Source organism: Pinus tabuliformis, chromosome 8, assembly GCF_031772625.1.
Source record: "Pinus tabuliformis cultivar Carrire ecotype Pingquan chromosome 8, CPIR1, whole genome shotgun sequence".
Taxonomy (NCBI): domain Eukaryota; kingdom Viridiplantae; phylum Streptophyta; class Pinopsida; order Pinales; family Pinaceae; genus Pinus; species Pinus tabuliformis.
The window spans coordinates 1563157631-1563229719 of record NC_142294.1 but is presented as its reverse complement, the minus strand read 5'-3'; the positions used below and the strand labels follow the sequence as shown (position 1 = coordinate 1563229719).

The following is a 72089-nucleotide window of genomic DNA, read 5'->3' as shown; positions in this document are numbered from 1 at the left end:
GAGCAAATGATCTTCAAGCTGCCTTTTTCCTTTCTTCACCTTAGCTCTGATACCATGTTAGAAAATCAGAAAGGCAGAAAGATTCTCTTATCTTGATAATTACTTGTGATGTATTTGTTCTTTATGTTATCTTCTTTATGTCTTCTTTATCTTCTTTTCATCAAGCAATTACCAAATCATAAAAGTATGAAGATCAAAACAGCAAAGGACACATTGTGTAGGCTCTCAGCCAGGGCAAAACCTTTCTCTTAGGGGGAAACCCAATCAAAATTCTCCTCTTCTTCAAGAACCAATTCAAAGTGAGACAACCAAGACCTCTAGACCAACATGAAACCTTCCTCCATCCACCAAGTCATCCTTCCAAGAAAGACTAGTCAAAGTCTAGTCAAGACCTTCAAAGTCAATACAAGTCAAGCACTTCAAAACCAAGTCAAATAGGGTCTCGACCCTCTTCCTCACTCTGAAATTCTTGGCCTACCATATCTCGGACCTGCGGTAACCCTAACTGCTCGCACATGTGACAAAAACAAAGATATTTTCAGTCTTTCTTGCTTGACAATTGTTCCTTCCTTCCTCGCTAGGGTTTATCTTCTCTTGCAATGGGATGGACCTTCCTTTTATGCCTTTCACACCTCTTTTCTTCACTAGAATTGTAGATCAAATGCTTCTTGGATGGATTTCTAATGTCTCTTCTATATATAGTCTTCATGTGGGAAAACCAGTGTAGCTATATGAGGGTTTTCTTATTAAGCAATTTCAAAGTACAATCTGAGTAATAAATCCGGCTTATCCAACAGAGAATTTCCTTGGTAGTGGTACCTCTCAGTCTGAGACAAATGTCTCGACTAAAACCTCGGATAAACCCTCCGGCAGCTCCTCAGCTCCAATCTGCCCCAGAAACCCCAGTGTCTGCCTTTCTGGACTGCGTCAGGCTCTCTTTGCCCAACGTCACCCTGAATGGGTTTGCGTTAGCCTCAGGAGGCCCCGCGTCAGCCTTCTGGCCCTCTGCGTCAGCAACGCTGGCCTCTTTGAAGCACTACGCAGCTCCCGACTGCCTCTGCGTGGCCCTGCGTGAGCCCTGGCTGCTACTGCATCACTCTCTCTGGCTCCTGCGCTGCTCTCCCGACACTATCTCTGCCTCTTTGTCTCTCTGTACTCAATGCCCCTCAGCTGCAACTCCGATCATTGATTCTATCTCTCTTAGCAAACCCCGCTCTAGAGAATAGAATGACTGATCACTTTGGTGTGCTCTCCAAGTGACCCTCAAGCCTCCTCTTATATTTTTCTCGTTGACATATCAACGACTGAGATTAAGTCCCTAATCAATGGCTAAGATTAGATCTAGCTTGATCCATGTCTTTTGGACCTTTCTAACACAGTTTTATGTTAATCCACATTAATATTTTAATTTCCCTAACTCCATTAAAAATATTAATTATTTTAATATCTCTTGAACTGTTTAGGATCTGCCCAAACAATTTTTGGGTATTGGAGATCTCATGTTCCCTAACCTCTCCACCAAATTTCGTGGCTAGAGCACATCCAATGCTACCCCAAATCAACACTCCCTCTTAGTGAGGAGTGTGCTTTAGTAATACTCCTCACTAAGTATCACCCTGATCATCCGGCATCGGTGCCTGTGCTGATGCTAGGCCTGCTACCCACCATCCTCTACACTGCTGTATCTTGTACGTCTGCCCATGGTTTTGCCACTGCCACTGTTGCATCTGTAAGACAGCGCCCTCTGCATTCGTGTTGCTGCTGGTCCTTTCTCCCAACACTGCATCCGCACTGCAACTCCTCTCATCATGCTGCATTGTGTTGCCCACTTCTGCACTGCAACTCAGTTACTGAGAAGTAAGTAACTGATCTCCCAACTCTGACCACCCTGTTGGGCTAGAGACCCTATTGATGCTGAAGCTCCCTCTGCCGCTGACAAGTGCTCCCTCTCTGACCTCTGTGCTACTGCAAAAACTCCCTACATCTCGCATCGTTGCACACCTCTCTGTGGCATCCTGCACTAGTGCAACACTCCCGTGCCTCTCACATTACTACAGCTTGCTAGCCTCGCGCTGTCTCGGGACTCCTACATTGTAGCTCTCTCTGCTGCTTCATCCGCATCCATCTCTACCCACATTAGCTAGTCCTGCTACTCCTCTTTGGGGCTCTCGTAGCAAGGTTTAATCCAAGAGGTTGGGTACCTTGAGGATACTGTCCCTCATCACCTGTAGCCGATTTGACTACAACTCAATGTCTCCCCACTTCCGCTCAAGTGGTGCGTGTGCACTCATGGCAAAGTCATCGTCTGTCTCCACTTCCTTCTCTGCCCTTGCTGGCGCTGCCTTAGTCTCGGAAGACTCTCCCTTACTCTTCTTCCTTGGACACTAGGTCGCATAATGACCCAGCTCCCCACAGTGGAAGCACTTGATCTTGGAGAGATCCTTCTTCTTTCGCTTTTCTTGCTTTCCCTCAGATGCTAGGGCAACATCCTCCTCCTCCTGCTTGACTCTGATCCCCTTGCCGCTGCTTCCCACCTTTGACTGTCGTCTGATCTCTTCTTGGCGAAGAGCTGCCCACATCTCATCCCAAGGTGGAAGTGTCCCTCTGCCCAGTATACTTTGGACAAATACCTCCCAGTCTTCTGAGACAACATTCAGGGTTGTCCTCACCATCAATTCCTGATATGGCATGGCTTCTATAGCAGTCAACTGATCTCGGATCTCATTCAGTCCTTCGAGGAAGGTGTCAATCGGTTCTTCCTTCTTCATCTGATATGACCTCAACTGATTCTCCAGTAACATCCTTCTCTGCACAAAAGTATGCTGGTACAATTTCTTTATGGCCTCCCACATCTCATTTATCGTTTCCTTCTCGGCAATGTGTGGTACTACATGATCCTTGACCCCGTCAAGAATGATGCTCTTGGCCCTCGCCATTGCCTCCTCGTACTTGTCGTTCTCTATTGGTTCAATTGGGATAGTTATCGTCTTCAAGGCGAAGTGCTTGACACGATTTATGTCAAGTACGTATAAGATTCTGGCCTTCTAGACAGCGAAGTTCAATGCTCCGTCTAGCCTCTCCTGGTCTCTTACTCTGTGTAGTGCCATGATGCTCTTCTACTTCCCTCCTGGATGTTCTTGATCTGACTCCCTCTGAGTCTCGATTTCCCTCCTGGAAACCCTTTTGTTGATGTCAAGATGCCCCCTACTCTGATCGTCTGTGCAACCGCACCACTGATCCGGATTTCTTGGCTAGAAACCCTCGGTAGAAACTCCCTCCTCTTGGCCTTGCCCTGTCAGGTACTGTTTTGACTATAGTACCTCACCAGCTCCACTCTGCAATGTTCCCATAGCCTTCTAAACCCTAGCAACCTGAAGGTGAGAGCTTCTAGGCTCTGCGCAATCCCAACACCAGCAACCCGACCTCCTCAGCCAACTGCGTTAGCCCTCCTAGCTTTTGCGTGGCTCTGTGTGAGGCTCCATTTGCCTCCCTTAGCCTCTGCGTTGCCTCTTCCTGGCTCACCCTTGATGACGCAGGCACTGTGTCAACCTTCCCTTGTTGCTGCTCTGCTAGAAACAACTTCTGTCACCTCAAAACAACAATTTTCTGCTGCTATTGCTCCACTTGGCTGATGTCCTTAGTTCTCGTGTGATCTACAACCACGCTCTGATACCATGTTGAAGTTTCTAAATCTACTAGTTAGAAACCCTCCATGCATTTTACTGATTTATTCCTACCTACTTGTTCCGTTACTTAACAAGTTATATACAATGTAAATACTAAAAATAAACACTAATGCATGCTCAACATATTACAGATCAACAACTAAAGCAAACAGAAACAATCACACCAATCTACACCAAATTTTATGGCTAGATCACATTCGATGCTACCGCAAATCAACAGTATGGGCGACATGATGCAACAGGTTGAGAGGGAGCTGCAGTACGGATGTAGCAGTGATAGTGGCAGTGTCATGGGCAGTAGTACAGGAAGCAGCAGTGCAGGGGATGTGAGGCAACAGGCCAAGCATCAACCCAGATACCGATGCAGAGGATCAGTGTGATGTTTCTGTGGTGAAGCATTACTAGAGCACATTCCTCGCTAAGAGGGAGTGTTTATTTTTGGTAGCATCAGATGTGCTCTAACCATGAAAATTGGTGGAGACGCTAAGGAATGTGAGATATCCAAGACCCAAAAATTGTTTGGGGAAATTCCACCCGGATGGTGAGAGATTGAAATAATTAATATTTTTAATGGGGTTCCTAAGTCTAAACTTAGGAAAATTAAAATATTAATGAGTATTAATATAATATGGGTGAGAAAGTTCTAAATAACGAGGATCAAGCCAAATCTAATCTTAGTTGTTGATTAGGGACTTAACCTCGGCCGTTGAATCATCAACAGAAAAAGTATAAGAGGAGGCTTGAGGGTCAGTTGGAGATACACCAAGAAATTAAGAGAGATCAGTTAGTTCGATTTTCTGGGGCAAGGTTTTATGAGGAAATCGAACAAGTTATCAGTTGCAGTGAGGGGCAGCTCGACAGGAGGTCGAGGGATACATATCATGGAGGCATTAGAGTGCTGTAAGACACAATGCAGAGCCTAGGAAGGTTGACGCAGAGGCTTGGGAGGCTTGCGCAAAGGACGCATAGGGCCAAAGGAGCTTACGCAAAGGCCATGGACACTGACGCAGTAGACACAAAGGGCTTCAGAGGCTGCGCTGAGGTGATTCAGTAGGATTGAATGAGAGATGATTGGCTAACGCAGAGCCAGAGAGGGTGATGCAGTTCCAAAGAGTGCTTGGAGCAGCTTTCGCTGTCCAGCACAAGGAATAGACGGAGTCACTGTGGGATCGTTCATCCGATTACTGATTAGCCGGAATATCTGTTTCCGGATAGAGGTATTGCTGCCAAGGAAATTCTCTAAAGGGTGAGCCATTTCTGGCACCCTAGTTGTATTCAGAATATGCTTAATAATAAAACCATCTATATGCTGCACCTATTTTCCCGAATTGGGTTTTTCCAGGGACGATTGTCCCAAAATAACAGTGTCCCTTGTATTGTCTCAGTTTATTTCAGTTGCTGATTTGTATGTTTGTGAAGGCTGCAATTGTGTTTATTTCGATATTTATGCATATAAATAACTTGTTAAGATAAAGAACGAGTAGGAGATAATAAACTAGATATTGCAGTAGGGGTTTCTGATGTGTTAAATTCAAAATTTTTCACATATCTCTCCATAAGATCAGAGTACAATACTGGCGAGACCAATGACTTATAGGCACCATCATCATTGTCTCTGAAGGCACATACCTCACCGGGGTGTTCACAGGGTATGTCCTTCCAGGACTATTCTTATCTTAGATTTCCAGTCCTCAAAGAATATCAGTCCTCTACAACTACTCTTATCTTGGATGCCCTATCTCATCCTCAATGAGAGTATCAGATGCCAGATGCTTACCCATTCCTCCATTCTTTCTTCCCAAAGTGAAGACAAGAATGATGTGTCTATCTTTCCTTGTCAACTAGGGAGGATATGTCAACCAGTCCAAGCTTGTATCTCAAGTATGCAAGTTTCTTGTTAGGAAGAGATTTTGTCGATGTCAGCTACCTAGTCGTTAATGGAGATATACCGTGGCTGCAACACTCCATCCTACACAAACTTTCGAATGTAGTGATACTTGTTATTTATGAGCTTTGTCTTTCCATGAAACACAAGGTTTTTAGACAACCTTATACAACTGGTGTTGTCACAATGTATAATTGTAGGGTCCATTGGTCCTTCAAACAAATTAGATAACAACTTCCTCAACCAGAGACCTTCTCTGCTTACTTCACAGGCTGTAATATATTCAACCTTAGAACTACTCAAAGCAACCGATTCTTGCTTTTTGCTCATGTAAGAGACCATGGAGGATCCCAAACTAAAACATCCTCCAATTGTGCTTCTTCCATCCTGCTCATTGCCTTCCTAGTCGGAGTCTGTATACCCAATCAAGTGGACAACATTCCTCTTTTCATACTTCAGGTAGTAGTGGATTATTCCTTGCAGATATCTCAGTATATGCTTGGCTGATATCCAATGATCATGTTTGGACTCTACCTCGAACTAAATGAGAACATTCACTACAAAACATATGTTTGGTCGAGTATTCCCCGAGTACATCAGTGATCCTGTCAATTGTCTATACTTGGTCAATTCCACAAGGCTTGAGTCGGAAATTCTTGGCCTCTTCAAGTTTGTGATCATGGGAGTAGTCAAAAGGTTTTCAATCCATCATGTCAAACCTCTTCGACATCTCGATCACATTCTTTCCTTGACCTAGATAAATCTCATCAGGTTCCTGTCAAGCTTCGAGTCCCAAATAATAGTGCATTAATGCTAGATCCTTCATGTCGAATTCTGTTGCTAGTTGCTTCTTGCACTTTTGGATACGACCTTCCACACCTGTCATGAGATGATCATCCACATATAGAACAATGATTACAGGCTCATCCTTCACAACCTTGATGTATAGATTCAGATCAACAGAATTCTTTGAGAAGCCCAATCTTTGTAGCTATGCATCCATCCTTGCATACCATGCCCATGGTGCTTGCTTGAGGCCACAGAATGCCTTCTTCAACCTGCAAACATGTCTCTCTATTTTTGACTTCAAATCCCAAGGGTTTCTCTCTATAGACTTCTTCGTCAATAATGCCATTCAGGAATGCAGTCTACCAATGAACGTATAATTGTATACCTTTTTGTAGGTGCAAATGTCTCTTCATAGTTGATGCCTTCCTGTTGAGAGAATCCTTTAGCCACAAATATTGCCTTATACTTGTCAATACTTCCATCTGCTGCATGTTTAATCTTATAGAGCCACTTGGAAGTTACCACAGATTTGTCTTCGGGTCTAGGTATGATCTCCCAAACTCCATTTTTCATTATGGATTGATATTCTTCATTCATGGCATCTTTCCATTCCTGATGTTTGACAACCTCTTCAAAGGTGGATGGTTCAACTTCTATTAACTTTGTCATGTAGGCTGCATACCCTGAATATCTTTTGGGCTTCTTACTTTCCCTGAATGTGCCTTTGGTTGCTCCATGCCCCTCTACATCTAAAAGAGTATATTTCAACCATAGTTTTAAAAATCGGAACTAGTGACTGGGTTGGTCCACCTAATAAACCGGGTTTCAAACCGGAACTGGTCAAATTGGGATTGGTCAGAACTTAATGAACCAGATTTTAAAAAAATACTTGAAATTATTATTTTTTAATGAAAAAAACTATTTTTAAGGTTTTAAACCATGATTCCAAACCAATAGAGACAAAATATGCAACGTTTGCTCATCTACATACCATGTAAAGGTGAATATCTCAAAATGGCACCGAGTGCAATACATATCATCGACAAAATTGAAAATACATAAGCAATGAGGCTCTAAATGACCTATAAAGTCCAAAAACAGTGCTGCAAGCTATGGGGCCATTGGCCTACTACAAGACTGCAAGTCTACTGGTGCATATCAGTGATCAACATGATCATTCCTCATAATGATCAACATAATCATTCCTCATTATGATCAAATTCATCACCACTACTAGACACAAGATCATTAACAAGAGCTACATAAACATCATCTCGCTTAGAGTCTAAGGATGCCTCAGCCTCATCTGCAACCTCAGTTGTAGTACTGCCACCAATAACAATAGAAGTGGACCTAATGGAAGCACGAGTTGGTCAAGATGCACGACTAGTGCCTTCCATTGGTTGTTTGCCTTTGCTTGATGCAGCTACTAATTCTGGTTCTGATGGAGCTACCAAATTTGCTTCATCTCCCCTAACACCATGTCAATATCAAAATCAACATAAAACTCAAGATCTTCAGTCTCCTCTACCCATTCTGATGTTGGATCAATATCATCCAACACAATGAGATCTAGATTAGGTCGTTAGTTCATCATTTGGTTGCACCTTAGTCGAAGGTTGTATTGCACGAAGACAAGATCATTTAACCATTTTTTTTTCCAAACGGTTTCTCTTATTCATGTGTATGCGCTCAAAAATAGACCAATTGCGCTCACAACCTGAAGCACTGCAAGTTTGGTTGAGGACTCTAACTGCAAACTTTTGCAATTGAGGACATTGGCCGCCAAATGACTCCCACCAATGTGTTGCAAGGAAAAATACATTAATTAGTAACCTAGTTCATTTCATTACACATTTACAAGTATTTACAGATAATTTGAATTGTAAATTTATAAATAATTGAACTTTAAAAGAAAAACAAATTGGAATTGCTTACCTGGTTGATCCATATCTCTTGCCATCTTCGCCAAGTTTATGCCAAAGGTACTCGCTGCCATATTGAAAAGAGTAAGTTGTGTATGTATTTCCAACTGGTTTGCATGGTTATGGACCATGCACTCCAAGCAATCATACAATCCATATCTAACCTCCCAACCTGTAGATCTCCTAGCCGAGCTTTATAATGATACTTTAGGTTCAAAAAATACCCAGCTACATGTATAGGATGATGGAGTTGATTTGTTCCATTTTTTTATCAATGATCTCCCATATATGCCCATATTTAGCTAACTTATCCTTGTAAGTTGGTTGTATCTGCTCCTTTGGCTGATCCATAGTGTCATAAATGTATCTCATGGCCAATTTTTCCCCTTCCAACATCCGTAGCACCTTAACAAGGGGCTTGGTAATTTTCACAAGTTTTGCAAACCTTTTCCAAAAATAATTGTCAACAAATTTCTTTTTGGTGTCTTTGTGATCTTGTCTACGAGCCCACCTAGATTCAGTCCAATCATCAGAAGAAAACATTTTCTGCAAGTTTTTTGTTTGTTGAGAATTGAGACATTGCAACGGGAGGAAGTGAGTTGCAAGGCTCGTAATTGCAGGCCTAACAAGCTATTTGCCCCCGGTGTTTTTCCTCATTAGGCTCTACACCGTTTTTTACCCACTCCACTTTGCTTATGTCCTTAAGCATGAGCTGTATGCAATGTGCAACACACAGAGTCCAACAAGAACATCTTTTGAGGCTTTATATGTGATGACCTGCACAATATTCTTCTCCCCCACTTCCTAAATAATCTAATCCAAAAGCTCAAATAGAAGGGTTGCATCCTTCACCTTATAAGATGCATCCATTGATCTCAAAAGCATGGTTCCTTGAGGGCAAGAAACAAGGAAATTAATGATAGTGCAGTTCTTTCCATCGGTCCATCCATCTTACATAATGGAACAACCAATTTTGAGCCATGACTCTTTATACTCAGCCAAGTACTCATCAATGGAAGAAATCTCTTTTTGCAAAAGAGCTTCCCTCAAGTCATGCATAGTAGGGCCTTTGAAGCCCTTTCTTGCAGCTATAACAGAGTCCCACATAGCTTGGTAATAAAGTGAGCGAGCAACATTAAATGGGATATCTGCATCATACCACCATCTAGCAATGTATTGAAAAGAAGATTCTTTGCATTGTTTTTTCCAATGTTCATCCAAAGTGGGTTGACGACTTGGCTGGGAGGAAGTGGGATTAGCAAAGGATGAGAAATAACTCTGGATGTTCGTCCTCTTTGTTCCTTTAGATTGTTGGCCTTGATGATAAGACCCAAGAGCAGGAGGAACATAGTGAAAGGGGTCATTGGTGGAAGGGATAGAAGAGGAGTCTTGAATCTCAAAATCATCATACCCACTCTCTTTCATGGCTTGTAATATTTCCCTCTTCCTTGTAATTTCTTCTTGGATAACCTTCTCCCTAGCCTTATTCTCCTCAAACTTCTCAAACTTGGCAGGGTATTCTGCCCTAACAGGACCTAACACTTCCTTTGGTGCTTCACATGGCTTTACTTGGCCTCTTATCCCAACTAAGTGTTGTTTCAACCTGAGAATACCCCCACCTCCAATAGATTTATTTAAAATTTTGCATATCATTTTTCCATCAATCACATCACAATGAGCCCATGTAGTTTCCTTGGATTTTGGAGCCATCGTGACTAAAAATAATTGAAACTTTCAAATAAATGTGCTAATTAAAAAAAAATTCTGCTGAGAAAAATGGAAAACCTAAGATAAATTTAAGAACAAAGGCATATTTAGCCTACAAAATTTGATAGCATAGAACTAGAGATTTGATAGCATAGAACACACAAAATAAATAAATACATGGACACCATTGAAATATGCAAATTTTCAAGTGAAAATCCTTACTTGGAAATGCAAACTAGCTTCCTTAGCTTCCTCTTGAAGATGCCAACTCTACTAACAACTCCAAACTATCTCCAAAATAGCTCCAAGTCCAACTAAAACTCAACACTCTCCAAGCTCCCAATGAAACTCACAAAAACTCCAAATGAGATGTGTGAGGCAAATGAGGGGGGTGACCTCCTTTTATTGGCTTGGATAGGGTGTTTTTGGAGGGAAACAACCCTTAGTTTCCCTCCAAACCACCTAAGAAGCTTCCAAAAATCAGCGCGGTGGGTCCGCGGTGGCCATGTCAATGAACCGACTGGTTTATGACGGAACCAACCAATTTACCCATAAACCGATTGGTTAGGTCTTATTTTTGTGAAAAATCGACGAAATGGTGGCATAAACCTGGTTTTGTGGCCAGTTCGACTAGATTTGCCAGTGAACCAACGGGTTTGACTGGTTTCTGGTTTATGTTGGCCGGTGTTTAAAACTATGATTTCAACCAATTAGGTCTCTTTCTACTTTTAGGGATGACCACAAGTTGCACGGGTTCACTGGGACCTTCATTTTCATGATTTGAATCTTCTACCTCCCTATTACCTTCCTCTTCAAATATAGGAAGTTCTTTCTCAGCAGAGTCCATCGAGAGGTCTTCTGTTTTCTTAAATGCAATACTTTCATTAAATATCACATCTCAACTAACTTATACTTAGTTTCCTTCCTTTATATAGATCCTATATGCCTTTGAAGTGTTGCAACCAACAAATGTTCCCTTCATGCTTGTAGGATCCAACTTCTTTCTCTTGTCCTTTGGTATGTGATTATAGACAAGACATCCAAATATTCAGAGATGGTCCATGCTAGGTTTCTTCCTAGTGAATGCTTCTTCAGGAGTCATGTTGCCTAGTGATCTGTGAGGACTTCAATTTTGAATGCCTTTGTTGCTTGACCCCATAGAAATTTTGGCAGATCTTGATCATGTAACTTGGTTCTTACACTTTCTTCAATAGATCAATTCTTTGGTTCTGCAACTCCATTTTGTTTAGGATTGTATGGGACTATCAACTCCCTCTTAATCACATACACCTTACAGAAAGATATGATTTCCTTTTAAGTATATTCTCCTCCATTATTGGGCCTTAGAATCTTTATTCTTCTTTAAGTAAGGTTCTCCACTTCAACTTTGAATTCTTGAAATGTGATGAATACTTCATCCTTTTATTTCAACAAATAAACCCAAGTTTTTCTTGAATGGTCATCTATGAATGTCACATAATATAGATGACCTCCAAGGGACTTTGTAGACATAAGACCATAAACATCAGAATGAATGAGATCCAATTCTTTTTTTGACCTTGAAGCACTGCTTCCAAATGGTCTCTTGACATCTTTTTATTAATGCACATCCCTTGTATACTCCTTCATGATCCTCCTTGAGTTCAGGGATGCCATTCACCATTGAGTTTAGAGTGGGTAAGATTTTGTAGTGAAGGTGGTCAAATATTCTATGCCAAAGTTCACATGGGCTTACTTCAATGTGAATGAAAGCTTGAGATAGAGGAGTCAACAATCTATAGAATTTTTATTCCATACTACAACCTTTTCATCTATAAAAGTGACTCTATCTCGCTTATCGTCTAGACATGAAAAAGAAAGTAGGTTCTTTTTGCAAACTTGGAACAAATAGGATGTTGTTGAGATGAATGCTTCCTCCATTCTCTAGCTCCAGTGAGGTTGATCTAATTCCTCTTATAGGATAGCTCTTCTTGTCACCAAGCTCAACGAAGTAAGAATATTTTTCTCTTGATAAGGTCTTTAGTTGCTTGTGATCTTGAGTCATATGTCTTGATGCTCCACTGTCAATTACCCAAATGTTCTCATCTTCAAATGTGCCAGTAAGAGTTGAGAATAGTCCTTCATCCTTTGTAGATGTCTTGGTCATATCATTCTTGAAAAATAGGAGATTCCACAATGCCTTGATGCCCTTCTTGAGATGACTTGCTACCATCGAACACTTCTTTAGAAACTTCTTCAAGGGAGTAGTGATCTTCATCATGCCCTTAGCCAACCTTAGCTCTGATACCATGTTGAGAAATCTATAGGGCAATGGATAGAATGATTTTTCTTTAGCTTGATAACTGCTTGTGATATCTTTTTACTTTTTCTTACTTATTAGCTTCTTCTTGTATTATTATGATCAAACAACTACCAAAAACAAGAATATCAACAATACATGAGACACCAAGATATAGGCTGCAAACTAGGGCCAAAACCTCTCCACTTGAGAGGAAAACCCACAAATCTCTTCTCTTCTTATAGATTCTTCAATTGACGAATTCCAAGACATCTAGACCAAGACCAATACCTCTCCAAGACCAAGTCCAACCTTCTTGATGATGTGGTTCCTTAATCTAAGTCAAACCCAGTTAAATCTCTTCTAGTAGCACAACTTCGACCCCCAACAACAAATTTTCAGCCTCTATTGTAGGTTTGAAATTGTTAATTTTAGGTATGTTCTATGCTAGAGCAATTTATTTCAATTTTCACAGTTAGCTCAATATCTTTTCCAGATTAGCAATCACATAGCATTAAAGTTAACTACAGATAGAACATAAATATAAATTGCAGAAGACAAGCCAAGACAAGAGGACACAAGATGTGGTGCTAGCCAGGGACAAACCCCAATGTGGGGAAACCCTTGATCAATTCTTCTTATATGTTCTTCAATAGTTCAACAGAGAGAGAGATATAGTACATTTACAACAAAAGTCAACACTTCGACTTTCAAGATAAGAGAATAGATCATCTCTACATGAGATCAGTTGGAGACATGCTGCTTCAACTAATTCTCCAAGGTGACTCCTTCACCTATCATTGCGCTGCTTCTCGTCCATATGCTACACGTCACCGTGTAGCACCATGCTGCACTCATCATCACGGTGCTGGACCTAATGACCATGCTAGGCACTTCATGTTTCTGCTCCTGTCACTGTGCTGCTCCAATCACTGAGCTGCACTCATCACTGATCTGCACCCAATGACTACTATGCTGCACTTCACTGCTGTCTCTAATACCAAGCTGCATCCAACAGCTGCATCTAACCAAGCTGTCTAACATGTTGACCACACAAGCAGTCACATCAACCTTCAGTCCTTATCCTTGTGCAACCCTTAACACAATATGCTGCTAGCTATGGCCTGCAGCCTAGCCTAGCAACAAGCAAGGTTATCATACAATACCGAACTATTACCCTTGAAGAACAATGTCTACCAATCAACCTTATTGTTGCACAGTATGCCCAGAATAGATCTCAAATGTGTCACACTGTCACCTACAACAATGTGACTTTAACACTGATGAAATACTTCCTTTAGCTGCGGCATAAGACCACTTCTTCTTGCTGCGTCTTAGGTCTTTGTATGCCGCTGATTAGGGCCTCTTCTATTGCGGCTAATAGAGCTGCGTATAAGACCTTTTTCATGATGGCGAATAGGAGCTAGATGAGGGCTGCCAATTAGGTCTCTAGATTGACAGCGTAATACATATTCCTTTCAGATCTCCTCATTGTTTCTAGGGCTTCATGACCTTCCACTAGACATCATATAGAACTCTTCTCAATACAGTGGTTAGAGTCTCCATTATGACAGCGGATTAGGATCTTTATGGACAACGGGTAGGAGCTATTCAAACATCAAATCAAGGATCTCTTTTGCTGTGTTTTGAGGGTTACTTGTCACAACAAATCATGACCTGCAGCTAGGGTATTTAGGACAATGTATGAGGGCTTATCCTTCAGTGGTGTGTAGGCTTCTTTTCATTGCGGCTAGGGCTCCCTCCAGTACTCCTTAGATTTGCGTTAAAGCTCCTTAGACTAGAGAGCCTTTTCTTCACAGTGTTGAGGGCTTATACTTTACTTCCTTTCTTGACTACGACTAGGGAATGTATACCTGCGGCTAGTGCTCCTCCAAGATTCCTCCTTTAGGGCTGCGTAGAAGGCATCTTGACTAGCTGCGTAGAACCCTTTCTTCACTTCAGTAAAATCTCCTCCATGATAGTGCTAGGATCTAGGGCATCTGCTACCCTCTTTAGATTTCTCCTCCCACCAAAACCCAAAGACAAGTGGAGAGGAAGAGATCACCAAGAGGATGTGTGTGCAAATGACTTTCAAGGCATCTCTATTTATACTAAAACTTTGGGCACAAGAGGGGTTTATTTGGTTGCTGGCCGATCTTGACGAATTGTCCCATAACACAAACAAATTCATATCTCCATGAATAATTATCAGAATCGGATGATCTTTATTTGGTTGTTGGCCGACCTTGACGAATTGTCCAATAACACAAATAAATTCATATCTCCATGAATACTTATCGGAATCGGATGATCTTTAGATCAATCCTCGATGAGAGGGATCCAAGAAAAATATCAATTGCCATAAATAATATGACCCACATGGAGTTTGGCCCTAGTTGCCAATTTTAACAGAAATTTTCGGCCCTCCCAGCAACATTTGCTTCCACACGTGTGAGCTTATTTCAGGCTTCCAAGACTTCTTGAGACCTTTGCTTGACTTTCTCCTTCTTCTAGGGCTTGAGGATGACCTAATGAGCCTTCCTTCGACCTTTTTTCTGTACTTTCTCCAAGTTCGATCCTAGAACAACAAAACCCTAACCCAGTAGCAGAAACCCTAGTCTCCTTCCTTCGCACGTGTGAAGAGAGAGAGAGAAATTACCCAAGCACTTTATCTTCGTCCTTCCTTTGCTAGCCTCTTTCTTCTTGTCCTTCGCTTGCTTGATGAGAGAATGAATTGTCTCTAGGAGGTTGAGTTCCCTCTTATATATAAGCTTCCAAGGTGGACGAAATACCTCAAATTAGGTCGACTTCTTAGCTGGCAGGCTAACTTGGTCTTGGAGGGTATTTTGACACGTTTAAATACAAAAATAATTCTTTTTACAAGTTACGATGTGGTTGATGGGGTCTTCAACATATGACAATGACTCTTTTGACTTTTTGACCTAGGAAAAACCCTAGAAGCACTCAATGGGTGCTTGACCTCTAAAATTAAAGACCCTGAACATGAAACCCATGTTTCAAAAATAACAATAATAATTTCTCTTTCATTTTACAATATACGAGAATCAAAAGAACATTTCATATTTATGAAGAATGAACCTAGTTACACTTTTTTCAACAAAAAGAGGCCAAAATGTTGATGTCATGCATGTGTAGGCCCTTTTAGGGTATGCGTTGGGATCCTTTGGTGTTAAGTCGAGTGTAGAGGTCTCTAAAAATCTAGATCTAGTGTTGGCCCTAAATCTCCATGTAAATCATCCTGTGGACCCCAGTTTTGTGTAGGCACAAAATGGGTCTCATGGGTCTCCTGGTGATAGAATAGGTTGGTTTTGCTCCAATGTTGAGGGCTTAGAGGATGGTGCTAGCCCTCCCATGTCTCAATGGTTGAGACAAACCTCATTTGGGCCTCAGATCTGCTTCCAAAACCCCATATATATTGCTAAGTCAACTGGGGGCATGCTGGTCCAAGTGCATCATCTCATGAATAATGTGGGGCAAAGTGCAGGCTATCGGGGTGATGTAGGTGCCCATGGAATGGAATGATGCTCTCCAAGTGAGAGGAATCCCACAGCTCTCAATGCTTCACTTGTAGGGTGTCACAATGCTCCGCTAGTGGACCCGCATCCCAGTTAAGTTACCTAGCCTATGATAAAAACCACCAAGTGCATCATCTCATGAATAATGTGGGGCAAAGTGCAACCTATCAGGGTGATTTAGGTGCCCATGGAATGGAATGATGCTCTTTAAGTGATAGGAATCCCATGGCTCTCAATGCTTCACTTGTAGGGTGTCACAATGCTCCTTTAGTGGACCTGCGCCCCAGTTAAGTTGCCCAACCTATGATGAAAACCACCTGCCAATCACACATAATGTCTAGTGTTGCATCTTCACCATTAGATACAACTAATCATTAGTGCATCTAAGTGAATCAAGCTTGTTAATCAAGGCAAATTGAGACTTCATGTGGGGCTCATCTTCCAAATTTGGGGCTTTGATCACATAATAGTGTTACATCCATAGGTAGGAGTGGCTAATAGACAACCCTATTAGGTGTTCCTAACCCCTAAGGGGAAAATCATGTCCTTGGTACATCCTTCAATCAATAGGTGGCATATGAGTAATGATGGTAAGGAATGGGGATGAAGGGGTCTTAGGGCCATATACCATGGGATAAGGGGTAACAACAATGAGGAAGTCCACATGTTGGGTGTAGAGATGTGAGGAGGAAATCGTGGTTGCATGAGTTACCCCAACCTTTGCTTTTCCACCCCTCTTTATTTGTTTTTTTCTTTTTCTTGATTTTTCTTTGTATTATTGCTCGAAGATCTAGGAAATGAGAGCATGTTGTGAATGATGTATAACAATTATTACCCGCCTTAAAGGTGGGGCAGTTCATTGCCCACTAGGGGTTGGGACATGCAAGGGTTCCTTTTTAATGATGTGAAAGGGCAATTTTGGCCCAAGGAACTAGCTGATGGCTATAATGATAAGGGGTAGAGCTCATGCTTGGTTTTTGCCCACATGTTATTATTAATGTCCCAACCATCTTGATTTTCTTTTCTTTTTGTTTCTTGCTTGTGGCCATGATATGATTTTAACTTTCTTTTAGCTGCATCAACCTCTGGGGCAACGTTTCTAGGCTCGACTCAGATATGTGGACAAGGGGAGGGGGTGTGCCAATGCTTTTGGACACAAAAGAAAAATAGTGAATAGGGCTCGTAATGTGCGGAAGGAAGTGATAAATATGGAATGGGAAAATGAGACCACACTACCAAAATCAGGGTTTCCCAAGTAGTGCCCTTCCTAAAGCCATAAAGCCATAGGCCAATAGGGAAGATCCCACGGGAACAAAACAATGGTCAAATCCCTTCCTTCTTCCAAGTCACCCAATAATCCATGCCAAAATTCCCAAATGAAAAACAAGCATAATCACCTGATTGCACAATGAAAAACATACCTTGTGGGTCGAATTGCGCACCTTCTAACATGTGCTCTTGACAAATGGGCAAGGGAACATACAACTGATGCAGGCGACAGAGATAAAATGGCATATCACATGCTACAAAGTGGTTGTAAGGTGTTGCTGGCTATCAGCTGGAAGAAGATGAATAGGAGAAAAGTTCTCCTAGGCGTACCCACTTTTGGTGGGTAACTGGCAGCATAAAGCAAGATTTGAGAGCTCTCCCAGAAAGAGGGAGAGAATTGTGAAAAGAATTTTTCTCCAGGTACACTTCTATTAGAAATTATTGTTGCTTATGTTATGGAATTACATCAGATGGATGTAGAGGCCATTTTGAGGAAGAAGTGTACATGGGACCACCTCAAGGCTTTGAGGGTCATGAAAGAATCTCTTGATTGCAAAAAGAAGAATGTACCTCAAACTTGGATTGATGGATCAAGGTTGATCCTATATGTTTTGTTTCTCACGAATGTAGAACGACTCATGTGTCAGAGGGAGCAGTTGTGGTAAAAAGAATTGCTTCCCTAATAGAGGAATCAATCAGGGAGCCATGTTTTAGCTTTTGAGGGAGTTGACCTCTGAGTTCAAGATGATGGACTGTCATTGAGATTGTTAGACTAGATAGCTGATATGCTAGAAAATGACAGTGGCAGAGGGAGCAACTAGGATTACCAAAACATGATCTCTTTTAGAAAGAGCACACAGTCAGGGTAACCGGGAAGTAGTCGATCAACTTATGGTCAAACCAAGATGTGGCTCAGCATATGTTGAAGTACCAGCATGGTATAGTTGGTTATGGCACAACCAGATATAGTTTGAGATATGACTCAAATAATGAAGTACCACTACAGAGATATACAAATTCAAATTGGGGAGAAGTCAAAAAGAGTTCATTAGGATATCACTTCAATTTGTGCTCTGTTATGATTTCTTGGATGAGCAGGAAACAAATATTTGACGCACTTAGTTTTGCAAAGGCAAAATATATTGTAGCTTGGTTGGCAAGTCGAGTAGTAGTATGGCTTCAAAAACTACTTATAGGATTGTTTGATCAAGTGCAGACAATGACCATAATGATAGGTCAGAGCACAAAGAGATCTATTACCAAGACATGGTACAGAAAGAAGCATTATGGCTCCAGTACTATTCTACAGTCAAGCAGATTGCTGACAAAGCCTTTGTCCTGGGATGAAGTCTGTATACTTCAAGGACAAGCTTGAAGTGATTAATTATGTCTCTCTTAGCAATAAGGAGTGATGAAATTGCAACATCGAGGATAGTCATTCTCCCTAGGTCAGGTTGACCAAGATTAGGGAAAATGGTCCAGAGTGTTGATGTGATAGCATCATGGATAAACACTCTCCTTGTGTCAAGTATGACCAAAATTAGGGAGAATTGTCCAGTAGAGGATAATCTTTCCTCTTGTGTAAGTATGTTGACCATAATTAGGAAAAATGGTCCTAGAGGCCCAAAATCACTCAGTTGAGTGGGTGCCTTTCAACATCAGGCTCAATGTACTCTCCAGATAGGTTGAGTGAGTCCATTTAGCATCATGGCCTAGAGTGAGGCCTTTGGATTTGGGACCAGAGTACTCAAATGGATTGAGCATGTCCTTAAGGTTTCACCACAAGTCAAAGAGATTGACCAGGATGATGGTGAGCCAAGACTAGTCAGTATATCATCAATAACCAAAATCATGGTGACTAGTTGATGCTACTGATGTACCATGTGTCAAGAGTATCGACTAGGATTATGGTGATGGTGCACCATAGGTCAAAGGTACCAACTAGAATTATGGTAACTAATTGATGATGTTGATTTACCATGAGCCAAAGTTGTTGACTAGGATTATGGTAATTGAATGATGTTGATGCTAATGATGAATTGTTATAATCTTTTCTTAGAGAATTTTGTCAACATGAGAACATATAGATAGTCATTATGAATACCTCCCTAGCTAAGAGGGAGTGTTGAATTTTTGTAGTTATCGCTAGTCTTCATAATTAATATTTTAGCTCTTATTGTAATGATAAATATAAAGCATGTTCTTCATGCTATTCTCGAAAGAGTATTTTTAAGGCATGTTCTTTATGTTCTTTTCAAAAGAGAAAATTTGAATTTTGAAAATTGAATTTTTGGCTCCAAACAAGCCAAGTTGGCCGTCCTCTTTTTTCACGATATTGGAGTCTAGGTTAGAATCTTACAATCACTGACGCTACCAATCCAAGTATCACAACAAACTACTTTGCATAGTAGAATAATATATAACAATAAATCTACTAGTGCACAAAATATATAACTTTTTACAATTTTTACAACAACCCAACTTTGTTATATATTAATAAACTATTAATACAATAGTCTAGGGCTCACATACTAGGGATAATGACCCTCATACATCCACTAGTACAAGTATACATGAACAAGATACACTGACGATCTAATTTATGTAGAGCTCAATCACAACTACTTTGCTGTATCCAAAACACACTGCCTTTATCAATGCACCAACTCCTTTAGGCCACTGAATTCGACTCTCCAATTTGCCCTCTAGCTGATCATAAGTCCATCCATAACCAACACATAGGGTCTTCACGCTCACTAGCAGCTCCTTCATCCTTCAAGGCCACAACACTTTGAGACTTCTTGCCCACTGCTGCTCCTCAGCTACATAAGGACTTCTTCCGACTATTGTCTTCCTACGCTACTCAAATGAAGACAAACATAGGGGAGGAGGGCTGCCTCCTATCACTGTTAGAAGTGCTTCTCCAACAATGAGCTCATCAACTTTGCCTCTCCTATTAGCTCATTAGTCCTTCAATGCACTGCACTTAGGGCACCCTTGGAAACCTCCTTGTTGCCCTCCAACATCCTTGAGATTACCAACACAAATTTGTCCTATACTAGGTCCACCAGCCTCGTAGCAAACCATCAACTTAGAGAGAATTTACCTTTGATTAAGGGAACCTTCTTCCAGTTGTCTGCAACTAGGTTTGAACACAATTGTCTTGAAGTTTTTCGGCCTTGTTAGGGCACCAAACCAACCCTCAACCAGTCCTCAAAACAACCTCCAATCTTTGCGTCCTCCCTTCCATACAACCTGTCCCTAACAATGTTGTTCCTCTAGTGTATTGCGACCTTATTTCAAGCTGTTCCAACCAAGGTTCAACACCTAAGCAAGGGTTCGTCTTGCATTCTACTTCACTCATACCTGCAATGGATATAAGACAAACCTAAAACAATCCCAAAACCTCCATGTCCTTGTCCTCTTTCCTGAGTTGCAACTGCCTCACTTCAAATGCTGTCACATATGATATATTTGCACTTGGTTGATGCCTTCTAACCTCAACAAGTCCCTTTATTTATATGTTTCATGGGTGGCACAACTAGCCCTCTTTTAGGGCTGTCTTAAACTAAGGCTGACCTGATTTTTGTGCCACTTTGCCCGCACATAATCTTCAAAAAATATTATCTCCATTTCTAGACCTCCAATTTGAGTGATTTTCGCTGCCCCTTGCTCCTCTAGGGATCCTCTAACACCTCCATGTGTCAAATCACTAAACCTCTTCTTGTTTTTGCCCCCCTGGTCCAAGCCCACAAAGCACTTTTGTGGCGATATCAGGAAGAATAATAATGCCATTAGGTTGTCTTGTATAAATGATTTACTAATCCAGTGCCCCTTACAAACTTAGGGCCAGATGAACCTACATGAATGCATTTATAAATGAACCCTTCCTCCTCTTTATACTATTTTTGCTAACATTACTTTAGGGCCAAACCCCTAAAATTATGATTATATAAATAGGGTTGATCTACTTACACAGGTATTTCTCCTACATAGGTTTGCTTTCTTGAACTTGTTTTCTTTTGTTTTTCTTTAGTCTTGTTTTTAATCGGAGTTCAATCTTGAAGTAACCTTTCAAATAAGATACCATGCCTGTTGTTCCATTCATCACTGTTGTTGGTATCAAATTTGCTTGGAAATGTTTTCATAATATTGTTAATCTCTAAGTAAGATTTTTCATAAAATGTTTTGATATTTGTTCCATGTTTCTTAGAACATTTTGTGTGTATTTAATATTGCTTAATACTTTTTTTGGTGTGTAGGGTGTCCTTGGTTGGACACCAATGCATTTTGGGGTTGTAGATCAATGTTTCTATTTACTTGTTTTAATTTTTTTAATTTTTTGTTGTTGTTGGCTCCTATTTCGTGTAAAACCCATGCATGCTTTGATATGGAAACCTATTTTGCTCCCATATTTGTTTTTGTTTAAATTTTAGACATCTTACATTATTAATCATTTGTTTAATTATTGAATGTAATGCAATATAGGTAAAAGAATGTGGAGGATTTGTGATGAAACTATTGAACTATTTCCATGAAAGAGACATTGTAGTAGAGTGCAGAGACAAAGGTTGAGGTTAGTTTTCTTTTGATGCAAATGCCATGTATGATCTACTATGTAATCTTTCTTATTACAAATACTCTAGATCTCCTCCCTCCTTACTTATTTAGTGTTTATGATTTTTGGGTTTTGCATAAGATCAATGTTTCTCTTTACTTGTTTTATTTTTGTTAGTTTTGTTGGTTTTTTTTGCTGTTGTTGGTTCTTATTTGGTGTAAAACCCATGCATGCTTTGATATGGGACCTATTTTACAGCAACATATATGTATGGTCCCATATGTGTTTTTGTTTAAATTTGAGACATCTTACATTATTAATCATTTGTTTAATTATTGAATGTAATGCAATGTAGGTAAATGAATGTGGAGGATTTGTGATGAAACTATTGAACTATTTCCATGAAAGTCCATGAAAGACATATTGTAGTAGAGTGCAGAGGCAAAGGTTGAGGTTATTTTTCTTTTGATGCAAATGCCATGTATGATCTGCTATGTAATCTTTCTTATTACAAATACTCTAGATCTCCTCCCTCCTTACTTATTTAGTGTTTATGATTTTTGGGGTTTGCATAAGATGTATTTTCTAGTGAATAAGATTAATAATAATATTTACAGTCTCCACTAAGATTTCTCATAAGATATTTTGATCTTTGTTTCATAATTCTCACAATATTTGATGTGTATTTAATATCTCTCAAAATATTTTTTAGTCTCTATTTAATACTTATTTATTATTTGATATGCAAGATGTCCTTGGTGAAAATACTTGTTTATTATTTGATATGCAGGATGCCCTTGGTTCGCCATGGATGCTTTAGTTATAGCACTATTCTTATTTGTTTTTTTGTCTTTATTTTTGTTATTTTTGTTCGCCATGGATGCTTTAGTTATAGTGCTATTCTTACTTGTCTTTTTGTCTTTATTTTTATTTTTTATTTTTGTATTTATGGTTCTATTTTTTTCTTTGTTGTTTTCTTTTATGTTTTTCATGTTATGGTTGTTATATCTTTGTATGTGTGAGCATGGCCATGCTAATTTTTGGTTTGATATTTATTTATTATGTGTTTTTTTATTTAATTTTCTTTTGTTCACATTTTCTTTTGGGTTGAATAGTGTGGGTTTAGCGATGATACATAGTGCTCGAGTGTAATGGGCAAAGGCAAAGGAGGTACGTATGAGAGAATTTGCTTGTTTATGCATAGAGGTGACCAAGGTATGTATGGGGAACTTGTTTGTTACTAACATAATCATATGATTTTATGTCCATTTTTATTTAACTCATATGTTGCTCCATCATTGTATCATGTGTGTTTGTTGAAAATAGTGTGGGTTTAGCGATGATCCATGTCCTCGAGTGTAATGGGCAAAGGCAAAGGAGGTAAAAATGAGAGAATTTTCTTGTTTATGAATAAAGGTGACCAATGTAAGTATGGGGAACTTGTTTTTTATTAACATAATTATATGATTTTATGTCTATTTTTATTTAATTCATATGTTGGTCCATCATTGTATCACGTGTGTTTGTTGAAATGTAGATGCAATACAAATTAAGAATTGAATAGTGTGGGTTTAGGGATGATCCATAGTTCACGAGTATAATGCTCCAAGACGAAGGAGGTATGTATATGTATGGGGGATTTGCTTCTTTATGCATAAAGGAGAACAAGGTATGTATGGAGAACTTACTTGTTTGTTACTACATAATTATATAGTTTAATGTCCATTTTTATTTAACTCATATGTTGCTCCATCATTGTATCATGTGTGTTTGTTGAAATGTAGATGCAATACAAATTAAGGGTTCAATAGTGTGGAGGGATGATCCACAGTTCACAATTGTAATGGGCAAAGGTGAAGAAAGTATGCATATGTACGAGGGATTTGCTTGTTTATGCATAAAGGTGAACAAAGGTATGTACGGTGAACTTACTTATTTGTTACTACATAATTGTATAGTTTTATGTCCATTTTTATTTAACTCATATGTTACTTCATCATTGTATCATGTGTTTGTTGAAATGTAGATGTGACATAAATTAAAAAAGCTAAGGAACATTTGAAACTACTATTCTCTTTGCGTGACAGAGATGTAACCATAGTAAAGGTAGATTTTTTAAGAAAAGATAGAGGGTGAATTATATTTTGTTACAAAACTCATTTTTAAATTAGATGCATATGATATTATTTGAGATTTATTTATATAATGAGTGTTAGGAAAATGTGGGTAAAGCAAGGTGGTGCGTACATTTATTTTGTATGAGAGAGACTTGAAAATGGTTAGGAGAACAAAGGAAAAAAGTGTGTTCTATTTTTGTTAGACATGGATATATTCTTGCTTCATTACAATCGTGTTACAAAGCTCATTTTTAATTTTTAAATTAGATGCATGTTATATTATTTGAGATTTATTTATATAATGAGTGTTAGGAAAATGTGGGTAAAGCGAGGTGGTGCGTATGATTTTTTTTTGTATGAGAAAGACTTGAAAATGGTTAGGAGAACAAAGGAAAAAAAGTGTGTTCTATTTTGGTTAGACATGGATATATTCTCATTTCATTACAATCGTTCTCCTTCCCCCTTATTGAGGAATTATGATTTTTGGTCATTACATAAGATGTACTTATGCATAATATTATTCATAAGACATTTTGTTTTGGTTTATGATTTCTCATAATATATTTAAGCATATTTTTGGTACATTGTGTGGCAACTTAAACCAGGTCCTAACAACCCATGATTACACAAGCATACTGGGTGAACCCATGGTTACACAAGCATAGTGGGTGAAGGTGAAGATTGAGGTGATATGTATGGTTCCATCTGCGTGTATTTAAATTCAAGGCATCATACATTATTTGTCATTTATTTAATTATTGACCACGTACGTTGTAATGCAGGTAATGTAAATGTGGAGAATCACTAGCTAAAGTGTTGAAATGTATTTGTGAGTAGAAGACTGTGGTAGAGTGCAAAGGCAGATGCAAAGGTATGTGTGAATTTTCTTTTAGCTCAAATATTCATATATCATCCACTATTTACCAAAGGCAGATGCAAAGGTATGTGTGAATTTTCTTTTAGGTCAAATATTCATATATCATCCACTATTTACCTAGATACGATCGTCCCTCATTATCTATTTAGGGTTTATGATTTTTAGTCTTTACATAAGTTGTACTTTCTAGTGCATAAAATTATTTATAATATCTCACAACATTTTGTGTGTATTTAGTTTTTTTTCATAATGTCTTCTTGAGTGCAATGCAATGCGGATAATGGAATGTGAAGAAGCATTAGTTAAACTACTGAAAGATCTTTATCAGAGAGATAAAGGTAAAGACAAAGGTAGAGGTAAGTTCTTTTTTGTGCCAAATCTATTTATGATTTGTTACGAGGTCTTTCTCCTTTCAAATACAACGTTCTCCTCTCTCTTGATGATTTAGGTTTGATTAATTGTGCATAAGGTTACTCATAATCTTGTGCATAAGGTTACTCCTAATATTGTTGGTCTCTAATTAAGATTTCTAATAAGATATTTTGATATTTTTCCATGTTAATCAACATTGTGTATTTAATATTACTCGTACTTTTTGTGTGCAGGGTGTTATTAGTTCATCATCGACGCATTTTGGTGTTGCAGATTAGTGTCTCCATTTGTTGTTTCTCTTTTCTTTTTATCTTTTTACAAGTTTTGTTGTTTTTTGTTATTGTTGTGATTTTCCTTTTGTTTTGTTTATTTTTGTTTTTTGTTTTTTTGTTTTTCACATTTGTGAGCATGGCCATGCTAATTTGTAGTTTGATGTTTTTTTTTTTTCTTCTTATGCGCTCTCGTTTTCTATTTTTCTTGTTTTTTTCTTTTGTTTTGGGTTTGTGGGTGAGAGGCAAGCAATCAAACAAGTCATTTGGTTTAATTCCAAAAGTGTGGTGGGCAATGGAAATGGAGGTATGTATTGAGGAATTTACTTGTATATAGTTTTATCCTTTTTAATTTAACTCATTTGGTGCTTCGTACTTATCTCATGCATTTAAATTTAAATGCAATGTAGGTTAAGGAAGACAGAGGAGCACTATAACAAGGGTAGATGCAAAACCATAATTATATGGTTTTATGTCAATTTTTATTTAAGTCATATGTTGCTCCATCATTGTATCATGAGTGTTTGTTGAAATGTAGATGCAATAAAAATTAAGTGCTGAATAGTGTGGAGGGATGATCCATGGTAGTTCATAAGTGTAATGGGCAAAGGTGAAGAAGGTATGTATATATATGGGGGATTTGCTTGTTTATGCATAAAGGTGGACAAGGTATGTATGGGGAACTTGTTTGTTACTACATAATTATATAGTTTTATGTCCATTTTTATTTAACTCGTATGTTTCTACATCATTATATCATGTGTGTTTGTCGAAATGTAGATGTGACATAGATTAAGAAAGGTGAAGGAACACGTGAAACTACTATTCTCTTTGTGTGAGAGAGATGTGAGTCGCCATAGCAAAGGTAGAACTTTGAACCAAATATAGAGAGTGAGTTATATTTTGTTACAAAACTCATTTTTAAATTAGATGCATATTATATTATTTGAGATTTATTTATATAATGGGTTTTATGCAAATGTGGGTAAAGCAAGGTGGTGCGTAGTATTGAGGAAACTACGATTTTTTTTTTTGTATGAAAGAGACTTGCAAATGTTTAGGAGAACAAAGGAAAAAAGTGTGTTCCCTTTTGGTTAGACATGGTTATCTTTTCATTTCATTACAATCGTTTTCCTTCCCCCTTTCTTATTGAAGAATTATGATTTTTGGGCATTACATAAGATGTACTTTTGCATAATATTACTCATAAGACATTTTGTTTTGGTTTATGATTTCTCATAATATATCTAAGCGTTTGTTTGGTACATTGTGTGGTAACTTAAACCAGGTCATGACAACCCATCATTACATGAGCACACTGAGTGAACCCATGGTTACACAAGCATAAAGCATGGTGGTCGAAGGCAAAGATTAAGGTGATATGCATGGTTCAATCTTCCTTGTACTTAAATTCAAGGCAACTTACATTATTTGTCATCTATCTAATTATTGACCACATACATTGTAATGCAAGTAATGTAAATGTGGAGAATCACTAACTAAAGTGTCGAAATGTATTTGTGAATGGGAGACTGTGGTAGAGTGCAAAGGAAAAGGAAAAGTTATGTGTGAGTATTCTATTGGAGAAAATATTCATATATCATCCAATATTACCTATATACAATTATCCTCGTTATCTATTTAGGGTTAATGATTTTTAGTCTTTACATAAATTGTACTTTCTAGTATATAAAATTAGTCATAATATATCATAACATTTTGTGTGTATTTAGTTTTTTTCATAATGTCTTATTGAGTGCAATGCAGATAATTTGATGTGAAGAATCACTAGTTAAACCACTGAGATATATTTATCAGAGGGATATTGTAGTAGAGTTTAATGTAAAGACAAAGGTAGAGGTGAGTTCTTTTCTGTGCAAAATCTATTTATGATTTTTTACAAGGTCTTTCTCCTTTCTAATACAACATTTTCCTACCTATTAACGATTTAGGTTTGATTAATTGTGCATAAGGTTACTCATAATCTTGTGCATAAGGTTACTCATAATATTGTTTGTTTCTAATTAAGATTTCTCATAAGATATTTTGATATTTTTTTCATGTTACTCAACATTTTGTATTTAATATTACTCATATTTTTGGTGTGCAGGGTATTATTAGTTGGCCATCAACACGTTTTGGTGTTGCAGATTGGTGTCTCCGTTTGTTGTTTTTCTTTTCTTTTTATCTTTTTATTAGTTTTGTTGTATTTAGTTATGGTTGTGATTTTCCTCTTGTTTTGTTTATTTTTGTTCTTTGGTTTTTTTCACATTTGTTGGCATGGCCATGCTAATTTGCGGTTTGATATTTTTTTCTTCTTATGCGCTCTCCTTTTCTATTTTTCTTGTTTTTGTTCTTTTGTTTTTTCTTCTCGTGCGCTCCCCTTTTCTATTTTTCTTGTTTTTGTGGGTGAGAGGGAAGCAATCAAACAAGTGATTTGGTTTAGTTCCAAAAGTGTAGTGGGCAATGGCAATAGAGGTATGTATCAAGGAATTTACTTATATACTGGTATATAGTTTTATCATTTTTTAATTTAAATCATTTGGTGCTTCATATTTATTTGTTTTGTAGAGGCAAAAACCATAATTATATGGTTTTTTTTCTGCTTTTATTTAACTCATATGTTGCTCCATCATTGTATCATGTGTGTTTGTTGAAATTTAGATGCAATACAAATTAAGGATTGAATAGTGTGGAGGGATGATCCATAGTTCACAAGTGTAATGGGCAAAGGTGGAGAAGGTATGTATATGTATGGGGGATTTACTCACCTTATGCATAAAGGTGAACAATGTATGTATGGGGAACTTACTTGTTTGTTACTACATAATTATATAGTTTTATATTGATTTTTATTTAACTCATATGTTGCTTCATCATTGTATCATGTATGTTTGTTGAAATGTAGATGTGACATAGATTAAGAAAGGTGAAGGAACATGTGAAACTACTATTCTCTTTGCGTGAGAGAGATGTGAGTCACCATAGCAAAGGTAGACCTTTGAAGCAAAGATAGAGGGTGAGTTATATTTTGTTACAAAACTCATTTTTAAATTAGATGCATATTATATTATTTGAGATTTATTTATATAATGACTGTTATGCAAATCTGGGTAAAGCGAAGTGGTGCGTAGTATGAGAGAGACTTGCAAGGTAGACCTTTGAAGCAAAGATAAAGGGTGAGTTATATTTTGTTACAAAACTCATTTTTAAATTAGATGCATATTATATTATTTGAGATTTATTTATATAATGAGTGTTATGCAAATGTGGGTAAAGCGAGGTGGTGCGTAGTATGAGAGAGACTTGCAAATGTTTAGGAGAACAAAGGAAAAAAGTGTGTTCTCTTTTGGTTAGACATGGATATCTTCTCGTTTCATTACAATCGTTCTCCTTCCCCCTTCCTTATTGAGGAATTAGTATTTTTGGTCATTACATATGATGTACTTTTGCATAATATTACTCATAAGACATTTTGTTTTGATTTATGATTTCTCATAAAATATCTAAGCAACAGTTTCGTACATTGTATGGCAACTTAAACCAGGTCCTAACAACCCATGATTACATAAGCATATTGGGTAAACCCATGGTTACACAAGCATAGTGGGTGAAGACGAAGATTGAGGTGATATGTATGGTTCCATCTGTGTGTACTTAAATTCAAGGCATCTTACATTATTTGTCACCTATTTAATTATTGACCACGTACGTTGTAATGCAGGTAATGTAAACGTGGAGAATCACTAGCTAAAGTGTTGAAATGTATTTGTGAGTGGGAGACTGTGGTAGAGTGCAAAGGCAAATGTAAAGATATGTGTGAGTTTTCTTTTGGTGAATATATTCATATATCATCCACTATTTACCTATATATGATCATCACTTGTTATCTATTTAGGGTTTATGAATTTTAGTCTTTACATAAGTTGTACTTTATAGTGCATATATTCCTATATCATCCACTATTTACCTATATATGATCATCCCTTGTTATCTATTTAGGGTTTATGAATTTTAGTCTTTACATAAGTTGTATTTTCTAGTGCATAAAATCACTGATAATATCTCACAACATTTTGTGTGTGTTTAGTTTTTTTCATAATGTCTTATTGAATGCAATGCAACACAAATAATGGAATGTGAAGAATCAATAGTTAAATTACTGAAATATCTTTATCAGAGAGATAAAGGTAAAGACAAAGGTACAGGTCAGTTCTTTTTTGCGCAAAATTTGTTTATGATTTGTTACGAGGTCTTTCTCATTTCAAATACAAAATTCTCCTCCCTCTTAACGATTTAGGTTTGATTGATTTTGCATAAGGTACTCATAATCTTGAGCATAAGGTTACTCATAATATTGTTGTGCTCTAATTAAGATTTCTCATAAGATATTTCGATATTTTTTTCATGTTACTCAACATTGTGTATTTAATATTACTCATATTTTTGGTGTGAAGGGTGTTATTAGTTGGCCATCGACGCATTTTGGGGTTGCAGATTGGTGTCTCCATTTGTTGTTTTTGTTATTGTTGTGATTTCCCTTTTGTTTTGTTTATTTTTGTTTTTTGTTTTTTTCACATTTGTGAGCATGGCCATGCTAATTTGTAGTTTGATATTTTTTTTCTTTGTATGCGCTCTTCTTTTCTATTTTTCTTGTATTTGTTCTTTTGTTTTGGGTTTGTGGGTGAGAGGGAAGCAATCAAACAAGTCATTTGGTTTATTTCCAAAAGTGTAGTGGGGAATGGCAGTGGAGGTATGTATTAAGTAATTTACTTGTTTACTAATCAAACAAGTCATTTGGTTTAGTTTCAAAAGTGTGGTGGGGAATGGCAATGGAGGTATGTATTAAGTAATTTACTTGTTTACTGGTATATAGTTTTATACCTTTTTAATTTAACTCATTTGGTACTTCATACTTATCTCATTTGCTTAAATTTAAATGCAATGTAGGTTAAGGAAGACAGAGGAGCACTATAACAAAGGTAGAGGCAAAACCACAATTATATGGTTTTATGTCCATTTTTATTTAACTCATATGTTGCTCCATCATTGTATCATGTGTGTTGGTTGAAATGTAGATGCAATACAAATTAAGGGTTGAATAGTGTGGAGGGATGATCCATAGTTCACAAGTGTAATGGGCAAAGGTGAAGCAGGTATGTATATTTATGGGGGATTTGCTTGTTTATGCATAAAGGTGAACAAGATATGTATGGGGAACTTATTTGTTTGTTACTATATAATTATATTGTTTTATGTCCATTTTTATTTAATTTATATGTTGTTTCATGATTGTATCATGTGTGTTTGTTGAAATGTAGATGTGACATAGATTAAGAAAGGTGAAGGAGCACGTGAAACTATTATTCTCTTTGCGTGAGAGAGATGTGAGTCACCATAGAAAAGGTAGACTTTGAAGCAAAGATAGAGGGTGAGTTATATTTTGTTATAAAACTGATTTTTAAATTAGATGCATATTTTAGTATTTGAGATTTATTTATATAATGAGTGTTATGCAAATATGGGTAAAGCAACGTGGTGTGTAGTATCGAGGAAACTACGGATTTTTTTTTGTATGAAAGAGACTTGCAAAGGAGAACAAGGGAAAAGAATGTGTTCTCTTTTGGTTAGACATGGATATCTTCTCGTTTCATTACAATTGTTCTCCTTACCCCTTACTTATTGAGGAATTATGATTTTTGGGCATTATATAAGATGTACTTTTGTATAATATTACTCATAAGACATTTTGTTTTGGTTTATGATTTCTCATAATATATCTAAGCATATGTTTGGTACATTGTCTAGCAACTTAAACTAGGTCCTAAAAACCCATGATTACACAAGCATTCTGGGTGAACCCATGGTTACACAAGCATAGTGGGTGAAGGCGAAGATTGAGGTGATATGTATGGTTCTATCTGCGTGTGCATAAATTCAAGGCATCTTACATTATTTGTCATCTATCTAATTATTAACCACATACGTTGTAATGTAGGTAATGTAAATTTGGAGAATCACTAACTAAATTGTTGAAATGTATTTGTGAGTGGGAGACTAAGCATAGTGGGTGAAGGGAAAGATTGAGGTGATATGCATGGTTCCATCTGCGTGTACTTAAATTCAAGGCATCTTACATTATTTTTCATCTATCTAATTATTAACCACGTACGTTGTAATGTAGGTAATGTAAATGTGGAGAATCACTAACTAAAGTGTTGAAATGTATTTGTGAGTGGGAGACTGTGGTAGAGTGCAAAGGCAGAGGCAAAGGTATGTGTGAGTTTTCTTTTGGTGCAAATATTCATATATCATCCACTATTTACCTATATACGATCATCCCTCGTTATCTATTTAGGGTTTATGATTTTTAGTCTTTACATAAGTTGTACTTTCTAGTGCATAAAATTATTCATAATATCTCACAACATTTTGTGTGTATTTAGTTTTTTTCATAATGTCTTATTGAGTGCAATGCAATGCAGATAATGGAATGTGAAGAATCACTAGTTAAACAACTAAAATATCTTTATCAGAGAGAGATTGTAGTAGAGTGTAAAGATAAAGACAAAGGTAGAGGTGAGTTCTTTTTTGTGCAAAGTACGTTTATGATTTGTTATAAGGTCTTTCTCCTTTCAAATACAACGTTCTCCTCCTTAATGATTTAGCTTTGATTAATTATGCATAAAGTTACTCATAATCTTGTGCATAAGGTTATTCGTAATATTGTTGGTCTATAATTAAAATTTCTTAGAAGATATTTTGATATTTTTTTCATGTTACTCAACATTGTATATTTAATATTACTCATATTTTTGGTTTACAGGGTGTTATTAGTTGGCCATCGATGCATTTTGGGGTTGCAGATTGGTGTCTCCGTCTATTGTCTCTTTTCTTTTTATATTTTTATTAATTTTGGTATTTTTTTGTTATTGTTGTGATTTTCCTTTTGTTTTGTTTTTTGTTTTTTTCCACATTTGTGAGCATGGCCATGCTAATCTGTAGTTTGATTTTTTTTTCTTCTTATGTGCTCTCCTTTTCTATTTTTCTTGTTTTTATTCTTTTGTTTTGGGTTTGTGGGTGAGAGGGAAGTAATCAAACAAGTCATTTGGTTTAGTTCCAAAAGTGTAGTGGGCAATGGCAATGGAGGTATGTATTAAGGAATTTACTTGTTTACTAGTATATAGTTTTATCCTTTTTTAATTTAACTCTTTTGGTGCTTCATACTTATCTGATTTGTTTGAATTTAAATGCAATGTAGGTTAAGGAAGACAAAGGAGCACTATAACAAAGGTAGAGGAAAAACCATAATTATATGGTTTTATGTTCATTTATTTAACTCATATGTTATATGGTTTTATCCTTTTTTAATTTAACTCTTTTGGTGCTTCATACTTATCTCAATTGTTTAAATTTAAATGCAATGTAGGTTAAGGAAGACAAAGGAGCACTATAACAAAGGTAGAGGCAAAACCATAATTATATGGTTTTATGTTCATTTATTTAACTCATATGTTGCTCCATCATTGTATCATGTGTGTTTGTTGAAATGTAGATGCAATACAAATTAAGGGTTGAATAGTGTGGAGGGATGATCCATAGTTCACAAGTGTAATGGGCAAAGGTGAAGAAGGTATGTATATGTATGGGGGATTTGCTTGTTTATGCATAAAGATGAACAAGGTATGTATGGGGAACTTACTTGTTTGTTACTACATTATATAGTTTTATGTCGATCTTTATTTAACTCATATGTTGCTTCATCATTGTATCATGTGTGTTTGTTGAAATGTAGAGGTTACATAGATTAAGAAAGGTGAAGGAATAAGTGAAATTACTGTTCTCTTTGCGTGAGAGAGATGTGAGTCACGATTGCAAAGTTAGATCTTTGAAGCAAAAATAGAGGGTGAGTTATATTTTGTTACAAAACTCATTTTTAAATTAGATGCATATATATATATTATTTGAGATTTATTTATATAATGAGTGTTATGGAAATGTGGGTAAAGCGAGGTGGTGTGTAGTATGAGAGAGACTTGCAAATGTTTAGGAGAACAAAAGAAAAAAGTGTGTTCTCTTTTCGTTAGACATGGCTATCTTCTTGTTTCATTACAATCGTTCTCCTTCCCCCTTCCTTATTGAGGAATTATGATTTTTGGTCATTACATAAGATGTACTTTTGCATAATATTACTCATAAGACATTTTGTTTTGGTTTATGATTTCTCATAATATATCTAAGCATCTGTTTGGTACATTGTGTGGCAACTTAAACCAAGTCCTAACAACCCAAGATTACACAAGCATACTAGGTGAACCCATAGTTACATGAGCATAGTGGGTGAAGGCGAAATTTGAGGTGATATGTATGGTTCCATCTGTGTGTACTTAAAGTCAAGGTATCTTGCATTATTTGTCATCGATTTAATTATTGATCACGTACGTTGTAATGCAGGTAATGTAAATGTGGAGAATCACTAACTAAAGTGTTGAAATGTATTTGTGAGTGGGAGACTGCGGTAGAATGCAAAGGTATGTGTGAGTTTTCTTTTGGTGGATATATTCATATGTCATCCACTATTTTACCTATATACGATAATCCCTTGTTATCTATTTAGGGTTTATGATTTTAGTCTTTACATAAGTTGTACTTTCTAGTGCATAAGATTATTCATAATATCTCACAACATTTTGTGTGTATTTAGTTTCTTTCATGATGTTTATTGAGTGCAATGCAATGCAGATAATGGAATGTTAAGAATCACTAGTTAAATTACTGAAATATCTTTATCGGAAAGATAAAGGTAAAGACAAAGGTAGAGGTCAGTTCCTTTTTGTGCAAAATCTCTTTATGATTTGGTACGAGGTCTTTCTCCTATCTCACACATTTTGTGTGTATTTAGTTTCTTTCATAATGTTTATTGAGTGGAATGTAACGCAGATAATGGAATGTTAAGAATCACTAGTTAAATTACTGAAATATCTTTATCAGAGAGATAAAGGTAAAGACAAAGGTACAGGTCAGTTCTATTTTGTGCAAAATCTCTTTATGATTTGTTACGAGGTCTTTCTCCTTTCAAATTCAACGTTCTCCTCCATCTTAACGATTTAGGTTTGATTAATTGTGCATAAGGTTACTCATAATCTTGTGCATAAGGTTACTCATAATATTGTTGTTCTCTAATTAAGATTTCTCATAAGATATTTTGATATTTTTTTCATGTTACTCAACATTGTGTATTTAATATTACTCATATTTTTGGTGTGCAGGGTGTTATTAGTTGGCCATCGACGCATTTTGGGGTTGCAGATTGGTGTCTCCATTTGTTGTTTCTCATTTCTTTTTATATTTTTATTAGTTTTGTTGTGATTTCCCCTTTTTTTTGTTTTTTTTTTTTTCACATTTGTGAGCATGGCCATGCTAATTTGTAGTTTGATTTTTTTTCTTCTTATGCACTCTTCTTTTCTATTTTCTTGTTTTTGTTCTTTTGTTTTGGGTGTGGGTGAGAGGGAAGCAATCAAACAAGTCATTTGGTTTAGTATCAAAAGTGTAGTGGAGAATGACAATGGAGGTATGTATTAAGGAATTTACTTGTTTACTCACAATCAAACAAGTCATTTGGTTTAGTTTCAAAAGTGTAGTGAGGAATGGCAATGGAGGTATGTATTAAGGAATTTACTTGTTTATTGGTATATAGTTTTATCCTTTTTTAATTTAACTCATTTGATGCTTCATACTTATCTCATTTGTTTAAATTTAAATGCAATGTAGGTTAAGGAAGACAGAGGACCACTATAACAAAGGTAGAGGCAAAACCATAATTATATGGTTTTATGTTCATTTATTTAACTCATATGTTGCTCCATCATTGTATCATGTGTGTTTGTTGAAATGTAGACACAATACAAATTAAGGGTTGAATAGTGTGGAGGGATGATCCATAGTTCACAAGTGTAATGGACAAAGGTGAAGAAGGTATGTATATGTATGGGGGATTTGCTTGTTTATGTATAAAGGTGAACAAGGTATGTATGGGGAACTTACTTGTTTGTTACTACATAATTATATAGTTTTATGTCCATTTTTATTTAACTCATATGTTGCTTCATCATTGTATCATGTGTGTTTGTTGAAATGTAGATGTGACATAGATTAAGAAAGGTGAAGGAACACGTGAAACTACTATTTTCTTTGTGTGAGATAGATGTGAGTCACCATAGTTTTGAAGCAAAGATAGAGGATGAGTTATATTTTGTTACAAAACTCATTTTTAAATTAGATGCATATTATATTATTTGAGATTTATTTATATAATGAGTGTTATGCAAATGCGGGTTAAATCAAAGGGGTGCGTAGTATCGAGGAAACTATAGAATTTTTTTTTGTATGAGAGAGACTTGCAAATGTTTAGGAGAACAAAGGAAAAAAATGTGTTCTCTTTTGGTTAGACATGGATATCTTCTCGTTTCATTACAATCGTTCTCCTTCCCCCTTCCTTATTGAGGAATTATGATTTTTGGGCATTACATAAGATGTACTTTTGCATAATATTACTCATAAGACATTTTGTTTTGGTTTATGATTTCTCATAATATATCTACGCATCTGTTTGGTACATTGTGTGGCAACTTAAACCAGGTCCTAACAACCCATGATTACACAAGCATACTGGGTGAACCCATGGTTACACAAGCATAGTGGGTGAAGGCGAAGATTGAGGTGATATGTATGGTTCCATCTGTGTGTACTTAAATTCAAGGCATCTTACATTATTTGTCATCTATCTAATTATTGACCACGTACGTTGTAATGCAGGTAATGTAAATGTGGAGAATCACTAACTAAAGTGTTGAAATGTATTTGTGAGTGGGAGACTATGGTAGAGTGCAAAGGCAGAGGCAAAGGTATGTGTTAGTTTTCTTTTGGTGCAAATATTCATATATGATCCATTATTTACCTATATACAATCATCCCTTGTTATCTATTTAGGGTTTATGATTTTTAGTCTTTACATAAGTTGTACTTTCTAGTGCATAAAATTATTCATAATATCTCACAACATTTTGTGTGTATTTAGTCTTTTTCATAATGTCTTATTGAGTGCAATGCAATGCAGATAATGGAATGTGAAGAATCACTAGTTAAACTACTGAAATATCTTTATCAGAGAGAGATTGTAGTAGAGTGTAAAGGTAAAGACAAAGGTAGAGGTGAGTTCTTTTTTGTGCAAAGTCTGTTTATGATTTGTTATGAGGTCTTTCTCCTTTCAAATACAACATTCTCCTCCCTCTTAACGATTTAGGTTTGATTAATTGTGCATAAGGTTACTCATAATCTTGTGCATAAGGTTACTCATAATATTGTTGGTCTCTAATTAAGATTTCTCATAAGATATTTTGATATTTTTTTCATGTTACTCAACATTGTGTATTTAATATTACTCATATTTTTGGTGTGCAGGGTGTTATTTGTTGGCCGTCGATGCATTTTGGGGTTGCAAATTTGTGTCTCCATCTATTGTTTCTCTTTTCTTTATATTTTTTTATTATTTTTGTTATTGTTGTGATTTTCCTTTTGTTTTGTTTTTTGTTTATTTTTTGTTCGCATTTGTGAGCATGGCCATGCTAATTTGTAGTTTGAAATTTTTCTTCTTCTTATGCACTCTCCTTTTCTATTTTTCTTGTTTTTGTTCTTTTCTTTTGGGTTTGTGGGTGAGACGGAAGCAATCAAACAAGTCATTTGGTTTAGTTCCAAAAGTGTAGTGGGCAATGACAATGGAGGTATGTATTAAAGAATTTACTTGTTTACTGGTATATAGTTTTATCCTTTTTAATTTAACGCTTTTGGTGATTCATACTTATCTCATTTTTTTAAATTTAAATGCAATGTAGGTTAAGGAAGACAGAGGAGCACTATAACCAAGGTAGAGGCAATGACATAGAGGGTGAGTTATCTTTTGCAATAGAGGTTTGAGTTTTCTTTTGTTTTAGTTTTTCCACTCCTATGGATCTTTGTTTTTGCATTTGTGATCATGGCCTCCTTGGTTTGATGGTAAACCAAGTCAAATATCTGAAATACTAATAACAATTGCATCTTCAAATGTGCCCCTCTAGAAAAGTTATTCAATCAAATTAGACAAGAGATTTGTGGAAAACTCTACCCCATGCACATAACTCAACCCCATGAGAAGATGTGCAAGTCAACCTTCCCTTCACATGCATGGATATCTAAGTCACTCAACCCACCAAATGGAAATTCTTTAGGTGAATGCATGGGATCATTTGTAAATAATCCTTTTCTAGTGAACAATATACAATAAATGATGGACCATATCATGTTGTAACTAAATACAATGTGCCAAATACAAATGCCAAAATAGGCACCCTTAATCATCATAAACAATTTGCATAAACTTTGTACCATGAAACCATCTACCACAAACTGGCTGTTGGTTTTAAAATATGTGGGTAATGTATGCTAGATGTTTGTCTTTTAAACACATGTAATCTCCTCAAATAGGTTGATCTTGTTGTATTTGTGAAGAAGTATTGTCTCGATTATCACTTATTATGCTAGTTGCTACTAGAAGATTAAACTAATGCTACAAGTGCCTAATGTAGATCAGAGTTATTAGTGTAGAAACATTTTTTACATTCTCCATACAAGATCTTTAATCTCCCTTTCAAGTGCTAATGCGTGTAGGGCTGGCTTGGAACAAACAAATTTGACATCATAAACAATTTGGATAAACTTTGTACCATGAAACCATCTACCACAAATTCGCTGTTGGTTTTCAAATATGTGGGTAATTTATGCTAGATGTTTGTCCTTTAAACACATGTAATCTCCTCAAATAGGTTGATCTTCTTATATTGTCTCGACTATCACTTATTATGCTAGTTGGTACTAGAAGATTAAACTAATGCTACAAGCGCCTAATGTAGATCAGATTGATTAGTGTAGAAACATTTTTTACATTCTCCATACAAGATCTCTAACCTCCCTTTCAAGTGCTAATGCATGTAGGGCTGGCTTGGAACAAACAAATTTGAAACTGGAACCATTAGCAGATCAATTCAAGGGCTTGCCATAGCATAAATATTATTGGTGTAGGGTGCTAGGACTGTGGATTAGTGTTGCATCCTCTAACAACCTTGATGTTCGATATAAGAGGAAGGCCATTTTGAAATGACACAGTCTAACTTATAGATGAAATGGCCTTTTTCACTGGAATCCGACGATACTATCAAGATTGTGATTTTTTGTTGTTTAAAAAACATTGTTGAATGCATAAATGGATTCAACACCCTAAAAAGTCCTAGGGCACTCGAATTATATAGATCAAACAAAACTCATTTAATTGAAAATATCTGTCGGATTTTGGTTAAAATTAAGAAGGAAAAATTCATTGAAAAAGGCCATTTCATATATTAGTTAGACTACATGATTTTGAAATAATCTCTTGCTCCATGACTAAAATAGGCTCATGGGTGCTTCCACTATCCAAAAGCCCTCAACATAAGCTTACCACAAATAAGCCCCTCTTTACCTTTCATTTATTCTTAGACCTCAAAATAGATTAGGGCCGACCTTTCAAAGTTATGAATACAAGCAAAACCAACATAAATTCATGGATGTCTTTTTGTTGGGAAATGTTTGCCTTTTGGCAATGTCTTATTGAATTTTGCTTTTGTTTTGTAATAGTTCTTTGTCCTTGCCTTGAATTTTTTACATTTGAGATAATGTAGGATTTGTAACGCCTTTTGAATTTTTGAAAGTTCCTTGCAACATTGCTCCTCGACTATCAACTGTGACATATCTCAATATCTTGACTTTTGTGATACCATAATCCTCTTATGGTTTCCTTACTATGTTAATTTTGTTGATTCCAATTCCTTAACGGCCCAAGACTTGCATTGTGGTGATGCATGAACAATATATATATATATATATATATATATATATATATATATATATATATATATATATATATATATATATATATATATATATATATTATTAAGCTAGAAAACAAGGTTGAATTGGAGGAGAAATATTCCAAACCCACAATGATAGGTCTACAACACTAAATAGTGGCATATTGGTGTTGAAAAGAATTCCAAATTTTTACTCTGGCTACTAAAACCAACTCCCTTGAGCTCTGTGTGTAATTATAGGGACATGCTTTCGTTGTTTGAAGGTGAGACAGATTGTAAGTTTGTGAATAGTAAGTATGACACCCAAAACAACACTAAAATTTGAACTAGGAACCACAAAAAAGGCCTCTATCAAGAAGAAGAATAATGCCATCAAGTTGTATTGTATAAATGATTTACCAATCCAGTGCCCCTTTCAAACTCAGAGGTAGGCAAACCTACATGAATGCATTTATAAATGAACCCTTCCTCCTTTTTATACTATGTTTTCTAACATCACTTTAGGGCCAAACCCCTAAAATTATGACTATATAAATAGGGTCGATTGGCTTAGATAGGTATTTGTCCTACATAGGTTGGCTTTCTTGAACTTGTTATACTTTTTTTTTGTTATTCTTGTTTTTAATCGGAGTTCAATTTTGAATTAACCTTTCAAATAAGCTGCCATGCTTTTAGTCCCATTCATAATTGTCGTTGGTATCAATTTTTTCTTGGAAATTTTCTTATGGAAAAGGATTGCCTCAATGCTTTTAAAAAGAAGAAGAAGAAAGAAAGGCCAAATTTAAAGGATTGCCTCAATGCTTTTAAAAAAAGAAGAAAGGCCAAATTTGATTCATGGAAATTTTCTTATGGAAAAGGATTGCCTCAATGCTTTTAAAAAGAAGAAGAAGAAAGAAAGGCCAAATTTAAAGGATTGCCTCAATGCTTTTAAAAAGGGAAGAAAGGCCAAATTTGATTCATATCTCATGTTAAGAAAACTTCTCTTACAAAGTTTGACATGGGACTATCCCAAAATGTTGATGTGACTTTTGGTTCAAGAACAATGCCCCGGATAAAGTCAATATGAGGAAACAAAGGTGGAGCATATCCTTCATGAATGCACGAAGACCTCTAACATAGAGTGATCTCTTCCTTGTTGATGTTTGTAGCTTGGGAAAGTACTTCTGCATAGGCCTAAGTGTTTGGGTGTGTAGAAGCCATCGTAATACACCCTTATACCTTAGTAATTACAGTAATTTCTTTCATAAGATAAGGTGATTTTAATATAATGAAATGCAAAGGTTCTTTGCAATAGTGAATTAGATGAATCTCAGTTGTCGATCTCAAGTGAGGTGAGATCTAATTTTTGTTGAGAAATCTAGGGCATTTAATGAATAACAATTTATCTTCTTGATAATTGCTTGTGATGCTCTTTTCTTCTTAATCTTATATTCAATTCTTTGTTAGCTTATTAATGTGTTCTTTCATCAAGACAATTACCAATATGCAATAATAAAAGAGACAAGTGACATAGTATATAGGCTTCTCCAGCTAGGGCCAAAACCTCTCACCTCTTGAGAGGAAAACCCGATCAAAATTCTTATTTTTAAATCTTCAATTGATAAGTACCAAGACCATGACACAGACCCTTGACTCTAGTATCCTTCCAAGAACCTTGTCACCAACCTTGATACTCTGCCTCTTCGTTCTGCTTTTCTCACACTGCTTTCCTCAGCTTCTTCTAGAGAAACTCGGTCTCTAACCTTCTTACTGCTCCTCAGCTTCTCGATCTCTAGGTCCTTACTTCGACCTCCTAGAAGGGTCTTCCTCTAGTTGCGCTAACTTCTCACTTCCTAGAAGATTTTGTTGCCTAGACTTCACACTGCCCCAGAAAATTTTGTTGCCCAAAAGAATTTTCGTTTTCCTAGAAGATTCTGCTAGCTAGAAGAAATTTCGCTATCCTAGAGGAGAGTCTTTTCACTAGTCCAGAAGAAACTCTAATTTCATATTACCCATTAAAATCTCTTTCTTTCTTCACACTTCTCCTTCTCTTCCTTCTTCATACTACTACTTCTCTTCCTTCTTTCGCACTTCTTCTTGTCTCAAGCAAGTCGAGTTCTTGTCTTCAAATGGAGGAATAGTTAGGCTATATACCCCTCCTTTGTTGCCCTTAGGCTGACTTGACAGCTGGAGTTAGGTCGACTTGATCTAGCAACTTTTTCATTGTTTGTAGGCCGACTTGAATAGGTTTGATGACAAGTTCTTGGAGGATATTTTATATAGATAATATTGACCTTTTACAAAGTGTAACATGACTTCATTTACATGATAATGACTCTTACATTTTATGACTAGATGACAAATATATCCTAAAGACTCTCAATTGGAGTCTTGACTCAAAAACAAAATCCTTGCTCATGAAACCCATGAAGCAAGTCAATAAAATAATTTCATTTTTCCTTTATTTACATCTTATTACATAAAATCATATTTACATGTCATTATGAAGACCGAACCTAGTTACACTTTTCAACACTCCCTCTTAACTAGGGAGGTATTCATAATGGTACCTTGGACTTTCTCAATCTGAAGAATCTCTTAAGAAGAATTCGGATTTGTAACTCATTTGTTATAGCATCATACCAACCAACATTGTCATATAGCAAGGCCTTGACTAACAACTCTATCTCTCCACAAGATCAGAGCACAATGCTGGCGAGACCAATGATTTATAGACATACTCATCATTGTCTCTCCCAGAACATACCCCACCCGGGTTCTCTTAGGGTATGCTCCATGAGGACTATTCTTATCTTGGACACCCCCCACCCGGGTTCTCTTAGGGTATGCTCCATGAGGACTATTCTTATCTTGGACTCCCCAATCCTCAAAGAATATCGGTCCTCCATGACTACTCTTACTGTTGGATGCCCTATCTCATCCTCAAAGAGTATCAGATGCCAAATGATTACACAATCCTCCATTCTGCCTTCCTAGGTGAAGAACATAACAACATGTCTATTTCTCTCCTTTTCAAATCAGGAGGATATATTCCATTAAAGGAATGTACTCATTCCATCACAAAGGAATGTACCTAAGCTTCCTGCTTAGGAATTTCCAAGTTTCTTCCAAGTAAGAAACTTCTTTATCATGCTCCCTCTTAACTAGGGACTTTCCGCAGCTTCTCTTGTGGAGATCCTGGAACAACCAGTTGCTTGAAGAGCTCCTTCCTTTAATGTCATGAATTTCTTCTTCATTAAGGAGTCTTCAACTTTGGGGACTTCTACATAGGGCACAGTTCATTCATCACTTTTATTCATGAGTTAGTCATGTCTTCAACTCATCAGAAAGTGATCCATCATATCTTTCATCTGTCTTTGCTTCATGTTATTCTGCTTTCATGCCATATTTTTCGGAAGGACATTACATCCTTCTATATGGTCCACCTACATAAGCTCATCCAGATATTAGTTCAAAAATAATCAATGAACATATCAAATCAAGGTTACCTTTACCATGACATCTTCCTTTAAGTATCAACATCCTGCATGTAGATTGACACATCTCCCACTGATATTCATTGTCAAGGGTCTCTATCTTTTTCGACTTTCATCAGAATCTTCACATCTTTCTGGGAGATCTTCTAGTCAAATCTTCTTGGACTTTGGATGTTGAATGCCTTCTATCTTCGTTGCATATCATCACGATCTCTTCCTATCTCTTCACACTTTATTCTCAGGAGCTTCCAATCTTAGTTCCTGATTGTAGTCAGTTTCCTCATGATTCATATGAGAACATATTATGTTGATTTCATTTGGTGTGACTTATGCTTTGCTGCAAAATTTCGGAGGAGGAGATCCTTTTCTTTTCTTTGACCATAGTGATCTATATTATCTGCAACCATATGGCTTCTACCATAATTTGTGTAAGCATACATATCTCATCTTCCTTTCAGTCATTCAGACTTCCTGTAGCAACTTCATTTTAATGAGGGAACTTCATCCCGCTGTTCCTGTGATGTCATCATACCTTCATTCCTTGAATCCCATGAGATGGAATTCTTGTTTGAAAACATTTTGCTTCCTTTCTTGATTAGTGAATCCTCTAACTTCTTGAAAACATATTAGTGAATTCTGTACGATGACTCCAATCTATGATGACCTTCATTTCTTTTTATACATATCACTGAGGTTTCCCAAGAGCTTCCTATTCTATTGTAAACAATAAGATTTATCCCAGACATACTTTCTTCCTCCCATGTCACGAGCTCTTACTTCCAATGCTTCCATCATGATGCTACGTTGATGTATTCTATCCTATCTATAATTTACAAGTGAAAAGTACCTTCTTGTGAGGAAGATCATCTTAGTGATAATAGATATCTTTTACTTCTTCATTCTTTGGCTTCTTAGACTCAGGTTATTTCACTTCTTCGGTGATGTGGGCTTCTTCCCTATTTCTCTTATCCTTACCACGTTTAGGACAATCTCTTTTATAGTGCCCCAGTTCTTGACATCCATAGCATCTTAATTTATCCATGTTCCTCCTTTTCTTTTGAGGACCAAACCTTCCAAATTTTCCTTTCCTTCTTGTTGTAGTAGCATATGCTTGATTTTTCTCACTTGGTCCAACATCAAGCTTTGCCTTTAGTCTCGTTTCTTTGATCTTACAGAGTGATCATAGATCTTGAAATGGAGTAGTGTCTTTCTTCCCATATAAGCTTGAAGTGAAGTTACCCCATTCTTCTGGTAGTGCATTCAACACCATTGTGGTCATCTCACTATCAGACATTACTTCTCCTAATTCTTGTAGTTGATCTCGAATTTTTGATATCCTCATAAAGTATGAGGCTATTCCATCTTCCTTTGATATCTTTAGTTTGTAGAGTTCTTGCCTTAGAGAAATTACTTCTCCCACAGTACTTACCGAAAACAACTCTACCAATTTGTCATATATAGCTTTTGCTGTTTCCAACTTTGATACATATGGGATTAGAGAGTCTTTTATAGATTCTATAAGAATCCTCTGGGCTCTCACTTCTCCCTTCATGTATTTAGCATGTGCTACTAGAATGGTGTGAGTCAAGACCACAAGGGACGTGGTAATCAGAGAGGTTGAATTGGTAGTAGCATGGTGTGAGCCGGGACCATAAGGGACGTGGTAATCACAAAGGTTGAATTGGCAGTAGTAGAGGTAGAGGTCAGTTGGGATGCAAGTGTAGCATACAGTCACTAGTTGAGCTAACAACCAAAATAGTAGTCGATAGTTGCAAGGTAGGCTAGCTCTAATAGGCTTTGTAACCAAGGAAGTAGAGGGTTGTTAAAGAAGCTTGTAGCCATCACCGAGTTGTTGTCGGGGATGTATGGGGCAAAGAAAACCAGTTTTCGAAGACAACAATCATGAAGCCAAGAGGGAAAGACGAGCCGTTGTCAAATCTAGCAAGGTCGGGGATAGAATTGTTAGCCGACAAGAGAGTTGCGATTGTACAGTCCATTTGGTGCCGCAAAGTGGTCAAAATGTAGTCATTCCAACAAGGAGAGCCGCACTGCAGAGGAATCTAGCAGTCAAACCATAGATTGACAAAATTCCTAGAGGTATCGCTGAGAACAGTGGAGAGATTATACAAGGTCTATACAAGGGTGGAGAGTTGCATAAGTGTGATGCTAGATTGTAGAACAATGAGCAGTAATAGGTGGTCACCTCTTAGAGGGATACCATATGAGTTGGTGGGCTGGAGCAATGGTGACAACAATGTAGGAAGTCGACAAAGGAGCAGTTGTAGCCATACAATTCGTATGGGAGCCACATATCAATCGTAGTGTACAGATCTAAATTTCTAGCAACAAAGTTTTTTAGTAACATTTCTGATTTGGAGCCCAACTAGTCTGAGGTTTGAGGATAGGTTGGAGGGTGCATCTAACTTCACTCCCTGAAAGGTGAGGGTTTCACTGATTCTCATGGAGAATGGCATATGGGAGTTTGCTAATGTGAAAATTTCATCTATCACAACAACTGGAAATTATTTTCCTAATTGTTAGTTTATTTAACAATTTATTTGCTACAACAAATATCAAATAATTCACATTGTAATTTTTACCAATAAACCGTGGAAGAAAATAACGTTGGAAACTGAGAAAATCTAGCACACACACAAAAAATTGACAATTATTTTTGGACAAATGTCCCCGGAAAAACCCAACTTTGGAAAACCAGTGCAGCAACTGAGGGTTTTTATTACTATGCAACAGTGGGAAATTTCGAGTACAATAATCTGGATGCCGAATGTTAGCTATCCTGCAGAGAAAATACTAGCAAAAATATCTAGAGGGAAATTACCCTCACTCTGAGCAATCTCGATACTCCACTGCTACTGAAAAGCAAGTCGTCCAACTGGGCCTGCGCAGGCTCTGTGTCAAGTTGAAGCTGCCGACCACACATGTTGCCCGAATTGTCTACTAATCAAGCCGTCCTGCCTGCTGTTGGCTGGGAAAACGCTTCTCCGACCCTCTGGAACCGTTGTCCAGCATCTGGAATTGAAAACATCATTCTTCCTCAGCAGATCGAACTGCCCAGTGAAGCTTCTGTGCTGCCTTTGTGTAACTTCCTGGAGAAATTTCGACCTCTTTGCAAATGCCCTCGCTGGATCTGGAAAACTTCCTTTAGCCTCATTGTCTCTGCCCCTCACTGTTTCTGCGTTCTTCTTTGGCTTTCCGGCAAATGATGCTACTCTTTGGAATTCGAACTGCTAAAGGAATCAAATCCCACAAGTGTATTCTCCATCTAGCCATCAACTTCTTCTTATAATCCTTTGTTGGGGAACCAATGACCAAGGTTAAAACTTAATCAAGGGCCCAAATTAATTCCTTGTCGATCCATGTGAGTTTATAGAGAATTCTCACCTTATCTGAATTAATATTGATTAACTGATCATATTCCCTAAGTTTAGACTTTGGAAATTTTTAAAAATCGGTTAATAATCTAATTGAGACACTTCTAGGTGGAATTTCTAGAAACGATTTTTGGGTTATGGAGATCTCATGTGTTTTACCCTCTCCACAAAGTTTCGAGACTAAAAGACATCCAATGCTACAAAAATAACACTCCCTTTTAGCGAGGATTATGTTTTACTGCCACAACACCCTATCTCTGTACCACCCTCTATCATGGTGTTGATGTCTGACAGGAAACTCTGCTGGAAATGACTACGTTGCTCCCTCAGTCACAGTGCTGCTTCCTCAGTCACTGCACTGTTCCCTTAGTCACTGCGTGGTTTCCTTAGTCACTGCCCATCAACCACTATGCTAACTTTGATTCATCTGCCACTTACTGTAGCTAAACCATACTGCTGCATCTGTGCTGATGTTGACACTGCACTGTACATCTTGTACTACAACCAACTTTGCATCTGCATAGTAACTCCCTCTCATCTATTGTTGCAACCATAACTACTACAACTGAGAAAATACTGAATCAACTGTGTTCAGTATGATGCATCTGTCTCCTGAGCATCTGACTGCTTCTAGCCTCTATGTTGTCACTAAAGAATTTGCGTTGTTGTTGACTCTGTACTGAGCCACTTGCTTTGTTGCCAACTCTGCACTGTGCTCCCCAACACTTGACTGCTACTAGTCTGCAACTGTCACTCTGGAATTTGATTGCATCTCTGACATTGATCCATCCTGCTACTGAATACTATGGGCCCCCGTAGCTAGGTGATGATCCATGAGGTGGACTCCTCAATGGACCCTGCCCTATCTCTGCAATCTCTGGGACTACAGCTCCAAGTCGCCCCACCTCTCTCCTGGAGGTATGGCTGCCATCATAGCAAAATCTGATTTACTCATACTACTGCTGCAACTACTATAATAATGAGTCTGATCTCCCCAAATCTTGAAGTACTAGCTTCCATAAGGTTGTTCCCTCTGAAACTAGACTCCTTTTGAGTCTCGATCTCCTTATGGGAAATCTCTCTGCTCCCTCCTTGCAACTCCCACTGTCCTTCTACATTGGAACTGGACTGCGTAGCTCTGCGCTAGGAATCTTCTAGCTGGAACTGCACCTACATACTGCAACTGGGCAATTCACACTACCTGTGTCACTGCATCTAGCTTTGCAACTGTCTTACGTGTACTGATTGCAACTAGATTTGCAACTGTCATCTAAATGATTGACAATGCCTGCTGACACTAAGTCTGCTACTATGATACTGGCTCCTGTAGCAAAGATGATGGTCCCACTATAAGAATCTGGCACTGATCGAACTGATCTCCTTGTTGCAACTGTGCTGGACCCTCGCCATCTCGCACACTTGAGCCTCGTGGAAATTTCTAAATCTAATAAACCAGAAATCCTACTATAGTAAATTGATTTGCATTACCTACTTGTTTTCATCATTTAACAAGTTATTTTCAGAAATGTTCGGAAAATATTAATGCAAATACACTGCATCCTACACCAATATACAATTCAAGTATTGAAAAAATAAATGAGACAAACACACAAAGGACACTTATTTTTGGACTAAACATCCCCGGAAAAACCCAATGTGGGAAAACCGGTGCAACATCTTTGAGGGTTTTCTATTATTCTGTAGAAGTTTTGAATACAAATGCTAGTTTCCCTCCTGGCAAACTAGTGACAGAGAAATACAATGGCGGAAAAACTGAGTGAGTTTTACCTCACTTCACCCGGCTAATCCAACAACAAAACTAGCTGGCCCCGGCTACAATTGCGTTGCCCCTTCGCAGTAACTACATGGGCTTGCGTGGAGCACTCTGAGGCTCTGCGCCAACTCTTCTGCCCACTGTGTCAGCTTTCCTCGGTTGTTCTGGCAGTTTTTGGCAGTTTCGACACTTTGCATGGAAGGCAACTTTCTCCCTCTACTCTGGCCCTTCTGGCTCTGCGTCAAGGCTACGTGGGCCTAGACTGGCCCAGCATCAGCTCTCCTGGCTACTGCGCTGCCTCCACAAGCTTCTCTCCACCTCTCTGTCTATATCCCCGAACTGTCATTTCCCCTCTGCTGCAATATCTCCCCAATCGATTTCCTTCCTGAGAACTTCTCACCTTAGAAAATTGATTTCCTCAATCTCTCTGTGTGTCTTCTCCAACTGACCCCAAGGCTCCATTTATACTTTTTCCGTTGAGAAATCAACGGCTGAGATTAAGTCTCTAATCAACGACTAAGATTAAATTAGACTTGATCCTCGTCTCTTAGAAGCTTCTCACCCATATTTTCATTAATACCCATTAATATTTTAATTTTCCTAAGTTTAGACTTAGGAACCCCATTAAAAATATTAATTATTTTAATAAAATACAATCCGGGTGGAATTTCTCCAAACGCTTTCTAGGTTTTGGAGATCTCATGTATTCTAGCCCCTCCACAAAATTTCGGAGCTAGAGCACATCAGATGCTACCCAAAAATCAACACTCCCTCTTAGTGAGGAATGTGCTCTAGCAATACTTCCCAACAAAAGTATCACACTGATCCAAGGTATTGGTCCTCTACGCTGCTAATGCTCGGTCTGTTGCCCCTCATCCACTGCGCTGCTGCAATCTGTACTGCTATCCATGACACTACCACTGTCACTGCTATATCTGTACTGCAACTCCCTCTCAATATGTTGCACGTCATGCTGCCCATAGCACTGCGACTGCTAACTGCTGCATTGCAACTCAGTTGCTAAGAAGTAAGCAACTGAAAAGCCACCCAAAAGCTAACATGTTGGTCAGTATGGATGCCTCGTGACGCTGAAGCTACCTCTGCTGCTAATCTGTGCTGACCCTCTGATGCTACTGAGTTGTTGCTGTATTTTGTTTGTGCCTCCCGCACTGCTGCAACACTCCACTGCGTTGCTTCAGACTTTGGTACTCTAGCTCTGCCATTGTTTCTCCATCATCCCTCGCACCAACTTACTCCTGTCATTCTGTGACTATCATTAAGTGCTCTCATAGCCATATGTGATCCAATAGTTTGGTCACCTCAAGGATCCTGCCCCTTATGTTGTCCTCCCGACTACAGTTCTATATCGCCCCACCTCTTCTCTAGAGGTGCATGAGCACTCATGGGGCAATCCTCATCATTGTCCTCTTTGTCAGCTTTCGCTGGAGCAGCCTTTGAGTCATACTTTTCTTCCTTGCCCTTCTTCTGAGGGCACTGTGTGGCGAAATGACCCATTTCTCCACATTTGAAGCATCTAACTTTGGATATGTCATTTTTCACTCTTCTGCTGCCCTTGTTGTCCTGCTGATGAGAGAGCTGCATCCTCCTCTTCCTCCTCCTTGACTCTGATCCCTTTGTTGTTGTTTCGCGCCTTGGTCAACCATCTGATCTCTTCCTGTCGGAGAGCTGCCCACATCTCCTCCCAACTGGGAAGAGAAGCCCTGCCCAAGATGCTTTGGACAAAGGTTTCCCAGTCTTCAGTGACTGCATTCAGGGCAGTCTTGACCATAAATTCAAGATCTGGTGTAGACCCCATGGAAGTTAGCTAGTCATAGATCCTGTTATCACAAAATCAAGCACTGAAGGGCTGCTGATCAGGTAGACTCTGTGTAACTGTTTCAGACCAATCTTTTGACTAAGGATTAGCCTCCCTAGCCTGAGAGGGCTCTCTCAAAAAGGTTATTGATTTTGACTATTGATAAGATGGCTAACTCTTGTAAGGTGAATTTAACAAACATGCTGGCTGGACAGACATTACAAAGACTTCCATTGGGCTTATGGAGTTAATCATACTTCAGTAAACTATAACACTGCTCATGCATAGAAGTCAGGGCATGTGATGTTTAAATACTCAAAACAACATCTCATAGAAAACCTCAGTTTACAAATACACACAAGAAATCAGAGCAGCATAAGTGAATTCTGAGTGATTGTGTATTTATACAACTGTAAAAACATTAAGGATAAAGCAAAACCACATATCTTGAGCATTGAAACACTGTATGAATCCTGAGAAGAAAAGCAGCAAATTGTATTACTGAAACTGAGTTTTTACACAAGCCAAAATAATACTCTGTTTTCTCAAATATCCAACCCTCATTACATAGATATTTCAGCTATATATAGAAACATTATTCTAACCACTTCGAGCTTCCTCCTCCAGCATGAGGGGAGCTCGATGACTGTCATTAATGACACCTATCTGCTTTACAACAAACTATTAAATACAATTAATGCTAAGTGGAGTTCTAAAGAGTTCTACTTTGATTATAACTCTAACACTATCTTCTTCGTAGAAAGATTCCTTCTTGTTCTTTGACACCTGGACTCTTTGCAGTTTGGCTGAGATGGCTGAGATGAGCGTTTAAAGCTCCATATTGGCCTCGGATGCTGAATACTTTAATCTGCTCAGTGATGCTAGGTGATATCCCCTGTTTTTTCGGTTCCAGTCCTCCATAACTTCGAATATATAGCAGCACATTTTAGCCCTTTAAATAACCCCAAAATATAGGAGACCACCATGTTCCTGATGTGTTGGAGACTTCATCGATGGCCAAGTGTGCAAGCCAAAATTCCTCGTATGCAACTTATTCCATACCCTATGACTGGTAATAAAGTGGCTTTATAACAAAAACTTCAAATTTGAGTTAAAGCATTCCACCTTTTAAAGGTACAGCTGTCTTGATCTGAATGGTTGTGATGGCTTCATCTGGTCCCTTTGATGTCCTTTAGGTGTCTCCTTTTGAAGATTCCCGCACATATCACCAAACTGTCTTTTTGCGTTGAAAACACCACCTACAGCAGTTTCGTAGCGCGCTACGAAACTGCTGAAGTGTTTAAACAACTTGTCTTTTTCCTGAGGTATTTACCGCCTAGATCTTTGGTTGCCAAAACTCCTTTTGATCTTTGATACATATAGCAGGGATATACATGTCCTCAAAACAACAAAACTAAGCAAAATTTGCCAAAATTTGGAACCAAACCTTTCTTTGAACAACAACTTCATTTATCAGCTAATTGGTCTAGCTGGGCCTTTAAGTCTTCAACCTTCTTCCACTGACCTAGCTGTGATTCCAAGTCTTCAATCCTCTTCTTCATAGCTTTGTTTTCGGCTCTTAAACGCATATTTATCTTTCTGATGAATTTAGCCTCCTTAATTGCGGGAACTGTCCATGTATAAACATCAGCTACTGAATCCACCTGGTTTACTAGGTTTTCACTTCCTTTCAATACAGCTTTACGATAGTTTGCATACCTGACTGCAGACTCCCTAGTGGTATTCTTCAGCTTATCAATCTCATGTTTAGCGGTTTTTAACAAGTTCCTTACAGCTATAGTATTACCTCCTTGAGATATGATAACTGTTGTATTTGTGTCTTTTTGCTTAACTTTCTCTGCCTCCTCTGTTCTGGACAATTCCTCAGCTACCTCTGTTCTAGGTAGTTTCTCAGCTTCCCTTACTTGCTTTCTTGTAATAGGTCTTCTTGGTTTGAAGATGAATTCATCACCTGGTTCATCAAACCTCAGTCTTTTTGAAGCCCTAGACTTCTTGGTGCTTTCTGGTGATGACTGTGTCAAATCAATGTGCATTGGTTCAATGTGCACCGGTTCAATTTGCTCAAACTCAATGGCCTCCAACAAATCACTCAGGCTTGCCTTAGATACCGGGCTTTCTTCAACAGCTAATGCTTTGCCTTTTTCTTTACTTATTTGGCTCCTTGTCCTTACTCTTGACACTGTTTCGGATCCACTTGGTCCAGGTACAGTCTTCTTATGCTGAGCTTCTTCTTTTGCTGATGGCTGAGGTTGTTCTTTAATGATCAGTGGCTTCACTGACTTTCTCAACTGTGACTTGGCTTTCTTTTTATCTTTTGCCTCCTTTTGAAGCTCAGCTAGCGTGAGTTCTTCGACTGATTGTTCTTTTTCTCTAACTGGTTGTGGAGTAAGACCTGTTTTACTTTGGAAACCAGCCATGAAAATGAACGAGTTCCAATCTCTACCTATTTTCTGGAGACCATCCAAAACTAACAATTTAACCAAACCATGGTGAAACAAAGATGTTTCACAATCTTCCTTTCTTAATTGCACTTTGTCACACATTTTGCTCAGACTGTGAAACAAGTAAAAGGGAATGTCTATGGATGCTTTACCAGTAAAATGTAACAGCAACTTGAAGTGATAGAGTAGACCTTATTGTATCTTCCCTCACAGGTCAAGTACTTCTGAATACAGGTGAGAAGAAGGGCATAATGCTCCTTGACATAGTTTCTAGGCACTGCTTTTGTTAGGTCTTCATTCACATATGCCTCTTTTAAAAACTCTTTGCATGGATTTATATCGAACTTAAAATTCTTAAACCATTCTTGCCCCCCTCTTGGGATCTCAGTTACAGCAGCTATTGCCTCCGGAGACACTTGAATTTCCAACATAGCTATTTTAGAATTTAAACCGCTGAAGTTCAAAGCAAAATCTTTTGTTACCTGAGCATGGCCACCTTGCAGCTTCTTACAGAAATTCCAACACCCAGCATCTTTGAATGCTTTTTTCACACCTTCATCTCTTAATGTGAGGTCTAAACCTTCAGGTTCTGTTCTCTGACATCTTCCAGATCTATGTTCTTTCCTCTCCATTTTGCTTTTGAAATCTTCGCACAGACAATGACCACCAACTTCAGTTAAAATGGTGATTCAATTCTCTTTGACTCGGCCTCGCTTATAATCAGGCTCGCTTGGAAACAGGCTCACTTGAAAACTCAAATACATCATCACACAAGCTGGTCACTTATGCATCGTTTACGATCATCATAAAGATCCATGCACGGTAAAATCCATTTGAATGATATTTCTGCGCATGTCTACAAATCTATTAGTGGAATTGTGGTTAATGACTGACATGAGAGGACGAAATTGATGACTCATCAACAGACTTGACACTTTGGGAAAAATTCGCTGCCAAACGCACGAATCTACGATTTCGCAGCGTGGTTAGTTTTGAATTCTCATAACGCGCTGCGAAACGGCTTAATGATGACGCGCTGCAGAATGGCTGAACAATGATTACGCTGCGAAACTGACCAATAAGAGACTGCGCTGCGAAATCACGGAAAGAGCCGGTGACTAGGATATGACAAGACATGGCTTATGAAACCATGATGGTGGAGGACGACCAATAGGATTAGAGTATAATTTAAATTAAACACCTTTAAAGCTCCAACCCTAAGTAAGAAACATAAAACAAAAACAATTTGACACCAACTATTGACATTGAACTTAGGACAAAGGATTACATGCAAATTTTTATAGTTCTAAGTGATAACAGATCCCTTGCAACCTGAGAAGGAAGGGATCGATTTCTTCTCCCTTCTGCATCTGAAACTGTCTTAGCTAACTCTCAAGCAACATCTTCCATTGAATGGAAATTCCCTCGTACACACTGGTCAAGGCTTCCCACATTTCTCTTGTTGTGTCTTTCTCAGCAATACGTGGGATCACATGATCCTTGACCCCGTCCAAGATCATGCACTTTGCTTTTTCTTGAGCCTCCTCGTACTTCTTGAGAGGATAAGCATCAACCGGAACAACAACCGTATTCGAGGCATAATATTGATGCGATTTTTATCCAAAATTGCCAGGATCCTGGCCTTCCAGATGATGAAGTTGGATGCTAAATCCAACCTCTCCTGACCCCTCAATCCATTAACTACCATCTCTGCTCAAATGAGTGTCGAACTGGTTCTCTTCTCCCTCTTTCGTTTCTACCCCAACAAAACTCAGATCTTGATTTCTTTGGCACTAGAAATCCTTTAAGGAACAAGCTCCCTCTGGATTTCAATTTCCTTCACGAAATTCCTTCTGCCAACCACTGTCGAATCACTTCTCTCTGATCTCACTTTGCTGCTCCTCATCACTGGATCTAGATTTCTTGGTAAGAAATCTTTTGAGGAACTGATTCCCTCTACTTTGCTTCTGCTCCACTAGGTATTGTTCTGCACTAACAGAATCAACACCCCACCAGCAACTCCAGATAAAATCTGCGCTGCACCCCCAACAATTGGAAAATCGAGACTCAACAGTCTTTGCGCTGGCCCAGTAACCACTGCGCTTCCCCTTGCAGCAACAATGCCACCCAATCAGGCTGATGCAGGCTCTGCGTGAGCCTCCCTTGGTGACTGCGTCATCCCTCCTCTGCTCTCTCAGCCAGAATCTGCGCTGTCTCTCGGGACAACTGTCTTCAGCATAGATTTTTCTCTTAAGCATCCTTTCGCTGATGGCATCAGTCCTCCTTGATCTGCAATCGCTCTGATACCATGTGGAAATTTCTGAATCTAATAAACCAAAAATCCTACTGCAGTAAATTGATTTGCATTACCTACTTGTTTTCTTCATTTAACAGGTTATTTTCATAAATGTTTGGAAAATTTTAACGCAAATACACTGTAGCCTACACCAATATATAGATCATGCACTGAAAAAATAAATGAGACAAACACACAAAGGACACTTATTTTTGGACTAAACGTCCCTGGAAAAACTCAATGTGGGAAAACCGGTGCAGCAGTTTTGAGGGTTTTCTATTATTAAGCATAAGTTCTGAATACAAATGTTGGGTGCCCTCCCAACATACCAATGACAGAGAAATACAATGGCGGAAAACCTGAGTGAGTTGTACCTCACTTCACCTAGAAGATTCTGGCTGATCTGGTAGCAAAATTGGTTGGCCCCAACTACAACAGTGCTGCCCTTTCGCAGTAACTGTGTGGGCTTGTGTGGAGCTCTCTGAGGTTCTGCGTCATCTCTTCTGCCCACTGCATCAGCTTTCCTCGACTGTTTCGGCAGTTCTGACACTCTGCTTGGCAGGCAACTTTTTGCCTTTGCGATGACCCTTCTAGCTCTGCGTCAAGGCTGCGTTGGCCCAGACTGGCCCAGGGTCAACTCTCCTGGCTACCGTGCTACCTCCATAAGCTTCTCTCTGCCTCTCTGTCTGTATTCCCGAACTATCACTGCCCCTCAGCTGCAAGATCTCCCCAATTGATTTCCCTCCTAAGAACTTCTCACCTCAGAAAATTGATTTCCTCAATCTCTCTATGTGTCTTCTCCAACTAACCCTAAGCCTCCATTTATACTTTTCTCATTGAGAAATCAACGACCGAGATTAAGTCTCTAATCAACGTATAAGATTAAATTATACTTGATCCTCGTCTCTTAGAAGCTTCTCACCCATATTTTCATTAATACTCATTAATATTTTAATTTTCCTAAGTTTAGACTTAGGAAACTCATTAAAAATATTAATTATTTTAATAAAATGAAATCCGGGTGGAATTTCTCCAAACGATTTCTGGGTCTTGGAGATCTCATGTGTTCTAGCCCCTCCACAAAATTTTGGAGCTAGATCACATCCGCTGCTACCCAAAAATTAACACCTCATGCTCCTCCTCCACCTGGATATAGTGCCCTACTACCTCCTTTCAAGCCTTGTCCCTTATTGGGACCTTTCTTCGCTTTGCAACTCGCACTTTCTTCAGCACTTGTCTGCAACAGTTAGAAGTTGATCCGCTGCCCAAATCCCTAATTTGGCTAATTCGTATGACCTCCTCTGGCAATCTTGTATGACCATCTCTGCAAAGCTGCAAAATCTGTGAATCTCAAAAACTGGGACGAAAATCTCCCTCTTTCACCTGCTCGGCTGTTGAATCTGCTATTTGCACTCCCTTCTGGAGTGAGAAATTTTGCTCATGGCAACTGCCAATCTGCAACTGAAAAATCAGGTCTCTGAAACTCGAAACCCCCTGAGAGAAATTTTCCCTTTATTGTGTGTGCTTTTCTCTTTCCACCTGACACAGATTCTGCTGCTGTAAAACCCTCTTTGTCCAACCAAGAAATCTACTCAATGAAAAATTTGAGTTGTTACTAACTTACTTCTCCTTCTGACTGTTGGAATCACTATCTTGGGCAAATCAATTTTTCAATTTTTCTGCCAACTTGCAACTTAAAATCAAACCCTTGCCCAACAATTCGATCTCCCTGTCGAGGTACTGCGCGACCTCTGAGCATTTCGACCTGTTGCTCCTCTAAATAGTGAAATTCTCTTCTCTGCTTCTGAGCTTCCCAGCTGATCACTCACATTCCGATACCATGTGAAAATTTCATCTATTACATCAACTGAAAATTATTTTTCTAATTGTTAATTTATTTAACAATTTATCTGCTACGACAAATATCAAATAATTCACACTGTGATTTTCACCAATAAACTGTGGAAGAAAATAGTGCTCGAGAAAATCTAGGACACATAAAAATATGACAATTATTTTTGGACAAATGTCCCCGCCAAAATCATCTCTCACAGGAACACAGCAAGATTGCGGACCTTTGCATCTACAAGCAAATGAACACAGCAAGATTGCAGAATTTTGAACTGGAATTTTTATTATATGGATGCAGATATTACATAAGAAAAAATCTCCTTACAAAGATTGACTGTCTACGCATTCACCGGACTTTATACCGTTCTCAAGGAACAAGTATTACCGGAAGCTCCTGGCAATAGACAGGCTCTGCCTCAGAGATTACAGACAAACTCTCAGACTTTCCTAATGGTTCAGCCACTTTAGGTTCTCACCAGTGCCGAGCACACTGATGCGCAGGCTTCCAAACCAGACTCTAAGACTTACAAAACTCTTCGTGATGCAAGCAGATCAGACACAAATGTCCGCAGATGCATAGCAGGAAAAGTTTATGACTCTAAACTCTCTCGACCCGAATGAATCTTACTTCGCAGCTAGCTCTTATTTATAAGCTGGAAGGGAATAAACATTCATGAGTGCGCTATGTACAGACTGATGACTCAAAAACACAAGTACTCAGACAGATCTGAGTAGATCGCCGAAAGCAAGATTCGGGCATAGGACACTATCGTCCTATGTTATCTCGTCCCTACTCTTTATCAGAGAGCCCGAGGCATGTGGGGACCGAATCTTAGTACCAACAAACTATTTACACAGAGGAAATTCATCCGTGAACCCTCGAAAGACTTAACATGTCATAAAAGATGAGATTTTCAAATCCCATGGTTTGTACAAAGTGGAGATTCCAGAGCGAGGGAATCCACAAAAGCTCGTCCGGCACCATAGTCGGCTAGAAAGACGTCACTTAATCCATAGTATAGTATTCTATTTGCGGATGTGTATAACGCTGATATCTGAATCTTTCAATCAGAGAATTATTGAAGTATTGTACTCTTATTTCTTTCTCTGATTCCCACATTTGTGAAATATTTTGGTTGGGCGGTTCCAAAAAGTTGATAGGTTGGAAAGGATTTGATGTGATATCAACCTGATGGTGGAAATCTTCATAATTAGTACTATGAGATATCATCCTTGCCTTGTACTAGTTTGTAACAAACCATCTGATGTGACCACAGCATCGGATTGCTTGTAGAAAAGATAGATCACTGATGTCGGCAACATTTTCAACATCTTTGTATACAATTCCATTCATATGGGAAAATGGTTCACTGAAACCAGGGATTTTAAGCATATGGAGTGTATATGGTTTGATGATTAGAGCTGAAAGACCATATATCTGCCACCACTCATTGAACCATTCTGGTGTAGGATCTTCTTGTTCCAAGGCTTCTGCTGACATGCCTTCAAATAAAAATGAGGACTGTATAGAATAAAATAAATTGGCGGACCAATTTTGGAGATTCATAGCTGTATAGAAACATTCCTTTTGTCTGTCAGGGTCATAATTTTCTCTGTGGAGAGGATTATCAAACCTCCTCAGTGTGATGTGGCAGCTTGTCATCCGATCATCATCCTCATCATCTCTCTCAAGAGTATAGTGTATGTTGTCAATGTATTCCAGATAGTCCAGTGCATCTACTGCTTCTTGGTTCATTTCGTCTTGCATTGTTTCTGTCCATAGGTAAGGAATATCTTCTCTATGTCTAATTTCTTTGATTGGGTACCAATCTACATCATGGATAAGTACTGGAGTTTCAAGCATATAACTTACCCAACCATTTGGTGTTTCTATTTCAACAGTGCTTTCCCTTCTCCTGATATAATTGCAATGCAGACTCAAAATTGAATGTTCTGACAGAAATTCTCTACTCAGCATATCTGCGAAATTGTTCTTATCACCTTTAACAAATTCAACATCAAAATTGTACTAGCTTAACTGCATGATCCACCTGACCATAGCAGCATCCTCAAAATCACATTTATGAATTGCAAATTTCAATGCTTGGCAGTCTGTCTTAACAGTGAATTTGGTGTAGATAACAAAATCCCTGAATTTTTCTATTCCTAAACAAACTGCTCTGAGTTCTTTCTTCAAACTTGACCAATTCAATTGATTTTTTGCCCATAATCCAGATGCATATTGGCAGATTTCAATCTCACTTTTGTTGCTGGGATTTTTCTGACATAAAACTGCTCCCCATCCTTCATAACTGGCATCTGTCATAATGATTTTCTCCCATTCTTCTCTGATAGGGGAGAGTGGTTGAATATTTCTGACCTTTTCTTTTATTGCCCTGACTGCTTGTGTGCAATCATTATTCCATGGAATTGGATTCTTTTGAAGCCTTTTGTTCAATAATTTCCTTTCTTGTGCACAATGCTTCAGAAACTTTGAAATGTAATTCAGGCTTCCCAAAAACCTTTGCAGTTGAGTTTTGTCCTTGATTTCATCAGGGAAATGATCAACAAAATTTAAATTTCTTTGGATTACAGTATAGGATCCGTACTGTATATTGTAACCCAAAAAGTCTATCATTGGCCGGAATAATTTCATCTTAGATTCTGATAATACTATACCCATTTCTTTAACCCTGCGAAGAAAGATTTTCAAATGTTTGATATGGTCAGCAATATTATCAGAATGAATTAGTAAATCATCAATATATTTCTTCAAGAAACTTTCCATTCCTTCGAAAGTTTCATCCATTATTCTCTGGAAGGCCGAAGGAGCATTAATCAGGCCAAATGGCATGATATTCCATTCATAATGCCCTTCTGGTACAGAGAACGCTGTCTTCCATTTATCATCTTCTTTAATTCCTACTTGCCAGAAACCAGATTTGAGATCAAACTTGGAAAATATCTTGGACTTTGATATCTGAGCAAGTATGGAAGATGGCTTTGGCAAAGGATATGCATCATAATCCAGAATTTTATTCAGAGGTTTATAATTCACAACTAACCTTGGTTTACCTCTGGCAACTTCAGCATGCTTATTTACATAGAATGCAAAACATGCTATGGGGCTTTTACTTTTCCTGATAAGCCCTTTCTTCAAAAGATATTTAATTTCTTCTTTGCAGAGTTTCATTTGTTCTTCATTCATTGCCACTGCTTTAACCTTCTTAATTTTCCACTGAAATCTTTCTTGAGAGGAAGTTCTACCTCTTGTTTCTTAATATGCCAAAAGGCATTTGGATCATCTGAACAACATTCTTTAAACTGGGAGGTGAGATTTGCTATCTCAGAAGCATATTTTCCGTTATCTAGATGTTCTTCTGTTTTCAATACTTCTCTTTTCACTTCCATCTTTGCCAAAAGATTTTCCATTCTTTCAACTCTCTTAATCCTCATTGGAGAATTAGAATTGATAAATGGGAAAAAGACTTCCTTATTATCAAAATTAATAAAATATCCATACCTCTGGGTTCTTGCATCAAATTTTGCTCCATGCATGCTGAAATTCTGAAAAAATGGTGTCCCGAGGTACATTGCACAATCCAGTCCTGGAACAACAGGACAAACCAAATGAACTCCTATTTTGTCTGTGAGCAGAACATCAATTTCTGCTTCATGCTTTGTGGGAATGTCTCCACTTGCTGTGATCACCCTTGGACATGTTGTTGGCCTTCTGTGATGCATGCCAACTACTGTATCACTTACGATGTTTAATCTGGAACCAGTGTCCATAAGTACCTTCCAGAACTCATACTGGTGTCCAACCTTTACTTTCATCTTTACACAATACATGACATCTCTATTCATGCTATTGCATCCAAAATCTGTTCTTGCTACTTCTTCTTCTTCTTCTTCTTTGTTATACTGCTGTTGAACTGGCCCTGTATGATAGGTCCAGTTTTCTGTCTTCCCTGAAATAGGATCTTGTGATGAAGAAGCAAAAGGAGCTTGTGCATTTAACATCTTTAGGCTTAACTCATTGTGCCTTTCAACACACAATTTTCTATTCTCTTTGATTGTTTTTCTTAATTCTTTTATTGCCTGATGCACTGCAGGTAAAGTCTGTGGCAAGTCTTCTCCAAAATCTTCATTCTTAAACTGTCTGGTTAAGGCTTCAACAGAAAAAAGAGTAGCAGGAGGCACATACCCTTTATTTGAAGAATTCTTTGAAGTAGAGGGTGCTTTCTTCAAATGTTCTGTCAGCCAAGATCTGTACATTTCTTTCATTTGCGGATCTGTAGCAGCCATCATTTGTGCAAAAATATTCTTACTGATTTCATCATAATCAGTCTTCATCATCCTGACTGCATTGCATGTACAAATATCAGGATCATCACAATCACAGGATTTACATTCTGTACAATGGGGATCATTACAGAATTCTTCATCAGATGATTCATCTGAATCAACAAAATTAAACTCATTTTCAGATTCTGAATCAGAAGATACCAATTCATCACAGCTACTAAGAAGATAGAATGAATTTATCTTTCCTTTCCTATTTCTATACTGGACTTTCTTTTTAGAAGAGTCTTTCTTTTTATTTGGACAATTTGGAGCTGTGTGACCTTTTTTGTTATAGTTGTAACAAATTATTTCTCTATCCTTAGAAAACATTTTTGTATGCTTGTAAGGTTTTGCTTTGTAATGTTTTCTTTTTGGCTTATCTTGGGAGATTTGGGAATTCTTCTTGAAATGTCTCTTTCTCCTCTTATTCCCCTCAGAATTTCCAGCTTTACCAAGATGCCATTGTTTGCAGAGCTGTTGATATCCATGTGGCTTTTTAGGGTTGGTTGCTGCTCTTGCAATTTTCATTTGTGAGCACAATTCTACAATGATTGCTTTTACAGCTTGTCTGATTATGCCAAATTTATAGTCCCCAACCTTCCCTGGTAATTTATTAACAATAGCTGAAGAGACCCATTGGGGAAGGGATGCAACAAAAATTTCCTTCCATTTTGGCTCAAGAATGAGATATGGAGTCAATGTATGCAGTCTGTGAAGGAATTCCGCAATCTTGCTGTGTTCATTTGCTTGTTAAAGGTCCTGTGAGAGATGGTATCAGAGCCAAGTATTGTTTGAGTTGATATTTTGCTATGAGATATTGTTTGAGTGAAAAAATTCACTTGAGTCCTGAATAGCGTTCGAGCTCGTTGTTGCCGGTGTTGGCGTTGGAGAGCGTTGAAGACGTTGGACGAGAATTTGCCGCAATTTCTCCTCCAGAAGAAGACCGCAATTCTTCTCATCATTTTCTGCAAGACTTTTGATCGGGTATTTATCTATTCTAAAATGGATGCTCCTAGACATTCTTCAGCTGAATCTTCTGACTCTATTTTTGGAACTAAGCACTTTAGAACTATGAAAGATGAAGAAAAATCAAAATCTGCATTAGAAGGGTTATGTCGATCTGAATCCATTTATGGTAATTCTGCTATCATAGAACAAGAAGAAACAGATCCCTCTGTTAATTGGAAACTTCCACCAGTATCTCCGCATGATGTATACAGAAATTTATCTTCTTTTAATTTACGTGCCATGAGTCAAATCAAAATCAAAGAAAAATCCATCAAAGCAGATTTAACTTTGAATGCTATGTTAACTATATCTCTCCTGGAAGCTAAACATATCAAATCAGCCCTCAAAGCTGGTTACCAGTATGTCCATCTGGGGATGGTGAGGATAGGACTGAATGCATTACATAGAAAAGGACAAAAAGCTTATGTGTTCTCAGCCCTATTTGATAATCGATGGACCACATTCACCCAGGCTATGATAGGTGGCATTGAAACAAGCCTTGCTGAAGGCCCAGTACAGTATGATGTTTTTCCAGATTTCTCTGTTGCACTTGACGACCCAAATGTCCTGCAATGCCTAACCTTAGGTATCCAGACTGCTGGGTATCAAAATTTCAAAGCAAAATCAAAAAATTTGGCCATATTTTATATTACTTGTGTTAGGTTTTATAACACAACAATCCCTGCTATTCTGCACACTCCTGATAAAGATGAAGGCCGAGTTACTCTTATCCAGTATGATTCATCGTGCAATCCAGTAGCACCAGTCTATGTCTCCAGAAATGATTTATGTCCACCTGATGATTGGGTAACCAATTGGGGAAAGCCCACGAAGAAACCTGTTGCTGCTGCACAATCTATAATAACAGAGATAGATGGGAAAGTTACCACAAGATTTCCCAGAGTTCAGAATGAAGGACCCTCTACTTCTATCTCTGCAATTCCTACTACAATCAGTCAGTTACATCCTGGTCAGTCTCCTGCACCTCCACAGTTTGTAATAGATCAAGCAGTGTATGATTCTATCAGAAGGATGTTTTCACAGCCAAGCTCATCCCAGCCTTTTAGTTCAGTCTGTGACCATCCACACTGCTCCAAGACATTCTGTCAATTTTCTTCAGAACCGCCAACTCCACATGGGGAGTCGTCAGACCGTCATAGGATAAACATGATCAGATTCACTCCTTCATCTGACTCATCTGAAGAGAATTACAAAAAGGTTGTATTTTTTAATCCGCAAGAAGAGCTACTTGTACATACTGTATCCAGTTCTTCTACCTATGGTTTAGGCTATGTCGATTCTTCACCTATTCCTGAATACAGAAGAAATCCCATTGATAAAATTCCAAGGCATGTTGAAATTCCTTTTGATTCAGAGATAATTGCCTTTTTAAAAATCTTTAAAGGAATCAGTCCATATGATCCTGATGATCAATGGAAAAAGAAAATGTTCAATTGGGATATGTTTACACATGAGAAAGAACATTTGTATTTTGAAGAAGTATTGCTTCTTCCAAAAAATGACCATCCTGCCTTCAACAGACAGAATGTTGAAAAATGGAAAGAATGGATGAAGGCAGAAAATCAATGGATATCATTCTATGAATGGTATTATCCTTCTGCAAATATCATAGAACAATCCTTGATGAAGCAATTCAGGAACCAGGCTAAACAGAAAAAAATCAAGGATCCAGAAAAATTTGTAGAAGAAAAACTGAAAGAAAATCCAGTAGTAATTCCTCCTCCTTTGAAAGCACATGTTTTTCAGCCAAAGATTCAGAGTATGCTAAACAAGTCAAACATTCCCAGATCTCTGATTGTTGTTCAAATAGAAGGAGAAAAACTACTAAGGAAAATATGTTCTCAGTTCCAAGTAAACATGATGCGGACTAGGACGCCAAATAAGCACAAGTGGGAACTCCTTGATGGGAGCCTTTTAGAAACAGACACAGAGTTTCCTCCTTGGAAAAATTTTGTGATAAGAAGCCAAGATGGAAAATTGTACAAACTACTTCCATCTCATGTTGATGATTCTAACCTAGTAGCAAGAGATGCTGTGGCTGCTACTAATTAGACAAATTTAGCTTTATCCAGTCTTGAGAAATTTGTCAGCTCTAAATTTGAAAATATTGAAACTGCTAATTCTGAGATGAAGACCATGCTGGAAAGTATTCTTAGAAAACAAGATTACAATACAGTATGTTTGAACAGCAGTGTTACAACTTTGGCAGAAAATGATAAGGCTCTAGCCAAGAGTCTTGACAGACTATCTTTACAAACAGGACAAATAGATAAGAAAACCCATGATGCTACCACTGCTCATGGAAAAGAAATTGTAAAGATTAGTAATTCTTTGGATATTGTAAAAAAACAAGTATGGGAAGTAACTCAAGGAATAGAATCCTTGAAAAAGAAGCCTAGGGTTGAGGCCTATAAATCTGCAACTATATTTTCAGAACTTAAAACTTATGTTCCATATTCTATTACTCCTTCTGTGGAAAGCCTTATTAGAACACCCAACTCTATAACCTTTCCACCGCCGACTTCCTCTCATCCATATTCTCTGTTTGCAAATCCCAGTTTCTTTAGTCCACATCCTGCCATAAAGCAATCCAAAGAAATTGAAGGATCCAGCAAACCAGAATCTTCTAATTTCATGTCTGAAGATTCTTACACTAGAGAAGAAGAAGAAAGTTTTGATACAAGTTTCCATAAGACAGAAACATCTTTCGGGGATATGACTCTTCACAAGATAGAAGCAGAACCTCAAATTGAAGAGCTTGAAACATGTATCAATAACTTATCTTTGACAGATCAAGACCAGGAGCAACCTGATAATGAGGATCAAGTCAATGCTACATCATCTAGGTCAAGATGGGAGACTACTTGGAACCCTGCTCCTGATAGAAGAGATCTTATGAAATCTGAATACCATAAGGATTGGTCTGCAAATTCTACCTACTCATGGAATATTGATAATTGCACAGAGGCTGAAATTATGTCTGTTTTACATTCCATGCTTGTATGTTATAGGACTTATCTTGCTGATGATATTGGACCTATTAATGCAACAAGGAGGATAATAGGAGGATTTGAAGGAACATTGGATTCTTGGCTAAAAGCTGAGACATTAAAAGATCCTAGTCTCCTTGCAGGATGGGAACAAGCAGTCGTCCAAAATGAAGATGGATCTACTCACATAGATCCTGTCACTAGTTTGCCTGTCGGCAATATGATAGGAAAGCTTCTTTATGCTATTACAGTCAATTTCATTGGTTTTCCTCAGATAACCAATGATATTACAACCATTACTTTGCTGGCCATGAAGTTGCATAATATGCAACATTTTGATGAATATTTTAATGAATTAATTCTCGTCCAACGCCAATACCATCTCTCACAGCAAAATATCAACTCAAACAATACTTGGCTCTGATACCATCTCTCACAGGACCTTTAACAAGCAAATGAACACAGCAAGATTGCGGAATTTTGAACTGGAATTTTTATTATATGGATGCAGATATTACATAAGAAAAAATCTCCTTACAAAGATTGACTGTCTACGCATTCACCGGACTTTATACCGTTCTCAAGGAACAAGTATTACCGGAAGCTCCTGGAAATAGACATGCTCTGCCTCAGAGATTACAGACAAACTCTCAGACTTTCCTAATGGTTCAGCCACTTTAGGTTCTCACCAGTGCCGAGCACACTGATGCGCAGGCTTCCAAACCAGACTCTAAGACTTACAAAACTCTTCGTGATGCAAGCAGATCAGACACAAATGTCCGCAGATGCAGAGCAGGAAACGTTTATGACTCTAAACTCTCTCGACCCGAATGAATCTTACTTCGCAGCTAGCTCTTATTTATAAGCTGGAAGGGAATAAACATTCATGAGTGCGCTATGTACAGACTGATGACTCAAAAACACAAGTACTCAGACAGATCTAAGTAGATCGCCGAAAGCAAGATTCGGGCATAGGACACTATCGTCCTATGTTATCTCGTCCCTACTCTTTATCAGAGAGCCCGAGGCATGTGGGGACCGAATCTTAGTACCAACAAACTATTTACACAGAGGAAATTCATCCGTGAACCCTCGAAAGACTTAACATGTCATAAAAGATGAGATTTTCAAATCCCATGGTTTGTACAAAGTGGAGATTCCAGAGCGAGGGAATCCACGAAAGCTCGTCCGGCACCATAGTCGGCCAGAAAGACGTCACTTAATCCATAGTATAGTATTCTATTTGCGGATGTGTATAATGCTGATATCTGAATCTTTCAATCAGAGAATTATTGAAGTATTGTACTCTTATTTCTTTCTCTGATTCCCACATTTGTGAAATATTTTGGTTGGGCGGTTCCAAAAAGTTGATAGGCTGGAAAGGATTTGATGTGATATCAACCTGATGGTGGAAATCTTCATAATTAGTACTATGAGATATCATCCTTGCCTTGTACTGGTTTGTAACAAACCATCTGATGTGACCACAGCGTCGGATTGCTTGTAGAAAAGATAGATCACTGATGTCGGCAACATTTTCAACATCTTTGTCTACAATTCCATTCATATGGGAAAATGGTTCACTGAAACCAGGGATTTTAAGCATATGGAGTGTATATGGTTTGATGATTAGAGCTGAAAGACCATATATCTGCCACCACTCAATGAACCATTCTGGTGTAGGATCTTCTTGTTCCAAGGCTTCTGCTGACATGCCTTCAAATAAAAATGAGGACTGTATAGAATAAAATAAATTGGTTGAGCAATTTTGGAGATTCATAGCTGTATAGAAACATTCCTTTTGTCTGTCAGGGTCATAATTTTCTCTGTGGAGAGGATTATCAAACCTCCTCAGTGTGATGTGGCAGCTTGTCATCCGATCATCATCCTCATCATCTCTCTCAAGAGTATAGTGTATGTTGTCAATGTATTCCAGATAGTCCAGTGCATCTACTGCTTCTTGGTTCATTTCGTCTTGCATTGTTTCTGTCCATAGGTAAGGAATATCTTCTCTATGTCTAATTTCTTTGATTGGGTACCAATCTACATCATGGATAAGTACTGGAGTTTCAAGCATATAACTTACCCAACCATTTGGTGTTTCTATTTCAACAGTGCTTTCCCTTCTCCTGATATAATTGCAATGCAGACTCAAAATTGAATGTTCTGACAGAAATTCTCTACTCAGCATATCTGCGAAATTGTTCTTATCACCTTTAACAAATTCAACATCAAAATTGTACTGGCTTAACTGCATGATCCACCTGACCATAGCAGCATCCTCAAAATCACATTTATGAATTGCAAATTTCAATGCCTGGCAGTCTGTCTTAACATTGAATTTGGTGTAGATAACAAAATCCCTGAATTTTTCTATTCCTAAACAAACTGCTCTGAGTTCTTTCTTCAAACTTGACCAATTCAATTGATTTTTTGCCCATAATCCAGATGCATATTGGCAGATTTCAATCTCACTTTTGTTGCTGGGATTTTTCTGACATAAAACTGCTCCCCATCCTTCATAACTGGCATCTGTCATAATGATTTTCTCCCATTCTTCTCTGATAGGGGAGAGTGGTTGAATATTTCTGACCTTTTCTTTTATTGCCCTGACTGCTTGTGTGCAATCATTATTCCATGGAATTGGATTCTTTTGAAGCCTTTTGTTCAATAATTTCCTTTCTTGTGCACAATGCTTCAGAAACTTTGAAATGTAATTCAGGCTTCCCAAAAACCTTTGCAGTTGAGTTTTGTCCTTGATTTCATCAGGGAAATGATCAACAAAATTTAAACTTCTTTGGATTACAGTATAGGATCCGTACTGTATATTGTAACCCAAAAAGTCTATCATTGGCCGGAATAATTTCATCTTAGATTCTGATAATACTATACCCATTTCTTTAACCCTGCGAAGAAAGATTTTCAAATGTTTCATATGGTCAGCAATATTATCAGAATGAATTAGTAAATCATCAATATATTTCTTCAAGAAACTTTCCATTCCTTCGAAAGTTTCATCCATTATTCTCTGGAAGGCCGAAGGAGCATTAATCAGGCCAAATGGCATGATATTCCATTCATAATGCCCTTCTGGTACAGAGAACGCTGTCTTCCATTTATCATCTTCTTTAATTCCTACTTGCCAGAAACCAGATTTGAGATCAAACTTGGAAAATATCTTGGACTTTGATATCTGAGCAAGTATGGAAGATGGCTTTGGCAAAGGATATGCATCATAATCCAGAATTTTATTCAGAGGTTTATAATTCACAACTAACCTTGGTTTACCTTTGGCAACTTCAGCATGCTTATTTACATAGAATGCAAAACATGCTATGGGGCTTTTACTTTTCCTGATAAGCCCTTTCTTCAAAAGATATTTAATTTCTTCTTTGCAGAGTTTCATTTGTTCTTCATTCATTGCCACTGCTTTAGACCTTCTTAATTTTCCACTGAAATCTTTCTTGAGAGGAAGTTCTACCTCTTGTTTCTTAATATGCCAAAAGGCATTTGGATCATCTGAACAACATTCTTTAAACTGGGAGGTGAGATTTGCTATCTCAGAAGCATACTTTCCGTTATCTAGATGTTCTTCTGTTTTCAATACTTCTCTTTTCACTTCCATCTTTGCCAAAAGATTTTCCATTCTTTCAACTCTCTTAATACTCATTGGAGAATTAGAATTGATAAATGGGAAAAAGACTTCCTTATTATCAAAATTAATAAAATATCCATACCTCTGGGTTCTTGCATCAAATTTTGCTCCATGCATGCTGAAATTCTGAAAAAATGGTGTCCCGAGGTACATTGCACAATCCAGTCCTGGAACAACAGGACAAACCAAATGAACTCCTATTTTGTCTGTGAGCAGAACATCAATTTCTGCTTCATGCTTTGTGGGAATGTCTCCACTTGCTGTGATCACCCTTGGACATGTTGTTGGCCTTCTGTGATGCATGCCAACTACTGTATCACTTACGATGTTTAATCTGGAACCAGTGTCCATAAGTACCTTCCAGAACTCATACTGGTGTCCAACCTTTACTTTCATTTTTACACAATACATGACATCTCTATTCATGCTATTGCATCCAAAATCTGTTCTTGCTACTTCTTCTTCTTCTTCTTCTTCTTCTTTGTTATACTGCTGTTGAACTGGCCCTGTATGATAGGTCCAGTTTTCTGTCTTCCCTGAAATAGGATCTTGTGATGAAGAAGCAAAAGGAGCTTGTGCATTTAACATATTTAGGCTTAACTCATTGTGCCTTTCAACACACAATTTTCTATTCTCTTTGATTGTTTTTCTTAATTCTTTTATTGCCTGATGCACTGCAGGTAAAGTCTGTGGCAAGTCTTCTCCAAAATCTTCATTCTTAAACTGTCTGGTTAAGGCTTCAATAGAAAAAAGAGTAGCAGGAGGCACATACCCTTTATTTGAAGAATTCTTTGAAGTAGAGGGTGCTTTCTTCAAATGTTCTGTCAGCAAAGATTTGTACATTTCTTTCATTTGCGGATCTGTAGCAGCCATCATTTGTGCAAAAATATTCTTACTGATTTCATCATAATCAGTCTTCATCATCCTGACTGCATTGCATGTACAAATATCAGGATCATCACAATCACAGGATTTACATTCTGTACAATGGGGATCATTACAGAATTCTTCATCAGATGATTCATCTGAATCAACAAAATTAAACTCATTTTCAGATTCTGAATCAGAAGATACCAATTCATCACAGCTACTAGGAAGATAGAATGAATTTATCTTTCCTTTCCTATTTCTATACTGGACTTTCTTTTTAGAAGAGTCTTTCTATTTATTTGGACAATTTGGAGCTGTGTGACCTTTTTTGTTACAGTTGTAACAAATTATTTCTCTATCCTTAGAAAACATTTTTGTATGCTTGTAAGGTTTTGCTTTGTAATGTTTTCTTTTTGGCTTATCTTGGGAGATCTGGGAATTCTTCTTGAAATGTCTCTTTCTCCTCTTATTCCCCTCAGAATTTCCAGCTTTACCAAGATGCCATTGTTTGCAGAGCTGTTGATATCCATGTGGCTTTTTAGGGTTGGTTGCTGCTCTTGCAATTTTCATTTGTGAGCACAATTCTACAATGATTGCTTTTACAGCTTGTCTGATTATGCCAAATTTATAGTCCCCAACCTTCCCTGGTAATTTATTGACAATAGCTGAAGAGACCCATTGGGGAAGGGATGCAACAAAAATTTCCTTCCATTTTGGCTCAAGAATGAGATCTGGAGTCAATGTATGCAGTCTGTGAAGGAATTCATTAAAATATTCATCAAAATGTTGCATATTATGCAACTTCATGGCCAGCAAAGTAATGGTTGTAATATCATTGGTTATCTGAGGAAAACCAATGAAATTGACTGTAATAGCATAAAGAAGCTTTCCTATCATATTGCTGACAGGCAAACTAGTGACAGGATCTATGTGAGTAGATCCATCTTCATTTTGGACGACTGCTTGTTCCCATCCTGCAAGGAGACTAGGATCTTTTAATGTCTCAGCTTTTAGCCAAGAATCCAATGTTCCTTCAAATCCTCCTATTATCCTCCTTGTTGCATTAATAGGTCCAATATCATCAGCAAGATAAGTCCTATAACATACAAGCATGGAATGTAAAACAGACATAATTTCAGCCTCTGTGCAATTATCAATATTCCATGAGTAGGTAGAATTTGCAGACCAATCCTTATGGTATTCAGATTTCATAAGATCTCTTCTATCAGGAGCAGGGTTCCAAGTAGTCTCCCATCTTGATCTAGATGATGTAGCATTGACTTGATCCTCATTATCAGGTTGCTCCTGGTCTTGATCTGTCAAAGATAAGTTATTGATACATGTTTCAAGCTCTTCAATTTGAGGTTCTGCTTCTATCTTGTGAAGAGTCATATCCCCGAAAGATGTTTCTGTCTTATGGAAACTTGTATCAAAACTTTCTTCTTCTTCTCTAGTGTAAGAATCTTCAGACATGAAATTAGAAGATTCTGGTTTGCTGGATCCTTCAATTTCTTTGGATTGCTTTATGGCAGGATGTGGACTAAAGAAACTGGGATTTGCAAACAGAGAATATGGATGAGAGGAAGTCAGCGGTGGAAAGGTTATAGAGTTGGGTGTTCTAATAAGGCTTTCCACAGAAGGAGTAATAGAATATGGAACAGAAGTTTTGGGTTCTGAAAATATAGTTGCAGATTTATAGGCCTCAACCCTAGGCTTCTTTTTCAAGGATTCTATTCCTTGAGTTACTTCCCATACTTGTTTTTTTACAATATCCAAAGAATTACTAATCTTTACAATTTCTTTTCCATGAGCAGTGGTAGCATCATGGGTTTTCTTATCTATTTGTCCTGTTTGTAAAGATAGTCTGTCAAGACTCTTGGCTAGAGCCTTATCATTTTCTGCCAAAGTTGTAACACTGTTGTTCAAACATACTGTATTGTAATCTTGTTTTCTAAGAATACTTTCCAGCATGGTCTTCATCTCAGAATTAGCAGTTTCAATATTTTCAAATTTAGAGCTGACAAATTTCTCAAGACTGGATAAAGCTAAATTTGTCCAATTAGTAGCAGCCACAGCATCTCTTGCTACTAGGTTAGAATCATCAACATGAGATGGAAGTAGTTTGTACAATTTTCCATCTTGGCTTCTTATCACAAAATTTTTCCAAGGAGGAAACTCTGTGTCTGTTTCTAAAAGGCTCCCATCAAGGAGTTCCCACTTGTGCTTATTTGGGGTCCCAGTCCGCATCATGTTTACTTGGAACTGAGAACATATTTTCCTTAGTAGTTTTTCTCCTTCTATTTGAACAGCAATCAGAGATCTGGGAATGTTTGACTTGTTTAGCATACTCTGAATCTTTGGCTGAAAAACATGTGCTTTCAAAGGAGGAGGAATTACTACTGGATTTTCTTTCAATTTTTCTTCTACAAATTTTTCTGGATCCTTGATTTTTTTCTGTTTAGCCTGGTTCCTGAATTGCTTCATCAAGGATTGTTCTATGATATTTGCAGAAGGATAATACCATTCATAGAATGATATCCATTGATTTTCTGCCTTCATCCATTCTTTCCATTTTTCAACATTCTGTCTGTTGAAGGCAGGACGATCATTTTTTGGAAGAAGCATTACTTCTTCAAAATACAAATGTTCTTTCTCATGTGTAAACATATCCCAATTGAACATTTTCTTTTTCCATTGATCATCAGGATCATATGGACTGATTCCTTTAAAGATTTTTAAAAAGGCAATTATCTCTGAATCAGAAGGAATTTCAACATGCCTTGGAATTTTATCAATGGGATTTCTTCTGTATTCAGGAATAGGTGAAGAATCGACATAGCCTAAACCATAGGTAGAAGAACTGGATACAGTATGTACAAGTAGCTCTTCTTGCGGATTAAAAAATACAACCTTTTTGTAATTCTCT

At 37.7% G+C, this 72089-nt stretch overlaps 5 long non-coding RNA genes across 8 annotated transcripts; all 5 read left to right on the top strand.

The window, feature by feature from the left end:
- Window positions 1–22479: 22479 nt before the first annotated feature.
- LOC149241951 (uncharacterized) lies at window positions 22480–24662 on the top strand. The gene is made up of 5 exons (XR_016245680.1): window positions 22480–23058; window positions 23171–23252; window positions 23418–23546; window positions 24356–24436; window positions 24533–24662. It is a non-coding gene; the product is annotated as an uncharacterized LOC149241951 (long non-coding RNA).
- Window positions 24663–27659: 2997 nt separating this feature from the next.
- On the top strand, window positions 27660–27986 carry LOC149241950 (uncharacterized). The gene is made up of 2 exons (XR_016245679.1): window positions 27660–27746; window positions 27933–27986. It is a non-coding gene; the product is annotated as an uncharacterized LOC149241950 (long non-coding RNA).
- A 188-nt stretch (window positions 27987–28174) lies between these two features.
- On the top strand, window positions 28175–29124 carry LOC149241949 (uncharacterized). Its single transcript, XR_016245678.1, has 4 exons — window positions 28175–28287; window positions 28388–28447; window positions 28816–28896; window positions 28993–29124. It is a non-coding gene; the product is annotated as an uncharacterized LOC149241949 (long non-coding RNA).
- A 270-nt stretch (window positions 29125–29394) lies between these two features.
- LOC149241948 (uncharacterized) lies at window positions 29395–33176 on the top strand. 3 transcript variants are annotated; one of them, XR_016245675.1, is made up of 12 exons: window positions 29402–29470; window positions 29726–30250; window positions 30347–30424; window positions 30590–30699; window positions 31090–31170; window positions 31267–31356; window positions 31453–31541; window positions 31754–31847; window positions 32095–32561; window positions 32698–32729; window positions 32824–32901; window positions 33064–33176. It is a non-coding gene; the product is annotated as an uncharacterized LOC149241948 (long non-coding RNA). The 3 variants fall into 3 exon arrangements; XR_016245676.1 differs by having other exon boundaries at window positions 29395–30250; window positions 30590–30674; XR_016245677.1 differs by lacking the exon at window positions 31267–31356 and having other exon boundaries at window positions 29395–30250.
- Window positions 33177–33409: 233 nt separating this feature from the next.
- LOC149241947 (uncharacterized) lies at window positions 33410–36175 on the top strand. Of its 2 annotated transcripts, XR_016245674.1 has the most exons (6): window positions 33410–33626; window positions 33723–33799; window positions 34011–35071; window positions 35166–35243; window positions 35907–35987; window positions 36084–36175. It is a non-coding gene; the product is annotated as an uncharacterized LOC149241947 (long non-coding RNA). The 2 variants fall into 2 exon arrangements; XR_016245673.1 differs by having other exon boundaries at window positions 33723–35071.
- Window positions 36176–72089: the final 35914 nt, after the last annotated feature.